Genomic DNA, 62,249 nt, shown 5'->3' on the forward strand with positions numbered 1-62,249 from the left:
GGTCCCAAACACTGCTAGTAGGTTGTTTGTAAGATAATTTTGTATTTTTGCTGGAAGACTCATGCAGATGAATGCCATTGGTGTCTCATCATAGTTACGGATATCCACCAGGGAGCTTCGGACAAGTGAGAAATCAGCCATTGGAAATTTGTGAAAGATGTACTTGGGAATAGCATCCATGGGGATACAAATGTAGGCATCATTGGATATCTTCATTTGTTCTTTGTAGTGCCCGCGGAGCTGACAACAAATGAGCTATTATATGTATTATAACATACTGAAGATGAATTATATACCTGTGATTGCAAATCATCTACGTCATTTCCTCTGTTGCCCTTCTCAGCACGCTCTTGTTCACACTCTGTCCAGATATTGTTGGCTTGATGATCATGCTCTGCTCGGAAATGCTTAATTTGAGGCAGTAATTTGCCATAGACAGTGAGTATGACTATCTTCTCCTTTTCCGCGCCTTTTTGCTGAACAATTAAATGTGAAACCCATTCATCTTCACCATCATGTTCTGAAGATTCCAAATAGTCTTGTGAATCCGATTGAGGAGGGCTGTAAGGTCTAGGGAGGAAAATTTTCATTGGCGCAAGGAGCTTATAGCCAAGCTGATGGAGCGGAATAGGCATATTAAGGCTGGCGTCAACAGTGTTGATGATGAGAACTGTTGTTAGAAAACCACACACAATACAAACTAACACACAATTCCCAGATTCTACTGAACTTGTTTATGGGTTTTGCTCATAGAACAGTGGGAGCTCTGGTTGTTTGTGGGGTGGTATGTATGATGATCCTTCAAAGTAAAACCCAGAAATGTATGGGTGTGGGTTTTGAGTAGGAGGGATAGTTGAACTATAGAAGATAGGGGCTTTTTGAGACAAATATAGGATGAGCACTACCTTGCTAATCTTAGCACAAGGTAGGTTTGAGAATGACAAGATAACGAGGTTCCTGGTGATAGCAGGCTCCTGATGCACAAACTGTAGTGCTCAGAAGGACTCTAATTGAAAGGGATGACAATCACTTTCAAAAGTGATGAGTGACAATGACAGCAGTTAACAGTAGTAACAGTGGGAAGTGTTGTGACCACACTGGATCACAAGTAGCAGAGTAGTGAACTTGAGATTTAGAGAAGAAGTCTGGATTGGATTTCTTGTTTTTTTATTATTTTTTACAAGGTAGAATACAGGGGTTTATATAGTAAAAGAAAAGTAGGCTATGCACAGTATAGCTGTGCAAAAAGAATGAGAAAGAACATGAAGGAAGGAATGTACACTGACAAATCCTGCATAGGTAGTACAGGATAAGATTGTCAAAAAAAGGAAAAGAAAGGGATAGAACAATGAATGCTGTGAGTAATGTCACAGGTTTGTACAGCCATAAAGTAAACTCCAATAGCAAAAAGAGAGCAGGAAAATCATGATGTCATGGGAAGATGCAGTAAAAAAAAGGGCAAGGCAAAACACTATCAGTATCAACACAGTTCCTTTATTGTCAGTCAGGCATTCTAAAAAAATATGTGTCCATAAAAATGATTCAAAAATCAAAATAATCACACTGCAAATGAATGTTCTGCTGAAAAAAAAGAAACTGGAGCCACCAGTCCACCACCTAGTCCAAATCCGATGGTTCCATGGCCTTACCAATGGACTGGTTGTGTTGGACCACCTGGACAAACGAGGGAGGGAGAGGAGTAGTTCAAATTTGGAACAAGTGAGTCCCAGGCAGCGTGTGGTAGGTGTAGCTGTAGCAAAGACAATGGATAAAAGATAAGTGTACCCAAGTGAATGGGACAGCAATGAACCTTCTCCAGCTCAAAAACTACCCACCCACGCTCCAACCAGGTGAGATGAGCAACTGATGTTTTGATAGTATATGATGGCAGATCGATGTCATGAAGATGGACCTGTTGCCCTATTTGGACCGGCCACCGGGGCTTTGCTGATATTAGCAGTGGTACGTGGTAGTCGACAGATTGGCAACAGAAGCGGATAGGAAGTGGTGACATCAGAAATGGTGGGGGAGCAAAGAAGATGAGGAGGAGGAGGCTGGAGATGACAAAGAGGTGGATTAGAATGGGGATCCAGAAACGACCGTTGGGTGAGAATAAAAAGGAGAGGAAGGGGCCCATGGTGGGGCTAGACAAAGGAAGGGGAGTAAGGGAAACAATGAAGGCGAGGGCGCAATGCAATGTGTAGCCAGTGGCAACGCAAAAATTTGCCGAAATGCCGAAACACGGAAAGTACCGAATGGAAAGCAAAGGTGAGCGCGACTGGATTGCCTAATAGAGGTGGTGCTGATCAGCCACAAGATTGAAAAAGGCAATATTAATTACTATTGCACGTGGCACTGTGCCTGTGTGGCGCAAAGGCGAGTCTTTTTGAATATTCACTTTGTTATTGACACCTGTCCATGCTACCAATCAACTTTGGTGCATGACAACGGTAGTATTGTAACATGACACCCAATGTTGAGCATTTCAATTTTGTAGTGTAAAATTGCTGTGTATAAAAAAAATCAGGCAATGATAGAATGCAAGAATGAATGAGACAAATAAGTGACTTACTTAAAAATCATCGAGGCAAAAAATCTGTCGGAGGATGCATGTAACAACCAAGAGTTAGTTACTCTGGTGCACAACTAGAACCAACTATAGAGATAAATGATGAGGGAGTGGTTACCCTTTAGGCTTCAACAAGTTAGTTGTGAGGATACAACAGGAGGACTTGCTGAGGAGTCTCCTTGATCTATTGATCTATATATACTACTACAGGTTTGTTTGTACATATGTACTGTATAGTTGATAGAGGCAGTGGCTGATGATGTCATGGGGCCTAGCCCGTGTGACTAGCTCCACTGCGTGAGAGACTTATAGTTAAAATAAGAAGAAGGGCAGCGCAGCGCAAAAAAGAGGAGTTTGAACAAAAGGGAAAGTGCCGCATGGCACAATGTGAGAAAACTACAGTAAAAGGTTAAAGAAGAGAATGAAAATTAAAGGTCCAAAAATGTGTTATTGTAACAATGCAATGTCAGTGCAATCAAACTCCCGAGCAATTTGGTGTTCTGAAAGTGTTGATGGGGAGAGCAATGAGGCCATACTGATCGGAAATAGATGGCGCATGCAACTGATAGTGGGTAGGATAGAATCTATTATCAGATCACCCTCCACAATTCCTGACTGAAATATTAGCCAAACAATATCCTTTGCCATAGCACAGGTCATACTCACCGGGGATGGGAGATTGTAGAAGGTTGGCCAAGTCCCATGGCAGGGTGCCCTCCATTCTGGTGATGGATACCCTGAGACCAAGTCCTGCAACCAGAATCAGTATATAGACTGACCCGCCTCCGGCAATCACAGCAAACTTACTGCCAATCAAATGCCAGTCTTGAAAAGTTTGTTTGCTGGGCTTTGTGGGGGGATGGGCGACTTCTGTATTGTAGATACCGTTGAGAGACTATCGAGTATGGAGTTTAATGCTAGAGAAACTGTAGTGTACTAGATCAAATCCATCAGATGCTAATGGATATCAAAATGACTCACCTCTGCCTTTTTGAAACAGCTTCATGCCAGAAATGTCTACTATGTCCACATATATCACTACCATATCTCCTAACGCTTCAGTAAGTCATTTTTTGATCACATTACGCCTGGATAGGCTTATAAACTTACTCCAATAGCTGCTGCTGCTCCGTTGCACCAGGTCTTTCACCCATCCAAAGGTATTTTTGCTGTGTCTTACTTTGTTGCCCCACACTAACTACCTGGCCTTTGTCTCCTCACTGTCTAGTTCAGCGAGTTTGTTATGAAGGGCCCAAAACAATATTTCTATAGGTTTATGGACCCTCTTTTGAAGAAGGAGGCTATACCCCTTAAAGTGTCCTGCGCACTGGAGGATTTTCTTTTAGTAATTTTCCCTTTATCTCACATTTTTACAGGTCAATATGGGACAGAAGCCATGAGTGTTAGCTCTGATAACTGCACCAACCCCAAAGCCCTTTTGCCAGCAAATTGGAGGAGTGTCCATACATTAGCTGAACTCAACGATGGGAGAAGAACTAGGTCCCCCTCCATGAGCAGCTTTTTCAGCTAATAGGGCGGACTTCATTCCTCAGAGCTGCACAAGATCACCAGCTCCATATCTTGGGCTTTGCTTTATGTGGAGCATCATTTACTCTCCTGTACATAGGTGAAGGTGGTTTATCCTGACATTTGAACTCCACCTCCACCAACAGCCATTTTTATTCTTACATATTGTCCTGGGCTTTACTCACAGCATGGATGTTTGCATGGGGTATGATGTAACAGCTAGCACAACCCACATCAAGATGTCAGTGCTTGGTGAGCTCAAAACACACTACATCTTGTTCATCTCAGACAGCATTCATGGATGTGGCATGGTAGTCCATTGAGCTCAAGTCCCTGCTTTTGCCAATTTCACTTCCCCTCAAATTTCCCGCTTAAAAGGCATTAATATCATTGTCAAAGACATCTGACATGATGTTTGCTGACTACTCACGGAGGGTATAATCTTGCACTTACTTGAGGCCAAAGGAGTTGATTAGTGAGGAGAAAGGCCAAGATTCAAGGCAGTGGGGTGAGGGAATAGATGGTTGGCCGCCCCCGCAGTACAATTGTATATGCAACATCTGCAATTCTCTCAATACCATTGCGATCAAAGTCATGAAGAGTGGCTCTGGCAGATTCCTGTCAGCCATATCAGCTTTGAGCATACATCTGTTCTACTGTACCACTACCACTACTCCAGCCGTTGCTCTTATAACGGACTTCAACTGTTTGGAGGAGCTTCTAGTTGTTACAATTGATCATATCACAAGTCAGTCAACTAACTAAACATTATACCTGCCCCGCCACTAACACATGTATAAGGCCATGCAATGGCATATAGCTCCAGACACTATTCGTCCTCTGCAAGCCATTCTTTTCCAGTCAGGATCTTGTACCGTGATGTTTTTACAAGTAATTCACTTATATTATAGAAGACAAGCAGAACATAGCAGGCCCATCCATTCATCCAAACTCAATTGTCTTAGATGATGATGAGGATGAATGTATAGAGGTGGAACATCCTACTGCTGGCAAGGCCATAAGTATGGTTGAGACTTTACATCAGAGGTGGAGAAGAGAATTTTTTAGGGCAGGTGGAGGCGGAGATAGAGGTGGAGATAGAGGTGAAGATGTAGATGGGTGAAGATCCAGATCCCAAGTTCTTTCCCTTCGCCTCAGAGATGATTGGAGGGTAGCCTGCTAGGTAATTCAAGATGGTATAGGGTATCAGTCATTTGATCAACTGCTAAGTATTCTAGGTGTCAGTGATTTTTCACAATTTTTATGTGATTTGCTCATATCTTTTCCCAGGTCAAAGATAAGCTTGGCTTGTCATACCATGATATACATGCATTACACAATTTTGTCGACCACAACATACCAGCCGGGACTGAATAGAAATCAACCATGATCTCTTTTCCTGACAACACACACCTAATCCAGTACCGTGATGTACTGTCAGCCATCAGAACTCTCCTAGGAAATCCAGCCCATGCTGAAAATATAGTCTATCGTCCCAAAAAGGTTTTTACAGATGCAAGTAGAGAGAGATTCAAGGATATACCTGAGATGTGGACAGGGAAATGGTGGCATGCTATCCAGGTGAGCATGGCCTGTGTGAATCTTCTACATTGACTTATACAATCTTTGGAATAAGCCCATCTACCATCTGGGGCAGCCTTGGAACCTGTTATCATTTCAACAGACAAAACGCAGCTCACACAATTCTCCGACTCTAAATCAGCTTATCCTGTCTATCTCACGTTGGGAAACATACCCAGAGCCATAAGACACAAGCCAAGCCAACATGCTTGCATTCTCATAGGGTATCTGTCTGTCAATAAAGTTAGGGGATCTCAGCTTACAGCAAAGGCAAAGTTAGTAAGAGTTCAGTGTCTATTCCATGAGTCTATGATGGTCATACTAGAACCTTTGAAGAAGGCTGGCATTGAAGGGATGGACATCACTGGGAGTGATGGGGCTGTCAGGAGAGTTTATCCTGTTTTAGCTTGCTACATTGCAGATTATCCAGAACAATGTCTAGTGACATGTACAAAGTATGGCACCTGTCCCAAATGCAAAGGCCTGCTTCTGAGCTTTCAGAATCTACTCCTGGAGAGCCACATATGCAGAACTGGACAGAAAAAGTCATTCAGAATGCTAGAGCTAATAGAGAGTCCTTCAATCAATTTCAAGAGAGATGTCAGGATAACAATGTCTCTGGCGTTTATGAGCCATTCTGGCTTAACTTCCCTCATTGCAACATTCATTTATCTGTTTCCCCCGACATTCTCCATCAACTATACCAAAATGTTTTTAAGCATATGGTGAACTGGTGCAAGGACCTTATGGATCCCAAGGAGCTTGACCAACACATTTCCTCCCTTCCTGCTTGCTATGGTGTTTGTCATTTCAGAAATGGAATTTCTGCATTAGGCCGGAGTAGTGGAAAGGAAAGAAAGGATATGGCCCACATATTGCTAGGATATTTGATTGGAAAGATTCCAAGGAGCGCTATACTTGCATACTGATCCCTCTTGGACTTTATCCAGATAGCACAGTATCCCACTCATGACAACACCACCCTGGGCTATCTTTCAGATGCTTTGGACACTTTCCACAAACACAAAGATATATTGGTACAACTCAACATAAGAGAACACCTGAATATCCCTAAATTCCACCCTCTCCTCCACTACTGCCAGTTCATCACATGATTTGAAACCACCAACAATTACAACACCAAGATGTTTGAGTGCTTCCATATCAACTTTGCAAAAGAAGGTTGGATGGCTTCTAATAAAAAAAATGAAGCACCACAAATGGTGACATGGCTTCTGCGTTGTGAAAAGGTGGTCACTTTCCAAAGCTATCTGAAAATGACCATGGATAATGAAGAAGACAAATTCCCTCACTCCAAAATCCAAGACAAAAAGCTTGTCATAGCAAAATACCCTAATCAATGTCAGCAAAGCATTTTGGACGTCATGGAGAAGCATCAGTGTCCTGGATTTGAATCAGCAATCAAAGTCTTCCTTAACAGTAAACTAACTCACCCAAATACACATTGTGAAACCAGATTACTATCCCTTCCATTTTAAAACCTCGATATCTTCCATGGCCTCAAATTCTGTTTAGATAGCCTAGGCAATGATGTTGACCTGGAGAATGACCAGGTAGATTCCATCAAAGCCAGGCCAAGTGGAAAAAACAATCTATTACTGCAGTTTGACATAGTGGTTGTGATGAGTTCTCCTGATTGAAAAGGTAATGTTTCTCTTACCCTATGACCACAAGCACGTCTAATACTAATGACTGTATTCAATGAACAAGAATTGGGAGATTGAGAGTTATATTTAAACTACCTGAAACACTATACAGTTTCCACACATCCCCCAATAATTGGCCAAAACATCATTTGGCATATGTAGAGTGGTATAGCAACCTCAAATCCACAGCTGAACAGGACCACTTAATGTATTTTGTTAATAAGGTACCTCTAAACACTGAAGGTTTTCCTCCAGGACAAATTATCCCTGCTTTTGGTGGTTTGCATGATACATGTCCTCATCATTGGACTCATAGTAATGTTCTGGATGTTTGTCACAAATTTTATCTTAATAACTTTAGTAGCAAATATGCATATCAAACATTATGGTAGTTATATATAGCATTTTAAATTTTGCGTCTATAATAATATTATTGCTTTTGTTGCTCCCATTGCTCTTATTGCTCATATAACACCATAGTCACTATGATCATACTATAGTTGCTCTTAAAGTACTATAGGGACTTTGATCGTATCATAGTTGCTCTTATAGTGCTATAGGTGCTATAATAGGCTTTATTTGCACATATGTACAAACCCCTCTGCTATATAGCAAAAGGCTTTTTCCTGATGCAAGCTCAATATTTGAGTGTTGTGTGGTTTTGGAATTAAGCCATTGAATACAGGAATGGCGCACTGTATAGTGGAAGAATTAAAATGCTGCAAAAATGTCAAAAGAAATGTGAAGGGCTTACCTGCAGCAAGTCTTCAAGATGGTGGGCTGTTATTCTCCACATTTCAGATGTGTCAGCTGTGAATTGCCGGATAGTATCACTTTCTGTAAGTTAGGATCTGGCGATATCTTTGACAATTATTGACACTGAGTTGTAAGAGAATGAACAAAGACTAACCTTAGATACAATCTATCTAAGAGCCCCCCATTGACAATATCTAATATCCATAGAAGATGGACAAAAGGGACTTCCACACCCCTAGCTCGACCTCATGCATGAAATTGACAACAAACATCGAATATACATTGAAACCCAATGGACCCAACCTGTGGGAGAATGCATTCTGTAATGTGGAAAAGTGCTAGCAGTCAGTGTGTTGCCCATCTTCAGACACCACTACTATGCACCAAAGTTGGAACTAAGGATTCAGCCATCAGGAATCCATTAACTTTGTTGCTGTTCACAGCATAATTCTTCTTGTAGATCAAATCATGAGCAACTGCAACCTTCTTCCGCTGTTCAGCTTTGTCAATGCGGATTTTGAAAACTTGATTTAGCATATCAGCATCTTGCCCAACATTGGGAACCAAAGTCATAGGTATTAAACACCAAGGACAGGGACGGTTTCCAAGGTTTTTTATACTCGCTATTAGTATCCTACATAAAATGAGCAAGATTGTTGCACAGAACACATTGGACCTACTTTTCAGGGTAATCTGCCAAATATGTTAGGATGCGGGGATAAAACCGACAATCAATGCCATCATAACACTTGATGATGACACCATGCTAATATGCATGTAGGAATTCCCCTCGCTATCGGCCCAATTCCGTCCCCACTGAGGAAATTGAACAGATGTTGCAGATGTCGGGGCCTCATCATCAAGTAGAATACACCATTGTGCGTGAAAACACTTGCACTGACAATGTGTCATGAAGGCGCTAGTAAGCTTGCTGTTGCCGGCATGAGTCTTTGCAAAATCTTTGAAGCTGTCTGGGAGCTATACATCAATAAAAACAAGCCAAACAGTGTGAATGAGCTACAATAGAGACAGCACTCACAGATTGAAAATAGGCTGAACGGTTGCACAAGTGACAGGATGGTTTGGCACAACAATACTTGGATTCATTGGCAAAATAAACATAAAGCGGGTGTCATACATGAAAAATGATTTATGTATGGACACGGCATTCCACGACATATTCCACAAAAAGTACCTCATCTTGAAGTACACATTTCAAAGTACTATGTCACAAAGTTTTATATTTTGATGACCACTAGTTTTGAAGATATAAGCCAAACAAGAATGCTTATATCACGCTTACTGTCAGCCACTGGCAGCCACCCTGAAATCTGACTACATGGCTTGCACATGGTCAGTTTCTGAAAAGGGAAAGTGAATTTCCCATGACATAATCTGCCTTTTTCTCAACAACCAATTCACCAATCACTCTGATTTTGGGGGAGTAGGTAATACTTTCACGCCCCTATTAGTCTGGATACTTTTGGAGGGCTTCCAAATAATGAAATTCTCCAAAATTCTTGTTTTACTATGGAGAAGGCTGAATTGGCATTTGTTTCTTATAAATTGAACACTGTGCCTGACTGAGTCATATTTTGCTCCACATTTTCAAATTACTTTTCTATTCTTAGTCTCAAAAAGACCACTCTGGAATCATCTAGATTCCCAATAGATGATTCTGGCCTTTTGAATTTCTATTAGATATTTTGGTACTACCATTTGTAATTACCAACTAGGAAGGAGCCCCTATAGCCAAAAGGTATATAAGGAGGCCAACTTTCCACCTAATAAAAAAAAAGCTTTTACTTACAAGCAGTCCCCACATAAGTGGACAACCACTCAGGAGTCAACTAGCTTTCGCCTAGGAAGCATACAAGAGGTATTGCCCACCCTAGGAAGCTTAGTCATCAATTCACGTCTGTCACAGATAACAGTAGTCCAAGTGTGATTACAGTCTGTGATTGCTTATTATTTGCCACAAGTAGCTCTAGTATTCTATAGTCCATCTCAAACTTATATCAGTCATTTATTGATCTGGTGTAAGCTCATCTGCAGTCAGTCACTGAAGCATAGTCAAGTATTGCTTCACCCTTCCATCGACCATCAGTGTATCATAGCTTGTCCTTTATCAAGTGTAGGACACTATTATCTTTATTCTATTAGTCTCTCAACAAGTGAGGACTATCATTGTCACACCTAGTGTTGGCTATATCTTGAAGCTAGTCACACAACGCTTCAAACTCACACGTACCCTCACACTTCTATTCACAATTCACATACTACCACTTGTCCTTTATATCACCAAGGACATATCTACCATTGTCATATTAGTCTTCCAGAGCATGAGAACTATCAACATACTCACAACAAAAGGGATAATTAACTTCCACCCCACGAATAAACTAGGTTATTACCTGTTGTCCAGCTTAGATTGTAAACTTCTGGTAACCCTAGGATAAAGAAGCTTTGGTAGCTATCCTATATTAAACACTTTATCAACAAGACAGTGGCCAAAGTTTTGCATTGCCAAAGGAAGTAAGTTGGGTGGAATCTGACAAAAACATGAAACCAGCCACCACACGTTGAAGGTTGCACCTGGGCTCTGGTGGGAATTCTTGAAGTTCATGATGAACTTTCAGAAATGTGTCCAAAGTATAAGCCTCGCCGTGGACTCGAGCTTTGTGCAATTGATCACTTGGATGCCAAAACAGTTTGTATGGCTCAAAATGAAAAAGCTGGTCATCACGAGGGTTTGCAAGCTTATCACAAAGGATCTGAATGAGTGAACAATGGAACAAATCAGTAAGAAGAACCGAAATGGTTACAGGTGTTTTTTGCCAGCCTGCATCCTGATCCAGTCATTTGCCATTGAGATTATTGAGGCCCAAGTCCTTGTTAATTTTGCTCCACTTCACATTTTGATTGTCTTCAGGACAAAAGGATGGGTTTCCAATGATATCAATGAGCTGCCTGAAAGGTTCCTGCAACTTCTGAACACTATAATTCCAATACCAGTCTCCCAGACAAAAGCAACTTTTGTTTGGGTATGGGCTGAAAGAATGATCACTATGTCCTTCAACTCGAAATAGAGTGAGCGTGTCTTCCGAGGTATCCGAGTTTTCTGAGTCCTCAGGGTCATGTGATGGTAGCTCCTCTCCATGAAATTGGCTTAATAGTCCAAATATGTTCCATGGTGTGTCAGTAAATCTCTTGACACAATCATAAATGGACCCCATGCATGTACTAGCTGGAGGGTGAGAGCTAATGTCCGCAGTGAATGGTTCAAGATGAGAATTATTGGCTTCGAGAACTGAGATGGTCGGTTTGGATGATTGGGATAATAGAGCGGTACATAAAGGAGGAGGAGACTCAGGGAGAAAATCTCGGAAGTGTAGTGGTAGATGTCAATTTGCTCTGCATGTTCTGCGCTGCGCAAGTGGTAAGTTGTTCGAAGACCTGTTCCAGTCTTCACTTGGCTCTATAGGCTGCGGAGTGATCACATTACAGTAGCCGCAGAATTCAGCCAGGTGTGCATTTGTGGTTGTTCTTTTTCTCATATAGGACCATATACTAGGCATCAAAAATCATGCTTGAGGGGGGAAAACGGTTCTCAGGAGTCCTGACCAGGGCAAAGGAAGCCTTTAACAACAAGAAACACCAGTTAGAATTCCAGTCAAGCCATGTTGCACTGGAGTTTGAAGGAACTTCATTGGAACAAGTAGGTGGCGGCAGGGGTCTGTGGGAGCCCAGTAATCATGCCAGTGGTCCTGCCTTTGAATCACTTCAATCCAGCTCCTCTGATACAAACCCAGTGGTAAGATTCATAGTATTCTCAGCACTATTGGAATATTGTTGAAGTTCTCCATACCGCCAGTCGAACTTGAATGACTTAAACTTGAAGGTGAGGACTAGTCAGACCCAGCCAGTTAACTTGAATGTCCCCTATGTCCGAGTGCTAGTAGCTCAAATGATAAAATGGGGCTTACTGTGTACCAAGCAACAATTGCCTGAAGACCACTGACCTTCAAGTTGGCTCTGTAGAGTTATAATCAGCACTGCCACTGGTATCCAAAATGGCAATGCAACTCTCTTGCATGTTCAAGTTGTCTGCAAGTAAGATTGGTTGATGGATCCACTATTACGGTGTAACCTGCACTGCCACTAAAAAAGAGGTGTAATATTGCACTGCCTCAGTGTTCAGAAAAGGCAGTAAGAGAGAAAAAATCACGGCGGTAGAACTAGTGGCAGCACTCACCTTCAAAGTTGGGCCTTCAAGGTTGCTGTGATTTTGTAGCCGATAATGAGGCTAATGTATTGCCAATCTGAGTGAACCTGTCATTCCGAGTCTGAGTCTTACTAGTAAAATATTGTACTAGCACTAGTGGTAACCCTGACAGTTGGTTGTGATAAGTTATAATGTATCTCCGAGTTGTATGTGTGGTGTACTGCCAGTGACTTCACTGGCAAGTCGAACTTGAACTGGCTTGTTGGAAATCTGAACACAACTGTGACTGTCAGCGTAGTAAGTTCAACTTAAAGTTGAAGTTCCTCCTGCCCACCATTGGCAACTGTAATGCATGCCTCTCTGGTCAGTAATGTCTTCATTGCTAGCACAATCATGACTCAGACACATCTAAGAGGCCTCCATTGATGAAGTCTAATATCTGTAGAAGATGGATGATGCAAGAAATCGACAACAAGCATCAAAAATACATTGAAACCCAATTCACCCAACCTGTGGGAGAATGCATCCTGTAATGTGGAAAAGTGCCAGTGGATCACCTGGACCACCAAAAGTGACATGGATTTGCCTGAGTTGACAATGACTAGCTTGAAATAAAGAGCCAGGCAAGCAAAGTTGAGATATTTGAGTCAGCCTGACTGGGATAGGAGTGTTATGTTAGTTGCATCTCAAATTAAATTATCAAGAGCTTGAACTCACCATGCCTCATGGCAGCCTCAATCCTAAACACTCACAATCAGCCCTAAGCCCTCGCCTGCCATGATAAATGAGAAGTCATTTTGATTGGCTGGGTACTACCGTGCAGTAGGAGAGTCTCACAGCTATCTCATTTGTGTAGAACTTGCTAGTGAACCATGCAGCCGCTTCCACTGCCATGCGCAGAACGCACCCCCATTTCCTCTTCACATTCATAGATAAAGGCCACAAGCCAAGCCAGGTCAGCTGAAGATAATCTGTTTAATGGTTTTGGACATTCCAATGTGTAGGATAAAACATGGTAAGTGTTCTCAGCAGAACATTTGTTATTGAGTTATAGAACAAAAAAAAATACAGATTGCGACCAAATATATAGACTAAACTGCACGTCAAGCTAGCATGAAGCCCCCTGCAAACCACGCTCGTAAAGCAGGTCAGTACAGAAAACTTGATGCTGTAATACAACTACTTACAGCATCAATCTTTGCTGGGAGAGTTTGACTTGTCACTGTCATTGTCATACACATGCTTACTATGCCTTCCAAGAAATTGAGAGCTGATACAACTCCGAGGTATGTTTACCTCAATTCCAAGGTCCTCAACCATTCTGGTGACAAAAGTACTACCACAACAAGCCTGCTCCAGATGTTTCACAGCATTGGGAAGCTGTCCTTGGAATAGTTTGGCCTCTATTTGGCTTCTCCATGCTCTCATTTCCACAAACATCTTTTCTGCCTTACGCTCATCTTGAATAGCCACCGCAAAATCTAATAAATCTTGCAAGTCGGCGCCGTTGGTGCTGATATGCAAAAGAAAGGCCTTTAACACAAAGTACAGTGAGCCCTGTTGTAGCATCCATATACTTGTACTGAGGACTCGGATTGTAAACTCACTGGGGGTGCCACAGGGAAAAGCTTGTTGGGTGCTTGAGCACTGGCACTCAAATGGGAGTTATTGTGTGGACTCATAGCTGGAGAGTAAGGAGCTCAACCCGGAGAGGGCTGACCAGCAGGCTGTTCACTTTTAGCTCGAGCGGTGGGATAAGGTTGGGACATGGGGTGCTGCAAATATACTAGACTTGCTTCTTGAGGGATAAAATCTGTGTTGTTTTTGCTGTTAGTACGAAGTCAAACTCCTTATAAAAGGTGACTTGTGGGTACACATGCACATGTAGCCTTAGGCCAGGCTGGGAGAGATTTCAGACCCAAGGGACAGTGATGCATGCCAAAAATAATACATTTAACACTCAGGGCCTGCCAGTGGATACTCAAGCTGTGCCAACTTGAACCAGTACTGCCAGTACTGGTTCAAGTTGGCGCAGTATGGCCAGCCTGACAACTCCGAGTCGGCAAGTGAGTCACTCACACTGTTTTCATTGGAGTTCTTCAGGCTCATGCTTCAGGTCTACGATTTATTAACAGGTTATATGAAGCTTCTAGTCAATTCAACACACTCACTGGCAGCCTGAGTCTCCAAAATTATGCAGAATCAATGTTGTAGTAACCTCCATGCAGATCTGGATTTGGTGCCAATGCTTTGACGCCTACTAGAAGCGGACAATGTTCCTGGTGTTACTGACAAGTACTCCCCTGTTACTACTTGCAGAGGTCAGAGAGCACAAGGTACATAATTTGTTTCTTTTGCATTATTGTGATGTTTACCACTTATGGCTTGGTGAAAACTCCTCAAGTTCATCCATGCACACTAGGGAGCCCTTTAGTGGCCCTACTCGCTGCAAGCCCCCAAGACATCGACAAGCAAGGGAAAATTGGTGGTTCTTCATTCCTCATGCCACAGCATCAGTCAGTGTTCCTGCAGATTCTGTAGGTGAGGTAGTAGATACTATGGGTTTTGTGAATACTATGCCTGTTTGCGGCCGTTCTGACTCATCCGCTGCTTTCAGCAGCACCAGCAGTGGTCTCATTGAAGGAGGCCCTTCCAATAGAGCTGACACATTTCAGACTAAAGCATCAAGTACAATTTCTTACCAACACAATTTTTATCAATGCTAACCCTCTTTTACTCAATCTGTAGCTTCTTGCACTGCATTTTTGAATTATATTGTGAGCAGTTGGACTAGCGGGGTATTTAACTACTTGGAAGGTACGTCAAAATTCTTGCTATGACTAATTTGTACCCCTCACGTTGAAAATCAAAGATATAAATATGGCATTCTTAGACAGTCTCCAAGATATTGCTCCTATGTGGTGCATAGTTCAACTTACAGCTATACGGTATACAAATTCCAGCCTCACTTTGGATACAATGTTCCCGAGGAATTGTCTCGCGTTGCAGCTTGCTTTAAGGGCTGTAAATATGGGTATCGGCATTCATTGTACTGGAGAAAATTGTCATATAGAACACGGCGAGTGACAATTTGAGCTTAAATCTATGATGTACATTTATGGTCAGCTAACTCTGTATGTTTTAATACAGATGTGATGACACTTGACTCGGATCAGGTTTGAGAACCTTGTCTTCACGCAATAATAATATACCATCACAAAGTGATCAGTGCAATCTACAGATTTATCCATATATCTTCTTTTCAACTCTGATTCAGTGTTCCTGGCAGCCAGCGCATCAAAAAAATCCACCAGCATCAAAGTGCAAGCCCTCCTCAAGTGGAATCCAAGCACTGGATTCAGTTTTTTCCATACTAGTTATATGGATCTAGTATCTGCTGAGGTAATATCACCTTGCTCTTTTACTGATACTCATTAGATTAACCTTCACTTATTTGCAGAGGACTTCTACCGAGTCCAGTCTTGCTCTGGCCCAGGCTGGGTGTGACTACTTTGACCACCCGGCTTTCCTCCACATTTTGGATTCGCTATACTTTATGCAAAGCTCAGAACACTATATGGGAATAGTGAACCTCATTTTTAGTACTTCAGATTGGGTTCCTTTGACCCATATAACAAATGCAATAGTTGCTAATATTGCAGCATTGATATGTCAAGTCACTATTACGTCTCACTGGCAAAATATTCTACCCAGCTAATAGGAACTACAATAACAGGTACACTGTTTTATCACCCAATGGGCATCAGGCACCTGCAAGCCCTCGCTCTTGGACTTGACTGACACCGCTACACTCCATGATGTCAACAGAACAAGTGACCGGATCCTTCAGTGGTTGGATAGTGTTCTGTCATCTGCTCAAGTGGAGAGATATCACAGTGCATCAACTGAACAACCAAGAAATCCTATCACGGCCGCTGCACTTCTGTCTCTCGTACAAAAAATCTCACCAGAAGAAATATCCTGACAACTTTTAACATGTATATTGCAATAGTAGGAATAAGATAGCTTTGAACTATGCTAAGCCAACTCAGAGTACCTCTGGTAGTACTAATGCTTTTACTACACCTCCTCTGAATCATATTGGTAGCTAGGTGACCCAAAACCCTCTAGGACCGCTAACTGGTATGATAAGTCCGCTGTTCAATCTTGAATATCTTCTAATTGGCTGGATTTTGCAGCCAGAAGGTGCTTGAGCCTCAATACCTTAGCAATCAATGCATCCCAGTCCTGCGACTCTGAATCATCACTGATATTGGGCTCTGAGTCCGCATTTACACCATAATGAAGTTCTACCGGCCATTCAAGTAGCCAATTCAAACCAAAGTCAGCACTTGAGTCACTCTACAGTTGGCTAGGATACTTACCTTCTGAGGTTCAGGTTTCACCTTTGCTATCGTAAGGCCCATTGTAAGGCTTCCAAGTGAGTCGTAGTTACTATGATTCATAGTTCAAGGAGCACCTGTCCCTTATTTTGATTCCTACACATAGCAGATTCCACTGACTCAAATGAATAATGTGAACCTGGAACACAATTTTCTTCTTCAGGTAGGTTTACCCGTTTTTTCTTGAAGTTCCAAGCCTTCCCTATATTGAGATTAAACTCAGCCCTTCAATTTTTGGGATCATCCCTCATCCTATTCAGCAGTTCAAGTTCTGTAAAAAAACCAACCAAAGAGGTACTCTGTTATGCACCTTACAGTTATTTCCTGCCCTCTAATCTTGTTGTTAATCACTCCACTTGCAGTGTTATTGAGACAAAAAGTCAATGACTCGGAAGAGCGCATGCATTTCATAGATATTTGTAGTGCTTATTTAACATCTGACATGACTACCTTGTGACCTGGAAGAAACCACACAAAAACCCGAAGCTACCAGGAGCTCAGGCTAACAACTGCGGCGCTGTACTAGCATTTATGCCCAAGGAGTCACAAATGGATTTCCATTTCAGGAAGCGATCCCTCGAAGATCCAGCCATTTATCAGGAAAAACCTAATTTCCTTTTATAGCTATCATAGCTGTCATAGTGCTATATAGGGAAAATAGTAGCTATGGTATACCTAGACAAGTCCCTATTATATAGCTCTATATAGCAGGGCTATTTTGAGATGTTTGCTATACCAGCTATAGTATCATAGAAGTGATATATACAATCCATCTCTACTATGGCTGCTCTCATAGAATATAATAGATATAACAACCATCAATGGTTATTTCAGAATGGTCATATTATATATGTTCCACAAGCTTATCATAGTTTTCAAATTCTCTCAGTTTTGTTCACTATTATTATAGTTTCCATACTCTCTCAGTTTCATTCACTATTACTATAGCATCCTAGCCAGAGATCATATGCAGAGAATCTATTATAGTATATTTCTGATACCATATAATGACATGCATGTATCAACAATTATAAGGATGCTGAATCTTCAAGCGCTGCATAATCAACCTCATCCTCCCAGTTGTCCTCTTGTGTATTCAAGTACTGTAAATCACACTGTTGACTGTGTGTAATGTAATGCTTATGAGTGTTGTTCTAAAATAGTTTGGTAGGCTACTCATAGAATATTGTTGTAAGTGTTTTTACGAAACTGCAAAAACCACCTAGGAGCCTTCCTTTGTAGCTCTTCTAACCTGGACAGATAATATAAATATCTGATAAACACTTGTGAGTAAAGGTTGACGTAGAGTGGATATTGAATTTACCTGGGCCTGTAGACCTGTTCAGAGAAATTCAAGGTGGTGCGAACACCTTTTGCAAGTTCATGAAGATAGTTTTCAACCTGTGAGATATAGAGTGAGGAAAATTCATGTATATTACATTACAAACTCACAGCTGTAACAGCCAAGGCAATTAATGGCAAAGGTGAGTCTTTGAAATCACTTGGATGAGGACGCCCTCCCCCTTCTTATGGAACCACTGAACCTAAACTAGTAGCTTGATGATGCAATGTCCAAAAGGTTTTTGCTTATCATATGAATAAGTCTGAAATACATAGTCATAAAACGATTAAGAAGAGTACATATGAACACTTACAGAAACATCCAATCCACCAAATGTAAAAACACCTTTTCCATTACTCAACAACTACTCCACTATAGTATGTACTTCCTCTGGGAGCTTGTCTTTGATGGCGTATTCTGAGAGAATGAGTATCCTAGCCTTTTGTTTGACTTCACCTCTAAGCTGAGCTGCAGCCATCTACACCTGTTTAAAATTTCAATATTAGTAATATTGGAAGCATTGTTCTCACTCACATAATCAATGATTCTACTTTTTTTCTGCTCGTTCCTTGCATTCTCCAAATCTACTACGGTAGTCTTGAATAGTGAAGAAGAATTTGCAACTTTGATGATTGCATTCCAAACAAGTTCATGTCGTTCATCAGTACCTGGGAAGCCTTTTGCGGTAGAAAGAATGACACACATTTGAGAAATTCCTGCTTTAGCCAGCCTGGAGCTGGTATGGCTAAAGCTAGTGATAACGGCCTGTGTAGAATATAAGCCTTATAATCTTTCAACATATTGCACACTTACCTTGGAATCTCTGGAAGGTGTTAATGAAGGAGAACTATTGCTATTCCTTTTATGCTTATCGTTAACCAACCGGACACTTTTAGCTGGAGATGCAGTAATCTGTATCTGTATATGTGGATCAGTGAACTAGAAAAAAAAGGTAAAACTCACATCAGTATGCAATGATGACACCATTTGTTTGTAGCAAGGATTGTCCAGCTCCTGCATCAATGAAGGTGAGGGAGTAACTTGCTGTGAGCTTTCTTCTGATGATGCTGCATTAGTAAAGCTTATAGCTAAGGTTGAGTTACTTGCCTGTCAAGCATCTAAAGGTCTGCATCAGAGCATCTTCATCTTCATCTTCTAGTTCCTCTTCCATGCTATTCCTGGCCCTCTTATGAAGAGGTTCATCTTCCCTATCAACATCAGGCCTATCCAAGTCTTCTTCTTCCTCATCATCTTCAACCTCCACCATGTGAGCTACTTTCTGACGAATATCTGGGAAGTGTACTATGTAATGGACATGATACATAACACATATTAAATGACTCACCTGCTAGCCTGTTAGCATTTGCATCCTTTCTCCTCATCGTCAAGGGGGGGATATCATTGGGTGCGTCATTTCCCTTCATTAATTCAGCATAGTTTGTAAATGAAAAAAAAAAAAACTCACTTTTGTACAATGGTGGTTGTACCAAGAGAAATGTAGAGCTTCAAATGTGAAGCCTTCACCTTCAACAGCTGAGTCTACATGATGTGGAGATGTGGTGGAGCCTAGGCAGGACTGGAAGTTAGGCAGGAGAGTGGTGTGAATTGATTCTGGCATAGAGCTGTTTAAAAATAACATGAGCAAATCATCACTGTTTTTCAAGAGAAGAGGGATAGAGGGAACTATTGAGGATGGTATATACAAGTATGCTGAGGGGTCTGTACAAACACCCCCATCATAATGTTTCTGTATCTAAGAACAAGTATTTAGTATTGATATTGTGTACACTACATACATGATAATGACATACCTTGGCTGTCAGGTACTCCACATCTGTGACCTTGATGGCTCAACTTGCCCTTTCTCTTTCTGATTCGGTCTACTCGTAGTTATCGCCAGGATCCCGCGGTGCAGAGTATTGGCGATTGCCTTCAGCCATATTCTGGAATGTTGTGCTAACCACATACCTTTCAGGGAGGACAACTGGTGGTAATGATGGTGATGGTGGTTGAGAACAAGGCAGGATGTCGTCAAGATCGGATAAGGGAGTCAGGAAGCGTCCTGAAGATGTTGTACCTACACCTCAGATAGCCTGACCATGACAATGTATGGGTACATGAGCTATGTCTATAGTGTGCATACAGACTCCCCAACAATCTAGACAACAATCCAAGAGTTGGAAAGTACTACAAAAAACCAAAAAAAATCAGAAACTGTTAGGATCAAATGATTATAACGTAGTTGAATCGGATAGCCTTAGAAAATTGATCAGAAGCCTCAAAGTTTGTGCAATCAATATTGGCAGGAAGGCCATAAAAACTGAGCACACTAGGTGCGAACATGCAGTTCATGTTCAGTGGCAGGTTTTGGCATAAGCTAGAAATAGTTGGGATGATTCTACTAATCACCAGCTGTCCACTAACAGTAGCTGCATAACATTGTTTAGTTAGCATACACGCAGTAAAAAGTAGTACACTTACATTCAACTGGCCACCTAAAGACATTGGCTATCTCCCATGGCATTGTTCCATCCATTTCACCAAGTTGAACCTGTAAGTTCAAGCCTGCAACCAAAACAAGGGCATAGATAGATCCTACATAGATCTGTAAGTATGGTTTAATGCGGACAAAGGTAATCTTACCACTGGCTGCTATGGCTGCAAACTTGCAGCCCATAGCATGCCGTTGCTCAGACCGTTTCTTAGATGGCTTAGGCTGAGGGAGATCCCTCCAAAGGTTTGCCCGGGAGATACCTTGCTGAGAGCAAAGACTAGCATACAAACATAAACATCAAAAAGAAATGATAATTACTCGTAACAATTTTCACTTACCTTTTGGGACTTGGCAACGAGCTGGATGTAGCTAATCATCAGCAAAAAGTTGACACCTATGTCTTTACTGGTCATGCGCCAACAGAAGCCAAAGACTTGTCCAGGTAGTCATTGGTGGACGTAACAGAGGTCAACAGGGAGTTGACAGAGTGCGCCCACTCTCCTGAGTTGAACATTGAGGAGCCTTTATGTGCAGCTGCAAGTCGTGCTACGAAAGTGTTGATGGCCGAGTTGATCCTAATAGCAGGGTCATTGACTGCTTGCCACAGAGATTGCTGGACAGCAACTCCACCCCTTGGACAAGGCTGTTGATGTGCAGGAGCTGGAGCAGGGGCAGGAGCAGGTTGTCAACATGCAGGAGATGGAGATCAACAAGATCAATGTGCAAGAGTAGGAGTAGGAGCTGCAGCAGCATACGGGTGTTGACGTGGTTGGCATCTTTGTGAGCGTATCACCGCCAGAGATCGTTGCAGAGATTGATTGGTCTGCAAGTTGGACTCGTCAGCTTGAGTTTTCTGTGGAGAAAAAATAGTCAGTAACATTGGCATTAGGAGGGGAGAGCCAACATACCTGTTACGCACGAAGTGCTTAACAAAGTCTGAGGGTTCGTCGAGGTTTGTAAAGAGACTTATCCGAAGACAAGTTCGAGAACGTAGTTCTGAGTGGAGGTCTTCCAACGGGAGTTGGTCTTCTTCTGAATAGAAGTCTGATCTTAGGAGTCTAGCTTTGTAAGCGTAAACTGTGTAGAATCGTATTAGAGAATACTACTGCTGTTACATGGTATTTATAAGGGAAAGGAATCGGTGATAGGAGTTAGGTCCTATCTAGGGCAGGTCCGTCTGTTGAGGACTAAGTACTATAATAGGTACTGTGAATGCAAGAGGAACGGAAATGTACGTGAAGGAAATGAGTCATCGGTCCAATGGTATAACCGATGAGTAAAAAGAAATGAGTAGTCCTTAAATGTCCAATAGAGATCATAACAATACCTCTTCACCAAAGCGGGCTGGGGATGATGTTGTTAGGCCTTGATGCATGGTGACAGAAGGTGGGCTGTCAGAGAGTGACAATGGAACCATTGAGGATGGAGCCACTTTGTCCAGCAGTGCAGAGAGGTCAGCAGGAGTGAGCATGCTTAGGATACCCACCAGTTGGGCGTGAAAATCCATCAGCTCTGTTGGCAGTGGTTGCTGACCCAGTATCCGAGCGAGGATCTTGACCTGTAGTGCCAAAATCGTAAATCTGTACATCTTCAGTATACTACAAAGACTGTGGGAAAATGTATGGCAGCCTGACCTTGGTTACACAACAATATGATAAGGTGTTGCAATGCTGATAATGTCAAATCAGCAATCTGCTGGACCATGCGAGAATGGACGGTCAGACTGTCCATTCTCACACGGTCCAGTATTGTACCTGCAGAGATAAGATTAGACGAGCCTTGCGAGAATGGATGGTCAGACTGTCCATTCTCGCACGGTCCAGTATTGTTGTTCCAGCAAAGATAAGATTAGATCACCCAATGAGCCGTGAGAGAATAGACAGTCAGACTGTCCATTCTCTCATGGCTCATTGGGTATTCATTATTGCAATCATATGTGGTGAATGCTGATACTGAGGTGGAATGAACAGAGACTTACTATTTTTCTCATAGTAATTATTGGCTTTTCGCAATAGCAACCTGTTGATTCCATACAGTGTGAGAAAAGAGATCAGCTGTTGTCCCCTTTCTCACACTGCATGGAACAATGCAACTGCACACGTTCAACTGTGGATGTGGGCGGCTCTCTGCTTATTATCTTTTGAATCATTCTCTTCCTTGCCCGCCCGCTTACACCTACATATTGGTGCAAATATTTAGATATAAAGTGAGTTTCCTGGGTTTTTTTAAACTACTTACTTGGTTGGCTGAGTACTGAGACATATTTCAAAAACGCACCTGTCCCCCATGTACGCAATATCCTCCACTTCCACTGGAAATGGTGCTACCTACTGGTATACCCCCCCTATTACTTGGTCAAAGTCCCCCCCCGGACCAGAGGGTAAGTCAGTTATTTAATTTCAAAAAATTACCTGATGGCAATGCACAGCTACTCAACAACAATCTTTTGCCACTCCCCCAAGTAATCTATCAACATCCACTCTTTCAATGTCCACCCATACTGCACTAATCACTACATCTGAGGATCAAGTCCAGCCTATCATTGAGCAAATTGTTAGGAACTTGAAGTATAATTCTCAGGACGTATATGTCCAGGTGAGAAATCATTGTCTGGCTATATTCCTGATCTGATTTTTCCACCTAGCAATTCTATATTGAACCATCAAGTTTTCCTGAGTTTGTGGACAAGCTCAGAGAAAGTGACTACAGCACTCTAAGGTATGCTTTTTTGTGAGTGAATATACTGTACTTATGTCCTTACTTCCAGATATACGTATGACTATGTGAAAGGCATCTTTCAACTGAGCATGCCTACTCCTGTACATGAAGTTTTCATCGAGCGCCTCAGTGAACTTTTACAGGGGGAACTGTCAGGCCTTATCAGATGGTCAGATGGGAAGTTCAAGTTGAGTTCTAATACATCCAAGTTCCTCCGGCAAGGTTAAATCACCACTGTACCCGGCTTAGCCCTCAAGTTCTAAAGCCTCAACCCTAGCACTGAGTGGCAGGACTTGTTCATTGTTGAGGTCTCCCACTCCCAATCACTTGGGGATGTCACCCAGAAGGTGAAAAAGTACTGGTGAAAAAGTACTGGGAGGAGCTCCCCCACCTTGTTGGCATTCTAGTGGTTAAATTCTACGAGTCCCACAAATATGCAAAGCCCCAATATGGGTACGCTGAACCCGTCAACATGCAGTATTGGTACAACTTACAAAAGGACAACAATATCAAATATGGCCCTCTGAGGACAGCTGACAGCATAACATGGGCGGGTAGATTTGTGGTGGATATGTACCTGTATGAAAAGGACCCAAAGGTTGTAGGGAAGGAGGGCTATGCACGGGATCTTCCTATGCCCGTAGTACTGGTGCGTCCCCTCTTGATCACAACCTTCTTTGACTAATATAATATATGTACAGAGGGTGGTACCTAATATAGATGTGGGCCAACTCTATCCCACTCAAGCCCAGAGAGACGAATTCAACAAAGTTTTCAATTGTGTTATTACCAGGTCAATTTTGGAGATGGAGAAGATTATGAGGAGTGCGCCCCAGACTGTTGCTAACCTAGAAGCTGAAAGTGCAGCTGCTCAGATAGCAGCGCTAGAGGTTGCTACCCAGGATTTGATAGCAAACCGCACTGGTCATCCTCTTCAGACTGGTACCCATCCGAGCACGCCCACTACTACTCTACCTACTCCCCATTTGCACCCCCAAGTATTGCCTAAAGAGATATCTCCCATTGATCTCTCAGTCTTCAATATCCAGCTGGATTTTGACAATTTTCTTCAGGCTTTTCAAAGATCTGTAGCTGATCTGGCACATAGACGTTTTCAGGATCATTATAATGCCCCCCGAAGTCGTGCTCAGGCAGCTAGGAGAAGGAGTTCTTTTTACTCTGAAGAAGAAGTGGGTCGGCTTGTTTGACAGAAATTGGGTGTAGGTAGCTCCAGCAACAATATCACAAGGAGGAAGGAGGAAGTGAAAAATGGACATGGACAACATTATATATATTACTTCTCTTGTTCTTGTACTCTGTGCTTGTAAACAATATTGTACTTAGACATGTACAACTTCTATTTGTATTAAAACAAGCAAATTCTATGTTTTACCACTACGTATTTCCAATTTGGGATATTGCCGGTGCAGATTGAGGTGTTGCATCTTGACAGCATATTTACAAACGGGTCCTAGATAATCAAAGGTATCAATTTCATATTAACTGGTGTTATTATTTCATAAACTGACTGGATGTGTGTGGTGTAATATAGGTTCCAGGAAAAAATGGCACACATAGCAAGTATGGTTGATCGCACATGTCCTGCATGTGGAAAACTTTTGAAAACACCACAAGGTGTCATGGCTCACCCATCAATGTCAGTAATGTGTGCTTGGTATAGGAAAGGAAAGAGAAGAGAACTTGAAGCAGACAACCTAGGCCCTGAACAAGTAGTATTTGATGAACTCAACTTGGATGAAAATGTTTAGGACCAAGAAGATTATGACTCAGATGGGTCAGAAGATATATTCCTCAACAGCTTACAAGAACCATTTAACAATTTCCTGAATGATCCTGCAATGCAAGGCAACACCCAGGATAACTTGAACCCTGACCCAGAGATGCAGGCTGGCAGTTCACATCACCCCCACTCCCTGCACTTTAATCTGGATGACAATGATGATGATGATGAAAGAGTAGTGGAACAAAATGAGAATGCTGGCAAGGTTATAAGGGTGGATCTGGATGCTCATAATAAATGGAGGGAGAGTTTTCACCAGTTCCATCAAGATGATGATGAAATGGATGTTGATCTTCCAGATAATAGATGGGCTCCATTTTCCACAGAATTAGACTGGAAATTTGCACATTGGGCATTGCAGGAGGGGGTTGGCCAGAAATCTCTTAACAGATTACTGGCAATTCCTGCCTCCACACTTTGATTCATGTTTTATGTTAACTGACCTCCAACCTTTACGCCAGCTTTCCCAGAGACTGGGCCTTTCTTATCAAAATAGCAAAAGCCTTCTAAAAATTATTGAATCCAAAATTCCTGAAAGGGCCAAATGGCACTCAAAATATCTACACTGTGATGATCATCCAGAAGAAAAACACCTTATACAGTATTGAGACCCCTTACAAGCCATTGCATCTTTGTTGGGCAATCCAGCACATGCGACAGACATAGTCTATAAACCCTCAAGGATATTCACAAACAGCAACAGGGATGATCATATATTTAATGAGATGTGGACTGGGAAATGGTGGCATTCTGTATAGGTTAATATATTCACGCCAGTGGTTCCTTTCTAAATTTCATACTTATTTCTTTGATTTTAGGCTCTTCTACCTCAGGGAGCATCTGTTGCTCCTGTTATAATGGCAACAGACAAAACTCAGTTGACTCAGTTCTCAGGCGACAAGTCTGCATATCCAGTGTATCTTACACTAGGCAATATACCCAGCTCTATTAGGTGCAAACCTTCTCAGCACGCTTATGTACTTATTGGATATCTGTCTGTCAATAAATTGGTGGAAAAAGGCTTGATGACAAAGGAGAAGACAGCACATATTCAAAGACTTTTCCATGCCTCAGTACAGATGATTTTGGAGCCACTTATTGGGGTTGGACGTAAAGGAATGGAGGTTACAGGTGGAGATGGTGCAGTGAGAAAAATTCACCCTATTCTTGCTTGCTATGTCACCGACTATCCTGAGCAATGTCTGGTGACTTTCTCAAAGTATGGAACATGTCCCAAGCGCAGGCGTCCAGCAACAGACCTTGAAAATAAAGCAGCTGGGGAACCTAGGACGTCTGACTGGACTCTCTTTGTCATTAATCAAGCCTCATCTTTGAACTCAAGGAGAGAATTTTTTGATCAATGTATGGATAAAGATGTATCTGGAGGTGTTTACAGGCCATTTTGGGAAGGATTTCTCTACTGTGATATTCATCTTTGCATTACCCCCAATGTCTTGCATCAGTTATATCAAGGTGTTGTTAAACATATCATCTCATAGTGCCAAAATTTTATGGGTACAGAGGAACTGGATGCAAGAATACGCACTTTACCTCCTGCATATGGATCAAAGCATTTCAAAAATGGTTTATCGCCTCTTTCTCAGATATCTGGAGGCGAAAGAAAAGATATGGCCAAGGTACTTTTAGAATGCCTTGTAGGAAAACTCCCCAAGCAGGCAATCATTGCAATTAGATCACTCTTGGACTTCATTATATTGCTCAGTACCCCACACACAACAATACAACCCTTGGATATCTATCAGATGCTCTCAAAACATTTCATCAAAACAAAGCAATTTTCGTCACTCTGGGTGTTAGAGAAAATATTAATATTCCTAAATTTCACTCTCTACTACACTATGTCAACTCTATTTGCTGGTTTGGGGCTACAAATAACTACAACACAGAAATGTTTGAACGTTTCTACATAGACATGGCCAAGGATACATGAAGAGCATCAAATCATAGGAATGAGCATCCACAAATGACCACCTGACTAACAAGGCAAGAAAAAACTGTGTAGTTTGAATGCTATCAATTGTCTTTACAGAATAGACCAGTTCTACGTCAGCAAGATATTCTCCAGAATTCATCTGGCTTAGGTATTAACATAGCCAAAGTATCTCCTCTTCCACAACAACCCCTTCAATCAATTCAACAAAACCACCAATGTCATGGCTTCATACATGATATCAAGGAGTTTCTGAATTGCCTAATGCATGGTCAGCCAGGTTATATGTCCAGAAATCAAGTCAATATTGCAAATCTCCCATTTGATTCACTTGACATATTCACTAGTTTCAAACTCACTCCAATTCACCTTGGAGATGATGCTAGTGCAAGTGTAAAGTACAAAGTCATCAAAGCAAGACCTAGGTCCAAAGGAATTGCTCCACAGTTTGATAATGTTGTCGTATTAGACTCATTAAAAGCAGAGTCAACAGGTGTTGCTGGTAATATTTTCCTCTAATTTTATGATCAGTTTCAAGTTGTGAATTAATATTTCAGGACATAGGTACACGTGTTGGAAGAGTTAAAGTAATATTAAAGCTCCCTGCCATTTTTCATGGTGGTTCTGTTCGCATACCAAAACGTTGGCCCAAAATTCTATTAGCGTACATTGAATGGTACACCAAGTTGAAAGGTAGTGCAGATCCAGCACATATGATGTATGCAATTATAAAATCTGCACTTAGAGCTGATGGTACTCCACCAGCTTCCATAGTACCATTGAGCAGTATACGACAAGGCTGCCACTTGTTGCCTTTGTTTGGAAAAGATCAAGTGCCTGCTCACTGGGGTACAGAAAATGCTTTGGATGTTTGTGATAGATTTTTATTAAATAATTGGGCTAGTTTGTATGCATACCAAACTATTTGGTGAATATTAATTCTATCATTATTAGTATCAGAAAAAGGTTCTCATAGACATAAATGAGCTGGTATAGCTGGTATAGCTGACATAGTAACTATGAGGCTTCACATAGAAATTTATTGGCTATAATAGGAATTTAATAGCTATCATAGCAGCTATAGAAACATACTCAGCTATATAGCAAAATAGTTTTTCCTGATGTTCATGATGGCGGCCAGTATGTATGTCGGGTTTTATTTCCTTTTCAGCTTGAATGGCCTTCAAGTACCAAAAAGTCAACTTGATTATATCCAGTAGACATGTTCTCAATACCAGTCTGACCTCATTACCTCAAAAAGCTTTTGTTATCCCAGGTACTACATTTTTTTGTTTTGGTATTTCACTCAGGGTTTTGTTAGGTCTTCTTTTCTTCACAGCCACCAAGTACCAAAAAGTCAATTTGCCCCATGGGTAGGCCCCCCTATTTTACGCATTTGTTATAACTACCTTATAATCATCTTGCTGCCGGCATCATATCATGGCAGGTTACGGCTTTTATAAATGTTTTAGGCCACACCACCTACTCAAGAACAGCCTCTATGTTCCAAAAAGTCCTTCAAGAGGAGATACCACTTGTGCAGTACTAAATGTCATATGGTCACTGTAGTAATGTGCATCAGGTAAAGTCATCTGCCATTGATTTTCCACCTTTTGTATCTATGTCTGACAACGAAGGTGACAGGGAATACTGGCGTAGTTCGGAGAATAACAAGCGTGGACAAAGTTCTGCCTTGGAGCAGCGATGCCAGCAGCTATCCTGCCAGTGCTTCACTAGGCAAAGTACTTGCTAATGTTTGACTTACTATCTGTACAGTTCTATCCAAGGTCCTATCGTCCATTATGGACGCCATTTTGGGCGAGCAATATATGCATTCTGTAATGTCCAGAGCCTTATCAAAAACAGTTTCAAACATATGGTTTCAGACAAGCCCGAAGAGAGCTATACAGCTGAGTATGAGACTGTTTTCTTTCTCTGTATTTCCATTCATCCACTCCTTAATTTCCAGGGAACATAAACAAGAAGCTGTATATTTAGAGCTGCTTAAAATTATTCCAAGGCTGGAGAAAGATTTGATGAGAGAAAATTCCTCTGAGGAAGAAATAATCCATATTGCCGACTTAGTATGAACATTTTTCTTACCACAATATACTCTTACAATAATTTGTTTCACAGATTCAAAAAAGTGCCAATGGGGCTAGGGCAGACAATACAAAAGGTCTCAAAGGCGCATTCATTGATTGGATCACTTTTAAAGGTCAAGCACTTTCACTTTACATTCATTGTAATGTGAAGACTGGTTGTGAATTCAATCACGAGCTTATGAGGGCTCTTCTATGCCCAGCAGGGATGGATTGGTCAAGCTTAGAGTGAATTATTCAACTTGTCTTTGATTTGATGTATTGATTTGTTGTTATAAGAATTAGAGAAAAGCTTGTCAATGGCCAAATTCAAGTCTCAGGAGATCAGTGGCCAATAATGCTGTATGCTAAATACCAGTCGGATGATCCTTGGGAAGGTTTATTGAGAAGCAGTCTTCTTATAAATATGAATTCTTTGATTATACTACTATTCTGGAACTCTTTTATAGGTGTTCAAGCATATTTTTACACCGCCCAGCTCCGTCAATCAAGAGCCCAAGGCCACACGCTCTGGAAATGCCCGCATGCTGTAACATGAGCCTTCATTGCCTATGTGGCTACATAAATAAGCTATGGCACCTAAATGTTCTAAAGATCACGCCTTGATAAGATGACTTGAAAATATAGGTTCATTTTGCACTAACTTTAGCACAGGTGTTTTCACGGACAGGTCTTACCACTGATTCCAAGCATTTCTACAACAGCATCCTGATCTTGTTGGATGATCCAGAGGAGTGTGAGAAAGTCGAGTCTTGAATGAATTAGTGGAATCGGTCAGTATTATCACTAGGCTGTTGTTTTATCTTGGTGTAGTACTGACTTCCTGTTTGTTAGCCAAGTTTTTCCTGTTTATTGTGCTACTGAAACACTACCATCAAAACACAGTGCACTTGCAAAAATATGTGAGCGGCAAGCTGCTTTGAGGGGTGGGGGTATAGGCTTAGCATGGTGCAGAATTAGCATACTGCTACAGAGTCATCCCACTCAATTTTAATGGGAGGAGGGTTAACATAGTCAACCTCGGACCTTGTAGTACTGTTAATATCTAAATATGACTCTAATATGAAACAATTGCTCTTCACTCTCAAAAATGGCCCCATCATAATTTTGGTAGCAGCCAGCAAACCCGGTGTACGGCCACTGAGCATACATCATAATTACTGGATACAATGTATAATCCTGTCACAGAAGATCATCTCACTGACACTGCATTATCATACTTCACAGTCTGTTGCATAAAGAGAGTTACTGACATATATGAACTGTATGACAATATAGCTGAGAAGTAGCATCAAACTCTGAAGTCAGCTTGCCACCAGAATAAGAATATTTGGTATTATGAGAAGGTGTGAAATCAGGCTATGTCCTAAGCATTTGCTAAGCAAGTCTGTCTATATTTTCAGATATAGCACCCTTCTGATATACTACAAGACACATAATCATGAGCCTTTGGTAAGCAACTCTATCTATATTCCTATATTTTCAGATATAGCACCATTCTGATACTACAAGATCCATATGCATAACCATGAGAAAAAATATTGCCGCTTTCAAGTATCCCAGCAGTTACACCACCAAAGAAGCTATCATACAAGTTGTATAATGCTGACAATAGTGCATCTTAGAGGTAAGCTGAAGACCAGCGGGAGCAGACTGGTGAATTTGGTAATTTGTGACATGCCTCCCAGAGGTTATGGTGTATTGTCCGCAATGCTAGAGTTGATCACTCAAAAAACTGCTGCTGCAACTTTGTTGGGTGTGATAATTGTGATGTATGTTGTGGTTTCCAACAACTCACCCAGTAAATATAAATCATTACATTATGATCCATCAGAATGATATATCATTGAGACATGTCAAAGTTGATAACAATTTACAACTGTATACATGATTCTGTTGGACTCTCACTGATTTCCTGATGCAGCCATGAGCATATACACTATCATTGATTCCTTACAGCAAAATCATGTTACAATTATTTTGCTGGTTGAGGAGGTTCTGCAAAACAAAAGGCCAGAATATCATTCAATTTGTCAGTTACTTATGAAAGAGGCTGATTTGATCTGTACTTGCCTCCATCATAATCCCCTCACACAAGCCAGTGTCACTGCTTGCACTATTGTCTGTAAAACAGACAATATGTGGTGAGCTACAAGAATTGACACAAAAATGGTGGAGTTTGCACTTCCAAGCCACAACATCCACTTCAGAACAGCTAGAAGGATTATTCATGCAAGATATTGCTGAAAGAAGGAGTGCAGCAGCACCAAACCTTTGGAATTTCCAAATCTGTACCCTCAAACCATCACTACATGGCAAAACTGCAGATCTGGACATAAACATAGAATCACTAGAGTTCAGAGACTCTGAATAGGATATGGGTGATATTGGAGTTGAAAATATTGCAGTGGTGAACAGTGGAGTTGAAGATGAAGAAGCTGATGACCATAGCAGTGGGGAGGGAGGTACAAACACTTCAAAAAGCGGTCAACTCATGCTAGTGAAAGGAGCTCAGTGTTGGTAAAAATAGTAGGCCAAAATGATAGCTAGATCATACCTGATAATATATTGAATACATTATTCAGTGAACTGTGGTGTGCATCAGCATGCTCTTGCAGAGTGTTAACCAACGATGCAACTACTTACAAGGCATCCTTGGTATCTTCTACCATTCAACTTGTGTCCCGAAGAAGGTTATTGATGTCCTGAGCCATGCTGATCTGTCTATTAGTATGGCATCCATATTAAATGCAGTCAACTCCATGTCCAGAGAGGCAAGCCGGCAAATCAAACATGCTGTGCGGTCCCTAAATAGTTTATTTGCATATAATAACTTCAACATCAATTTCAAGACAGGACAACCTATCATTGAACACCAAAATACATTTATACACGCAACATCTGCAACTATAGTGCCGCTTTTTGGTGTAGACAATTCAGAGGCCCTGCGGTGTTCAGCTGAACTCTGGAGCTGTGATCCTCAAAATCCATCATTAACAGCACTACCTTGGCCCACAAATTCTGATGATATCTTCCATTTTCACATGGAAGACACATACAGTAAACAAAAACCTGGTGAAAAGCTCAGCCCTTGTCTGGCTGCTTTTGCATGACATATGCAACACATACTTGTACACCAGGGAAGGGGCTTTTCTCAGTTTAAACAGATCCTTGGAGAGCCAGCAGCCATACAGAAAATACTGCTGCATAAAACTGAACAGGTTCCCTGTCATTCAATGAATATCAATCAATCAACAAATAATGGGAATATTGAAGTGATGGAAAACTTACTGTGACAAGGTGGCATTGGAGATCTTACTGATAAAGCCCTTGATCTAGAAAATGATGCTAGTATGTCCGAGCATGTTTTGCTGGTCCATGGTGATCTCCTCATTTGATCTCCTCATAAGGAAATGTCTTGATGTGGTCCGGGATTCATGTTGTATTGAAAAAACACCAAAAAACCAGCTACAATATATTGTTTTTATGCCTGGGTTGTTTCACTACAAGATGGCAGCTGCTGATGCACTTTAGAGAGTATACATCCATCCAAAGGAGGGAAAAGAGGATGAAAATAGTTTTTTCCAGCATATTGGTATCCTGCGTCCAAATGAAAAAAGCACATTTGCAAGTAAACACGGGTTCATGATATTATTTACCATGACCTGTGGGCATCAATGCTTGACTGATGGCTGTTGAAGCTAGGAAGAGTAACTCACAGTTGTTGTCACTTAAAGTATTTTGGAATCCAATCCATCCTGGAATTTGATTGTCAAAATTTCAAAGTCCATTGTTCTAAAATATGTTGCCAGTGGAATAATGACACACAATGTTCACAAGAAAACACTAGTTAACTGTGACTAATGAAAACCTGCTTCTGCAAAACCGGGATGAGTTGTTGTATATTGATTTGTGTCATGCAATAAACACAGTGTAAGGAATCAATTTTTCTATTGCATTCCCATCATGTGATGGCTATTCAACCTGTTCCCTATCACCCCTCTTGCTATTGAATTGGAAGTCATAGCCGGTACTCTATTACTTTTATCTTTCTTCTTCTTGTTTTCCTTTCACACTCATAACCTATCATACTTACAACATAGAAGACTCCTCTCTAACCCTCGAGAAGATATCCCAATGATGTAGCATTAATAAAAAGCTATGCCCGGGAATACTTTGGCGAGAGATTAATCAGCAATATAAGCTGTGACTCAGCACCTTCTTATGGGTTTACTGATCCAGCCAATTGTACATCTCTTACTAAGGATTTCTCCCACACAATTAGTAATTACAATAGATCATACTATTCCCTCCTTTTTCTTATTGGCTAACTGTTTGGTTAGACCACTCTTGATTTCTTTATTCCCTTTGGACTGACCTCTGCAATTCATTATATTCATTATATAAAGAGTATATACTGTGACAACACTAACAAGACACAGCCTTGGGGCACTGGAGCACAACAAAAACAACACTCAGAAGAAGAGGAAGAGGTGGGAGTGGTTACCCATTTGGCAGGACCAAGTTAGTTGTTGGTAGACAACAGGAGGACTCGCTAAGTCCTTCCCCATGTTTTGCTCCTGTATATATACTAAAATACATGAGGTACTGTACAGTTGTAAATAAAGTTTAAAGTCTGATGTTTAGCATATGACCAGTCACATGGTGAGCCTAGATACTGGTCAGGTGATGTGTCACATGACTGGTTATGTGACTATGAAAAGTCCAAAAATGTAAAGTAAAGTAAATGGTCACATAACTGGTCATGTGACTTGGAAAAAGTAAAAGTAAAAGTACAAAAGGTGAAGCGTAAATAGGTGCTGGTATGTTAATTGTAACATATACCCAATGTATTATTCCTTAGTTCAATATTAGTTTGGATTCGTGCCTATACAGATACTCTTCAATCACAATACTCTGATCCACCACCTTTCCTCAAGGATTTTGGTCAGACATTTGTTATTGTTATATAGCTTTGTATTTGTTGCCTAACACACACAAGATGTCAGTGGAGTCAAGGCTTCATGTCTTCCATGGATATATATACTCAAGGCTATCAAGAAACATAAGTATGCCACACAAATAAGCCGCTTTTAGACTCAACTACGGTTTCACTATCCTGAAATTTTGTGGTGTATTCATTGAGTCTAGTTTCAATGCAATTGGGATTAACAGATATGTCAAGCATAATAATCAGAAATAGCATACTATGCAACCCAACAGGAAAACCACATGCTTTCAGGGCAGTAAATTTGTTGGTACAACAAAATTACCTATATACAAAGGTGAGTGTGGAAACAATGGCACAAAAATCCAAACAAGCTAAAAGAAACTAGGTTATTTTTGCTGGAACAGGGTTGAACCACACAATCAGGCACATTATTGAGGAGTCACCCTTAATAGAAGTCTATTGCAGCTGTCATGTTATTGTTGAGAATGCATTCCATATCAAATCTCATGCAACTTGGCATACACCCCCAGATATAACAAAAACATCAAAAAAACTTGTAACTCATATAGCAGAGACTTCTGCACATATTTTCACAGCAAACTGAAGGGCAAAGTTTTCTGTTGGAGATAAGGTGGCACTAGGGGTTGAGCTTGTACAAGAAGTACAGGACAACATACTTCATGAACCTTTAGAGGGCAGAGATGACTTGATGGAGATAAATGCAGATGACTTGCTGGGTGATTGATCCTAAGAGCTAGCCCCAGTGCATGGTGGTATGTTTTCATTAGTTGCATTTGTGCGTGGAGGCCTAGCCATGTAGTTTGGACATGTGCAGTTTGACACTGTCATAGTAAATAGAATATAACCTGGATATTTGCTGCCACTTACCTATATGCCCAACAGCCCCACAAGCGCCACATTTACATTGCCTTTGAGTAGCATTTTGACTGACACTGATGTTGGTTAATGTACTTGCAGTGGGTGCTAGAGGTCCAGAGGCAACCATTTAACTCTGCAACGGTGCAGATGTGAAAAGCGGGGGCAGAGGTGTAGGCGGATAATACCTAGAACATAGTGAGATAACCTGATCACCAAACATGTCAGAATTTTGCCAGCAAGTCTGATGCTTCAAAGAAACTAAGTCAGTGAGTTTTGAGTGATGTGCAACATCAACAATGTGATCAAAAATGCCATCTGCAAGTATCAACTGCAGTCCAAAAAATTCATCCTCTCCCAGCCCACTTTCTACCATCTTTTTCTCTCTCCATTCCTCAAATGTCTTTCAAAAGTCCAAATCCTCTGAGGACATTGTGTATTCATTAAAATTGAACTTGGGTTTTGCACAAGTGTGTTTTGGTGGCGGTTTTGATGGTGTGAATAGAATGGGACAAGATGAACTGCATGTGTCACAACAGTGATGTGACTCTTTGTTCTTGCACCACTCACAGCACTCTAGGCTCTCAGCTGCAGCATTGGTATCACCTGTTGCTGCCATGAGAAAATATGTGAGTGTTTAGTCCAATTATTCAAATCTGGCTAGTGGCTCACATTTTGGATTTTTAAAATACTCATCAACCACATTCCTTCAACAAATACCTCAAGAGCGTGTATTTGTATATGTGTCTATTGCATTGGCTTTGTGCTCGGTGTTAGAACAGCCTGAAGGAATATACTGACTTGTTCCAGGTGGCATTATAGCGGCTGTTTGCTGTGCAAAGTTCTCCACCAGCTGAATGTATGCTGTATTTTTTTCTACGGCAATGTCCATAGCAACAACACAATCCTCTTCCCCCTCACTATCATCACTCATTTCCTCCCCTTCTTCATTATCTTGAGGTACCAATGTTGTACCTCTGATTTGTGTATGCTTACTGATGAGCTCTCTTTCTTTATCACTAACCTTTTATTTTTGTTTTCCCTTCTTTCCCTTGTTTTTGTCTAGATATTTTGGTTCTATAAAATATATGGCAATGCCATCAAGAAGCTGGTCTCAGGCAGCCTGTCCCATATGCTGTAACAGAGCACACAAGGATGGTGTGTATTTCCACTGTACCACAAGCCCTATGCTACGCAAGTCAGGGACCTACAAATAATCATAATCAAGTGCCTTTTTCTATCTGTGTAAGGTATTGTACTTACCATTCCTGCTGTGTCTGTGCAATGTATGCCCCATAGAGCCCCAACTTGAAGCTTCTTCACTGTTTTTTTTTGAAACTCGGCACTCATCCCAGAGTGAAACCACACTATTTTATCCTTGTGCATACTGGGGACATGAGATTGCAAGAACTCACCCACCACCTCTGTTTTGTTTCAGAAATTTGCAAATAGCATAAAGGTTTGAGTTTAATCCAGTCACAGGACTCTGAGTGTAACAACCTAGAGTTAGTTACTCTGGCGCACACAGGAACACACTGTAAAGGTAGTGGAAGACGGGGAGTGGATACCCCTTGGGCTGCAGTGAGTTAGTTGGTATACAACAGGAGGACTCGCTGAGGAGTCTCCTGGATCTATTGGGGTATATATACTACTACAGGTTTGTTTGTACATGTGTACTATACAGTTTGATGAAGGCAGTGGCTGATGATGTCATAGGGCCTAGCCCGTATGGCCAGCTCCACTGCGTGAGAGAGTTAAGTCTAAAAGTAAAAGAAAGGCAACACGGCGCGAGAAAGGGAAATGCCGCGTGGCACTTAAAGTATAAAGTTAAAGCGGAGAATAAAAAGGAAAGGAGATGTCCGGAAATTGTGTTATCGTAACACTACCCCCCTTCTAAGGCTCGACTTCCAGGCGAGACCAAATTCCGGAGGTAGTGGTAAAATTTTCGGGCATAGGTTGTAAGAGGGAATTAAAAAGGTTTGAATCCATGCCTCTAAGCTTCCTGGGAGCTGAGGGATTCCTAGAATAAAATTCGCGAACAGCGTCGCGGGAGTTTTCCAGATGGGATTCTGGTTCCCACGTTCTGTCCTCGTCTCCGTAGCCCTTCCATAGGACCAGGAACTCTAATTTTCCACGCTTCAAGCGTGCATCTACCACCCGTTCGACTTCGAACTCTTCTTCACCTTCCTGGGTGACTACCACCGGACCGGGCCGGTCTACGCGCTGTCCCGGCAGCGGTCCTTTGTAGGGTTTCACACGGCTAATGTTAACTGTGGGTACCACCCTCATTCGTTTTGGGAGTTCCAGCTCCACCGCATTAGGTTTGACTTCCTTAATCCGGTAAGGGCCAATCCACTTTTCGGTCAGTTTTCTAGACTGCCGGTCTTTTAATTTTAAGTGGTCGGTATCTAACCAGACCAGGTCGCCGACCTTGTAGTCAGGGGCCTTAGAGCGTCTACGCTCTGCCCTGTCTTTCATCTGCTCTGCAGTTCTAAATAGCGCCTTGCGCGTTTCGTCCAAGACAGACTTCATGTCTTTTGCCATGTTCCCAGCAGCCTCGTTTTTGCTTTTGCCAGGTTCTACACCCATTCTGGGGAGGTACGATCTAGTAACCTCGAATGGTGCCTTTCCTGTAGCCGACGACTGTTTAATATTATAAGAGAACTGGGCTATCTTTAGCCACTTGGCCCAATCTGTCTGTCTGTCGTTAATAAATATCCGGAGATACTGTTTCAACTCCTGGTTGAGTCTCTCCGTTTGTCCATCGGTTTGCGGATGGAACGCCGTGGATAATTTAGGTTTGATGCCCAGCATCCGGCATAATTCTTTCGTAAATTCGCTAGCGAATTGCGGTCCTCTATCGGAGATTACCGTTTCTGGTAACCCATGGATTGACCATACGAAATCCTTAAATAGGTCTGCCGTACCGGCGGCGGTGATGGTTTTGTTGGTGGGTATGCACTTCTTTGGAGAAGCGATCTACTACCACCATTACTGAATCGTACCCGTTTGACTCGGGCAGATCCGTCGTGAAGTCCACCGATATATCCTGCCAGGGGCCAGCTGGTATCGGGTTTGGCATGAGTTTACCGGCCGGCGGTTGATGGGAATTCTTGGCCATGGCGCATCTCAGACAGGATTTTACATATTCCTGTATGTCTTTGACCATGCCAGGCCACATGTAGTTTCTGGAGATCAACTCCATCGTTTGTTGCCATCCAGGGTGCCCAGCCACTGGAGTGTCATGATGTCTATCTATTGCCTTGATCCTTGCGGATTCCGGCACATAGATTTTGTTTTTGAAATGAAAGAGCCCGTCTTTCCATAAATAGTTTTCATTGCCGTCAAGGCGCGCCTTTTCCTCTGGGGAGATGTCTTTCCTGAAGACTTCTAGGAGGTCGGAATCTTGCCTGATTCTAACATTGGCGACCCTTGATTGATCTATCAAGGTGACACCTTTGTTGTCATCTTCGATGCCGTTGGCATGATCCTCTCTTCTAGATAAAGCATCCGCTTTCCCCATTGAGCTTCCTGGCTTATGAATTAATTTATAATTGAACCTTGACAAGTACACCGCGTAGCGGGCTTGTCTTCAGTTCAGGTCTCGGGCCGTCATGAAGTACTCTAGGTTCTTATGATCGGTCCAAATTTCGAATTGGTGCCTAGCACCTTCTAAGTAGTGCCGCCAGTGCTCTAAAGCTCTAATGATGGCCAGCATCTCCTTGTCGTATATTTGATAGTTGCGCTCTGTAGGCGACAAACTATGCGATAAATAGGCACAAGGCCTCCAAAGATCATCAGGACATTTGATGGATAGAACAGCCCCAGTGGCGAAGTCAGAAGAGTCGGTTTCTAGCCGGAACTCTTTGTCTAATTCAGGGAATGCCAATATGGGTGCTGTTGTAAATGCCTGTTTAAGCTTATCAAAAGCTTCCTGTTCTTTGGCGCCCCACTGCCAAACAAGGTCCTTTTTGGTGAGATCGTTCAACGGTCTCGTGATTTTTGCAAAGTTTTCAATAAACCTTTGGTAGAAATTTCCCAAGCCAAGGAAGGCCCTAACTCCTTTGACGCAAGTAGGTTCTGGCCAGTCCAATATAGCTTGAACTTTCTCAGGGTCCATCCTGATTCCATTCTGGCCTATGACAATACCAAGGAAGTCTACTTCCTTCACTTTAAAATTATATTTTTCGGGTTTGATGAATAGGTCCCGTTCCTGTAAGCATCAAAGGACTTCTTGCACGATCCTGTCATGCTCAGCCTCATTGTCTGACTTCATGAATATTAACAAATTGTCAATGTAAATGACGACACAGTTTTCCATATCCGCAAAAATCTCATTCATCATGCTCTGGAAGGTTGCCGGTGAATTGGTCAACCCAAAGAACATAATAAGGGGTTCGAAAGATCCTCGGTGGCACGTGAACGCGGCCTTCCAAGCATCTTCCTCTTTGATTCGTACGTTATTGTACCCCCATCTGAGATCCATCTTTGTCAGGATTTTGGCGCCAGCCAATTTGTCTACTAGCTGACTAATTAAAGGTAGCGGATACGCATTTTTAACCGTGTGCTCATTCACGTAACGATAGTCCATAATCATTCGCTTTTTACCATCCTTTTTAGGAATGAAGAACACCGGGGACGTCATAGGACTTTTGGAAGGTCTGATGTAACCCTTCCTAAGTTGTTCGTCTATGAAACTAGATACCTCGTCTCTTTCGGGAGCAGAGAGCGGTATCATGTGTCCCTTCCTTGGTTTGAAGGTGTCTTTCAAATCTATAGCATGGTCCCAAGGCTTAGCCTCTGGGAAGCGCTCTGATTTGTGTTTAGAAAAGACTTTCCAGAAGTCGTGGTACTCGGGAGGTACCAGCCTCTTAATCTCTTCCTCAGGTTTCACCTCATCATCGTCATTGTCGATCTTTTCTAAAGATCTGAGCTCGTAAACGTGACTAGCGTTTATTTTTTCGAGACGCTCATTGTGACGGACATGATTTGGTTTACCCAAGTTTACACATTCCTGGGGACAATGTGACAATGTGACAACCCCTGTCTGCCAGTTGATCTCAGGATTGTGTTTAAATAGCCAGGTCCAGCCTAAGATTAAATTAATCTTCCCTAGTTGGGTAGCTTCGGCAGTGACTCGTTCTCTGTGTCCTTGGTATTCGACCACAAAAGAACATTTGTGTGTAATACAGCCACCTGCGTTAAGCGTACCGTCAACGTTATATACGGGAATAGACGTTTCTAATTTTACAAGGGGGAGTCCCATTTGCTCCGCCCAGACCTGATCTATGAAGATCCCGTTAGTGCCTGAATCAAGCAGTGCGCTCGTTGAGTGTACTTTGCCCCTGGCAAGGTTTTCCACACCAACGTCTAAACGGATCTCCTTTTGGAATAAATACGTGCGCATCAACACACGCCTTGGGATTTCGGGAAAGGGTGGCTCCAAAGAAGAAGAAGAAGGAATTTTGAATGATACATGTTTTTCTGTTTTTGTTTCACCAGAATCAAGCACCCTAGTGTTTGTCTCGCCGGGGCCACGCTCCAAGGGAGACGCTGGTGCAGCGGTAGTATCATAAATATTACAGTTACATTTCTTCATACATGTACATACTTCTGATAACAAATTTAGAAATTTCTTTACAAATTGGGGAGCCATCCCCGTCATTCCGTTATTGCTCGTGCAACACCCCGGAGCAGGGGCCACTTTGTTGTGGTTTACTTCATTTTTACCAGGAGCTAAGGTACCCAAGTGACCTAAGCCCCGAATTCTTTTCCCTGAGCCTTCATTTCGTTGACCTGTTGGTCATAGAAGAAGGCCCGGATTTCGTCGTAAGAACGACCGGCCAAAGAGTTGAGCCGATCGTCCGGCTTTTCGGATTCTAACTGGCGCGCCTGGCGCCCTTGATTATTTTTTTGTTGGGCGGCCTGCGCCCCGTTTCTACAGTCTCGGGACATGTGTCCCTCTTGGCCGCAATTGTAACAGCTGCCCTTGAATCTGCGCCTTTGTCCGCCTTGGACCGCGCCGATATCCATAGGAGCACCCTGTCCTGGCTGCAGCCCGAACGACTTGAACCCGCGAGAGTGATTGTGATTTTGGTTTGATAACCCAGGGCGCCTCTGGGATATTGTGGTTTGTTTGGTGGACCCGCCACCTTGGTGCATAGCGTAGAGCTCCATGGCCCTACCGACTCGTCTGACTTCCTCGGCTGCCAGAGCCAGGTCGTCACTTCTCGTATCCTGCAGGTAGATCTGTTCTGCAATGCGAGGGTTCACATTGCGTTCCAGCAGTTCTACTGCGTGTTCGTTACCTAACCCTCCTTGGATGGAGAGGGCCAGGAACCGGGTGACGTAATCGTCCGTCCTCAGGTTTCCCTGTTTGAACAAACGGATTTGCTGCCGAGCCCAGTCACGCTCAGCTTGTGGTTTGAAGTATTTTTCGATCTCCTTCTTGAGATCATCCCAGGTAGGCCACACACCCGCGGTGTAGCATTCCTGGAGTCTTACTTGGGCGTATCGACCCGCCACAGGTCCTTTTAGGCGAGATAGCACCGCAGTGGCTACCTCAAAATCGTCGGCGAAAGTGTCCCAGTTCGCCTTGACCCAAATCTGGAGCTTGATCCACCATTCGGCAAATCGCGCTCGGTCTCCTTCGAAGGCGCCAGGGTCAGCGACGACTTCGACTTTCTTGTTAAACTTTTTCTCTACCGAGGGGGTTGCTACAGGGGGGTTGGCCTGTATCTCGGCGAGCTGCGAGGTTAATTCCGCTATCTGCACACGCATTGCGTGCAGTAGCGCATTCATATCTTGCGACGACATGTCGACTTGTTCTCTTTGGGTAACGTAAAAATAGGTAACTGGGGGTCCCCGCTTGCTATCTGCGGATCAACCTCTTCCCAGCTGAGTATCGGATCTCAATCTCCGACTACCCACACTATAGTATTTGAAAAAGTATATAAAATGTAAACGTAATAAACCCTGGTCCGAACGGTTGTCAGGGGGTGGTCCGCTTGTTAAGCTGTCAACCCTTCTCCAGACTGGCGGAGGCAAGTGCCCGGCCTGGTCAGAGGTATTCGAAAGTGAAAGTTTGTATTTTAAATCTAATCAACAGTGGTTCCACACCGACTGCTGAGCTAAGGTACTCCCCTTAACGCTGGGGGCCGCGTATTGAAGGTTTTTGGGTTCTTCTCCCAAAGCACTACAAGGCCGTCGCTAGGAGCGCACCTATCTGCTATGTGGGATATTCCTAACCGCTAACCAATCTCCTTCACCCTGGAGTCCGGGTGCCCAAATGATGGGACTTCTGCACACACGTGCGAGAGAGTAGAAAGAGCGAGTCCTAATGTAACAACCTAGAGTTAGTTACTCTGGCGCACACAGGAACACACTGTAAAGGTAGTGGAAGACGGGGAGTGGATACCCCTTGGGCTGCAGTGAGTTAGTTGGTATACAACAGGAGGACTCGCTGAGGAGTCTCCTGGATCTATTGGGGTATATATACTACTACAGGTTTGTTTGTACATGTGTACTATACAGTTTGATGAAGGCAGTGGCTGATGATGTCATAGGGCCTAGCCCGTATGGCCAGCTCCACTGCGTGAGAGAGTTAAGTCTAAAAGTAAAAGAAAGGCAACACGGCGCGAGAAAGGGAAATGCCGCGTGGCACTTAAAGTATAAAGTTAAAGCGGAGAATAAAAAGGAAAGGAGATGTCCGGAAATTGTGTTATCGTAACACTGAGCAGGTCCCATTTTGTACTAACCAGATAAATCGTCTCCTCAACTTGGTAGTATATGTTGGGCTGATTATTAGTGTGGTGGATCTTGACTATGTTTGGATTGATGTGGAGCTTATATTTCACATCTTTGAGGATGTGAGGAGGCATAGTCGCTGAAGCACAATGAAATGGTTCTGTATAAGGGAAGAATCCAGTGCAGGTGTCCTATCTTGCTATAATCAGGCTGGAAAGTGTTTCCCCACTCACTTATGCAATGGGCCTCATCTAGTGTCACATTAAATAGCCTTCAAACAAATGTAGGATCATCCCAAAGCTTCTTGAAGTAAGGGTTATTCTGCACTTGTTCTGGGCTAACGATTATAGCACGGAATTTTCTTGCAGCCATATTCTGTTGTATAAGTTCAATGATAATAAGTAACTTGTGCAAGTACTTGTTACCTAAAAGATTTTATCTGTAGCTGCAGTTGCAGTCAAATTGATACCTGGTATACCAATTGCATTCAGTTCCTCAATGTTTTTGTCTCCAAAAATATTAAGTGGTGTCACAAGAACAATAATGCCATCATTATTGAACAAAAGAGGAATCCAGAAGCATAGTGTCTTTCCAGAACCAGTTGCTGACAAGTGTGATAATCCAACTCTTATGCCAAGTAAACAGAGAGTTAGACTACTACTTGCAAGCAGGGTCTTAAACAACAAATGAAGATTAAATCAACAGCTGAGGAAATATATACACGGAGTAGCTGCTATATATACTATAGAACATGTGTTTGTAATGAGGCACTGACTGAGCGACATGCATAATGCATGAGGCGCTTTGTAAGTGTCTTAATAAGTAGCTATGTGATTGGTCATGTGATTGGTCATGTGACTATGATAAGATAAGATGGGAATTTGTAGATAAAAGGCTGAGTGATTTCCAGTGAGTACAAATAGGGCACAATATTTGCCACAGCATATTATGTCAGTCGGCAGTGGGTGTTTAACAATGTGTTAAAGTTTCGGTATATTTTCAGAAACATAGTATTATATAATACAAACTATGGCTGCACTAGAAGAGCTTGAACACCCACCGTCAAACGGTTTAGGAGTCTGACTCTAGCTGTAGTTAGTTTTGTGGAAATTATATTATGTAAGTGAACTTCAGAGCTCTCTGTGATTATAACTGGCCTTTTGTGGCTATTAACATTTGTTTGGTATATAAAAGGCTTTGTACCTACATTTTATGGCATTCAATTGCCCAAGTATCCTTCTCCCGCGCTTGTTCCCATGCCCTGAAGGTCCAAATGTATATACTACTATAGTTTGTTTGTACATGTATTACTGTACAGTTGATGGAGGCAATGGCTAATGATGTCATGGGGCACAGCCCGTATGACCAGCTCCACTGCATGAGAAACTTGTATCTAAAAATAGAAAAGCTAGCGCAGCGCAAGAAGGTGGAGTTTGAACGAAGATGGAAAGTGTCGCATGGCACAGTGTGTGAAAACTACAAAAAAAAGTTGAAGAGGAGAATGAAATTTAAAGGTCCAAAAATTGTATTATTGTAACAGCTCTGTAAGAAATGTTTTGCTGATATGCTGTCATAATGTTTGCGTGATATAATTGAGTGGTAATATGTACATAGCAAACAGTATTGAAAGGGACTATATACTGTGCTCCCGCTGATTGTTGTTGAATTATTGAGAGCACATATTCATCCTATCAAGCATGTAGCATCAACAAAACATTAAATTTGAGCAAGACAATACAATACCAAGAGCATGTTTATTTATCACGTAAAAACTAGCAAAATAAAAGTGTAAAATTGAAGAACGGCAAAAAGCACAACATTAATCTGGAATCTAGCAAACCAAGGACTCATTACCAGATAAATTGAGCATGAATAATTTGCTGCCACTTGATATTTACAGTTTCCATGGGAGGGGACTAACTTGGCCGTTGGGGCATGAGTGGCCAGGTCTTACGACCAATAATTGACACTGGATCTGGCACTGGTCAGTCACTCCGGCCATACATACTTTGTACGTGTCCCTTGCATCCATCACCAAGCATCTGATTACATATCCTCCCACACCTTTCCCTCTTTTGCAACTTGTTTCCTGTTCTTTTGCCATCAATTTTCTTGTCACAATCTAAGTCAAACCGCTAGTTTCTTTTGATTCATTATTTAAAATATATCTGATCACGTGACAAAAGCACATAACTCATTATGTAAACAAAGTAGTAAGTTATATCCGATCACGTGACAACCACGTGACAAAGCCTAGACTATGACGCATAACATCAGTCAGCGCCTCATGGCTACTGCATGCTGTATCAGTCAGCGCCTCATGGCTGACCTTCAGAAATGTATATATACCAACACCCATGTACATACATTTCCTCGGCATAGGGTATAGGAATCTTACACAATCAACAACTGTAACAAGTACCGTCCATGAACGTAACAGCAGCTATCACCATCACCATCATCATTATTATCATCATCATCCTCGCTTTACTCAAACACTTCTACCAAACTCACACACAACCCATCATCCCACTAAATCACATTCCCACTCGCCCTAACACCATCTTATCATTTTTCCCAGCCAACGTTTCACCCACCACCTCCCAAGACTCCTTCCACACCATCCCCCTTTAGCTACCATTATATCAATATAATTCCTTTGGTGTGGAACCATAGGAATTTTCTCGTTTTTACCTAGTTTCATTTTCACTTTCCTCTGACCAGGCCGCGCATTTGCGTCCGCCAGTCGGGAGAAGAACCGAGAGCCTAATAAGCCGGTTATAACTGGACCACTGTTTGGACCCAGTCTTACTACTATAACTTTTACAGATAATTCGTAAAATACAAAAATAGCACAGTACGTACATAGTCAGTGGTGAACGGAAGAGGATCACCTTGGCTCAAAGAGAAAAAAACGATAGACTACTCGAGATCCTAGAAAGCGGTGTATAGATCCAGCTTATCACTGGGGAATTCCTTTCTATGCTCAGTAGAGAATTCTACATCTGGATTGGAGAACAACACGTTTATACCAGAGACTACATCTTCAGAGGACAATTCCCTCTACCAGAAATCACACCTATCAGAAATCCCTCCCCTGTAATCAAACAGGAAACTCCCCCACCACCACAACTCGAATTCAGAAATGTCCAACCTAGAATATCGAGATCGGCCAGAGCCATCCAACAGTACGGACGATGTGTTTACTCGGGAAATGATGGATTCATTACCCCGAATAGACACTCCCCTGCCGAAAGAAGTATCACTGGAGGCATATGTAAAACAAGAAGTAGAAAAGGCGATCAGACAAACACGCCTTCTATACCAATCACAACTCGACGAGGTGCTAGAAGAAGTGAGCGTCTTAGAAAAAGACTAAAGAAAGCAACACCATCTCCAGAAAAGGTGGAAAGAAGTAGGACAGCCCTAGAGAAGCCAGAGAACTTCTCAGGAGATAAGAAAAAGTACCGGGCTTTTAGGGAGTCCCTACTTTTACACTTCAAAGATGACACTGTCTATTTCAAAGATGACAGAAAAAAGATAAGCTTTGTGCTGTCTTTTATGAAAGACGGAGAAGCCACGGCCTTCCGGACTGACTGGCTGGAAAACAGAGTTGATGCTCAACAATTAGGGCTCGACATCACACATACATACGGAAGTTGGCCATATTTCGCCGAAAAAATGGAAGAAAGGTTCAAGGACAGTTTTGAAAAGGAGACTGCCAAGAACGAAATATTGACCCTGAAACAGGGTAATGAAACCGCCCAAGCCTTTTTTGAAAGGTTTGAAGAAAAGAAAAGATGGGCGGGATATACAAACAGAATAAACGAAGAGTTCTTAATCTCACTATTAAGAAGAAACATGAACAAACCCCTAGTAGACAGGGTGATCTACGGGGGACACTGTTAGAATATACTCTGATATACCAATACTCCATAGGATAATACCTCTGTTTTGTAAGCCAGCCCAGTATGCAGCAGCTATTCTGTGTAAGACGTCCGTGGTTGCATGTCATGTTTAAGATCCTACATTGTATAACCTTGGCCATATAGCTCAATTGGTAGAGCAGCTGGCATGTATCCAGAAGGTTCCAGGTTCAATCCGTGGTCTGGTCATTATCCAATTTTATCAGACACATTCCAAGAGACTACAAGGAATGGAAGAAAGAACTCATCCGAATCGATTATATTTGGAGAGAACGAGAAAAAGAGAAGAAAGGTTCCGAAATTGGAAAAAGACCAAATTCGGAACAAAGGAAAGAAGGAGAAAAGAAAAGAGACGGAACAGGCTATACCTATACCGGTAATGGAGAAAGGATGGAAGTAGATAAAGCGAAATTCTGCATGGAAGGACAATGTTACCGATGCGGCAAAAAAGGACATAGAAGCTTCAAGTGCAAAGATGCACAAAAGAAGAAGCCACAGTTTAATGTCCGAGAGTTACTAGAAAAAATGACAAAAGAAGAAAGAGAAAAACTCCTGGAGGGTTTTTAAAGAGGCCAGTGGTACCGCATCAACCGGCTGCGCCTAAAAAAGACATCTTGAATCGATTTCTTCCTTTAACTGTGGAAACATGTAATTTACCAAACAGCATTGACAATAAAATTACAAAAAACACACAGACAAAGAAAGAAATAAGAAACAAAAAAGATGCAAAAAAGAAAAACACAACCGCAGCAGAAGCGGCGCATAGTGACGAGACATCCGCAGTTTCGATAGCGGGCAAATCACTAAAAAGTGCAGTGCTGATGGCGGATGTTAAGATTCCTACACCCGATGCGGCGAACTCTACGGAGGAAAACGCAGCAGAGACTGTAGAAGAGAGGTCAGGAACCCCTCTAAAAAACCTAGAAAGAAAAGAAGTTTGGACCCCAGAGTGGGTAGTAGACAGGCTTAAAGACCAAAAGGAAGAAAAATTCATTGGGATTCTAAGCGCCTGGACACACAAAAAGAGAACTAGAGAAGTAACCCGAGAAACAATAAAAAAAATCAACTGGTTACCAAAAGCAGAAGCTATACAAGCGATCATAGAAATTGCCTCCCCTAAAAAGTACATTAGGGGCACCCAAGGCAATCAAATGAACGTAAAGTGTAAGCTTACTACGCTAGACACTCTTAAAACAGAAATAGTCGAAGCATTATAGGACAGTGGATGCACGGGGAGTTGCATTGATTCCCAATTTGTAAAAGACAAAAAATATGAAACGAAAAGGATACCCAGACCTATTCCAGTCTATAATGCAGATGGGACTCTTAACAAGAATGGAGCCATCAGCAAATTTGTAATACTATTCATGGAAATTGATGGTCACGTCGAAAAGATACATTTGGCCGTAACCAATCTGGGTAATGGAAAAATGTTTCTAGGACATGAATGGCTAAACAAGCATAATCCAAAAATTGACTGGAAAGAGTCAAAGTTAACCTCTGAAAGATGTCCCAAAGAATGTAAACCGAGAATCTGGATCTCTGATCCAGAGGAAGATCCGGAAACATTCTTCGAAGAACTTGAAGTAGGAGAGAGGATGATACAAGTAAATCTCCAGAATTTCGAAGATGCCACGATCGACGACCAATATTACCATATCAGGGCTCAAGGCACAATGACACAGAAATTGGCCGAAGCCACAGGCAAAGATCGAAAAGAAGGAGGATTTGAAAAGATAGTACCAAAACACCTTCATCAATACAAAGACGTATTCAATAAAAAGGAGTTTGACACACTACCTGAAAGAAGACAATGGGACCACGCAATTGAACTAGTACTGGGAGATCACTCCCTAGATTGCAAAATTTACCCATTAGCGAAAGGGGAACAAGAAGAATTAGATGTATTCTTAAAAGAAAATCTAGAATCGGGACGGATAAGACCATCCAAATCCCCATTCGCATCACCCTTCTTCTTCATAAAAAAGAAAGATGGAAAGCTAAGACCCGTTCAAGATTATCAAAAGTTAAATGATATCCCTATCAAAAATAGATATCCACTTCCGCTGATTGGAGAACTAGTGGACAAGCTAAGTGGAGCAAAGTACTTCACAAAACTAGATGTGAGATGGGGATATAACAATATCCGAATGAGAGAGGGAGATGAACCAAAAGCGGTGTTCAGAACAAATCGGGGGTTATTTGAACCACTAGTCATGTTCTTCGGACTGACAAACTCCCCTGCCACGTTCCAGACAATGATGAACACGCTCTTCAAAGAATTGATAGACGAAGGACTTGTAATCATATATCTGGATGATATTATGATATTTACAAAGGATATAGAAATGCACAGAGCAACAACGCAACGTGTATTAGAGATCCTAAGAAAGAACTATCTCTATCTTAAACCAGAGAAATGCAATTTTGAACAAACGGAAGTAGAATATCTGGGACTGATCATCTCAGAAAACGAGATTCACATAGATCCAGTGAAAGTAGAAGGAATTAGCAAATGGCCAGAATGCAAAAATAAGAAAGACATACAAGCATTCTTAGGCTTTGTAAACTTCTACAGAAGGTTCATAGAAGGCTTCGGGGAAGTAGCCAAACCATTGACCAAGTTAACGGGAAAAGAGGACTTCATTTGGGGAAATGAACAACGCAAAGCATTTAACACCTTGAAAGAACGTGTAACTTCAGCCCCTGTGTTAGCCCTCCCAGTACCACATGGCCAATATAAAGTAGAAGCAGATAGTAGTGACTTTGCAATGGGTGCTGTCTTATCACAAAGACAAAAAAATGACTGGAAGCCAATTGCATACCTCTCTAAAGCATTAAACCCCACAGAACGCAATTACGAGATCTATGACAAAGAACTTCTTGCCATCATGACAGCACTTAGTGAATGGAGACATTACTTAATAGATGCGGAGGAAGAATTTGAGATATGGACAGATCATCAAAATCTGTTATATTTCAAAGAACCGAGAAAGTTGAATAGACGACAGGCACGATGGATGACAGAACTAAGTCAGTATCATTTCACGATACACCATATGCCTGGAAAAAAACATATAAAAGCAGACCTGCTCTCAAAACAATCAGATCATTACAAAGGAGAGGACAATAATGAGGACGTCGTACTACTAGATGAGAAACTCTTTATACAAATGACCCTTTCATCAAAACAGAGACAGGCAATAGCAGATAGTCAGGAAGAAGAATTGGTGATTTCAAAATGGATCTTGAAGAGAAAAGAAAATGTGGATGACTTGATAAAAAAGATGAAAGGAAAGATAGAGAGGAGAGAAGACGGATGGTTTGAAGATGAAGGTTACATAGTATTCAAAGGCAGGATCTATGTACCAAAAGATGCCAAGTTGAGGGAAGAGATCATCAGAAGAAACCATGACTCTACCATTGCAGGCCACCCAGGAAGATATAAAACGAAGGAATTGATCACTCGAGAATACTGGTGGCCTTATATGGACAGGGATATCACAAGATACGTAGATGGATGTGAAGTCCGCCAAAGAACCAAGACAGACCACAAAAAGAAAGCAATGCCGCTCCATCCAAACGAAATCCCGGATAAACCTGGGCAAATCATCTCAGTAGATCTAATCGGACCACTACCAGAATCAATCGGATACAACATGATAATGGTAGTCGTAGATCAATTTAAAAAAATGATCAAGGCAATTCCCACACAGATGGAAATCACTTCGGAAGGAGTAGCACGATTATTTAGAGATCACGTGTTTAGAAACCATAGCATACCCGAAAAGATCATTTCAGATCGGGGACCGCAGTTTGTTTCTAAATTCATGAAAGATCTACACACACTCCTTCAGATAAAAGCAAATCCATCAATGGCATGGCACCCACAGACGGATGGACAGACAGAGAGGATCAATCAAGAGATAGAACAATATCTTAGGATCTTTATAAATCACAAACAAGATGATTGGGCAGAATGGCTTACCCTAGCAGAATTCTCATATAACAACAAACAACATTCTGCAACAGGATATAGTCCATTCTACTTAAATCATGGACGCCATCCGAGAACACAGGAAGTAGTGAGGGTGGAAGTAAAAAACAAAAATGTGGAAGATTTTGTAAAAAGAATGACAGAGACGAGGAAGAAAGCAGAAGAATCATTGCAAAAAGCAGTGGAACAGATGAAAAAACAGTATGACAAAAAGAAAAGAGAAGCAGTAGAGTATAAAGTAGGAGATAAAGTATATGTGGAAGCAACCAACATCTCAACGGATTGACCAGCTAAAAAACTGGACGATAAGAGACATGGTCCATTCGAAATCCTGGAAAAAATAGGTGAATCAGCCTACAAACTATCATTACCGCCAACATGGCGACTTATTCATCCAGTTTTCAATGAAACAAAACTTACACCATATAAAGAACCACAATTTCCCTCTCAAGAAAAACCCAAACCAATACCACCGGTGATAGTGGATGGACAAGAGGAATACAAAGTCGAAGAAGTTTTAGACTCACGTCTCAAAAGAGGAATATTGGAATATCTAGTACATTGGAAAAACTATCCAAAAAAGGAATGCACATGGGAACCCGAACAACACCTAAACAATTCACCAGACAAGGTGAAAACATTCCACGATAAAAATCCTAATGCACCTCGATGAATACAATTTCAACTACATTTCCAACCTTTTGAAAACTTTACAACAACAAGAGTCCGAAAACAATTGTTCAACTGGGAAAACGGAAAGATGGACCCTCACTTTCGAGACGAAAGTCTTAAAGAGGGGGTAATGTTATGATCCAAGTCAAACCTTTAGTTTCTTTTGATTCATTATTTAATTATATCTGATCACGTGACAAAAGCACATGACTCATTATGTAAACAAAGTAGTTAGTTATATCCAATCACGTGACAACCACATGACAAAGCCTAGACTATGACACATAACATTAGTCAGCGCCTCATGGCCGACCTTCAGAAACGTATATATACCAACACCCATGTACATACATTTCCTCAGTTGTTGATTACCTCTAAATACAGTGCTTGACGCTACTTGTTGATTCTTGAAACTTATACCTCCGTTAACTCGGCATAGGGTATAGGAATCTTACATTTCTCCTGCTTTCATGGGTCAGACTACATCTTCTCCCCCTCCAGAGAGTGATTCTTCCATGTCAACTACTTCTCCATCCCTACCCTCAAGCTCCTCTTGTCCTCATGATGACCCAGGTATGTTGTGTTTTTATCCATTGGTGTCTTGAGCTTACCACCCACAATGATTCATTGAATGTCTTATTCTCTTCGTCGTCACGGATGTCTGCAGACTATGCACTGCCTGTTGTTCCATCTGACAAACTGTCTGATGATGGTAAGAGTGCTGCACATTCAATTACGGTTTACTGCCTTTGGCGTAGTTCCAAGTTTGAAAATGTTTTGTCAATCAACATTTCGAGCTGTATCATCTCTGGCCCCAGGGTCTGACTGTATTTATATGATTTGATTGTGTTTCTCAATTAATATTGCATACTCAACATTTGATAGCTGCAAACCTTGCGCAGATTGCCCGTACTCATGGAATTTCTGTTTCTAAACGCCCTGTGAGATCCACTGTCTTTCAATGTCTCCTCGCTCATCAATGTTGTCCTTCATGTGTGCACAACAATTCTTATATTTTATGAGTTGAAAATTGACCGTTGCTCAGCAGATTGTCAACAAACTGTCAGCCTTATTGATGACTACCAATTCTCTTGCACACAAACAACAGAACTTCAGGCAGCAAACACCAGGTGTAGTCGAGTGCGTGCCATGTCACCCATCAGCACACTCCTGACCTCCTCCTTTCTGCATCTTGCTAGTCCTCTACAGAAACTTGATATCATTTGTCAGTGGCAGTCTTCTGAGAATAAAATTTTCTCCAAACACTGGCCATGCACTGTGTGTGGACAGAAAAAGGTATTTGATGAAGTTCAACCTGTTAAACCTTCATCATTTGATTTGAAGATTCTGCGGAATGATTTGTTACCTCCAGAGACTTTGCCCACTTCATATGCATTTGACGTCTATGAACATGCAATTTTGTACCACAGGGGATTACAAAACCCTGCAGAGTTGGGTGTGATACATATGTGTACATCCTGCAGGCACTCTCTCGTCGATCATGGCAAGCAACCAGTGGATTCCTGGGCAAATTTCCAATATTACAATTATAATATTTTGTTTTGCCTGTAAACATCCTTGACTGTGCTAATACTAGCTTTTTGTTCGATCTCATGCCCATTGTACAAGCACGCTCCACCCAAATCACTTATCTTTTTTCAGAAAAAGACAATAATGTATGTGGTGATCTTGCCACTTCTCAAATATTTGTGAAAGGGAACATTGCTATATTGCCACAAGACACACTACAGGCCCAACAGTACCTGCCTCCCTCTCCAGAAGACATAGAGCAATCTGTGACGGTTTTATCTGTGGGCACTGATATGGCTGTGAATTGTGAAACAATTTGTAAATTGCATCCTGTTCTAGTCAGCAAGCAGAAGGTAAAGATTGTATTGGAATTCCTCCTGGCACACAACCCTTGGTACCGCAGTAGTGGTGTGTGAATGAGTGACGCCAACTAAGATGCTTTGTACGCAGGGAATGACAATAATCAACTGCCCAGCGCAGTAACATTGAATTTTGTGCCTCCTCAGAATGATGGTAATTCTGCAATGTCAGGTTACAGTAAGCGCAAAGAGCATGTGGCTTCCTCATTGGATATTGATCCTCAATTCATTCTAGACTTTATTGAGATCGCGTGATTAGTTGGCTAGAGTCCATCATAAAATGTGAGCTGCCCGGTATGACTGATGTGCTGACCAAGAACCCTAGGGAGTGTCTTATTAGACCTCCTTGCCCATCAGATTTACAAGACCCTTGCATCTGCAGTGCAACTTTTAACCTTGAAGATGACAAAGTTTTTGAGAAGGAATTCCAACTGTTTGTGAAAGAGCTCACCATCACCTACAATTGGCATGAGCATACTGATACATGCTGGAAGCACCTGAAGGCAGGGGAACCGTGTGACAACTCACATTGTAGAATGCATATTGATGGTTTTACTTGTTTGCTCTCAGAAATAAACCCATCCACTCAATCAAATTTGCTCCGCCATCTTCACCCTTGCATTAACAATTTTAATGATGTAGTCATATTTATGGTGCGTTGTAATATGGACATAAAATACATAGGATCTGGTCAAGCCACTGTCAGAACTGTGGCCTCTTTGGAGTAACGGAGCTGTGGAGTACAGGGGGCAGAGTAACGGAGTTCAGGGGGCAAGATGGGGAATTGGCTTAGCTCATGCGCTAGGCCCTTCCATGTACCTTGGTCCCTAGCTCATTGGAACTGGGGGGAGGAGAAGTAGAGGATGAAAAGGAGTAGAGTAAAGATCCTTTGGAGAAGGATCACAAAAGGACTTAGAAAAGGACTGGTAAAAAAGCGAGGGAATCTAGTTGATATCCAAACTACAAGAACAGAATACAGGAGTTACAGCTTATATACTGTCCAGACATTGCCTATGTTGTTGGAATGCTAAGCAGAAACAGCTCGGCTCCAAGGAGCCATCACTGGGAAGCTGCCAAATATGTTCTCTGATATCTGAAAGTAACCAGGGATATGGAACTATATTATGGTGGCACAGATGTCTCTATGGACTATCACAACACAATGGGATCTGCACCCGTGTACAGTGATTCTGGACCTTCTGGGCATGCAACCAATCAGTATGCTTTCCAAGTACGCCTTGGTAGCTTAGTTGGTAAAGCACCAGACCATGAAAGCTGGAGTCCCAGGTTCAAGCCCTGGCCAATGCATGTTTTCTCATACTATAAACACAGTCCGTTTTTCAGTGTCTAGGAGTTTATAGGCTTGCTTTCCATGTGTGTAGCCAATCATTATGGCTTTGTGCCCCTTGGAGTAAAACTTCCCTTGCCTTTTGTCTTTCGGAATCAAGGCATATGCTTGGCATCCGATAGGGCAAAATAAAGTTGGATTGACTCTCCTTTTAAACAGTATTTCATATGGGGTTTTTCCATGGAGTCCTGATGCTGGGCTGCGTGCTGTAATATATGTAGCTGTTTGCATGGTATCTACCCAAAATGACTTTGGGAGCTTGGAATCAAGGAGCATAGTGGTTGCTAATGTAGCCAATGTCTGATTTATGTGTTCTACAATGCCATTTTTGTTCCGGAGTATCTGCAGCTGTAGTTTCTTGGATGACACCATCTCCTCGGAGTTGATTTTTGAATACATTGTCAGTATATTCTCCTCCCCCATCACTCCGGAGGAATTCTGTGTATAGTGGAGTGAAGTTTTCTTCTCCCAAATGAGTCCGGAAGAATGTTTGGACATCTTCTTTCCATTGCTTGTATCGTTCCAGTGCTTCACTTTTATGTTTTAGGAAATATATCCATGGAAATTTGGAGAAATCATCTACAATGATAATCCAGTACCAAAAACCCTCCCTGGAAGTTGGTTTAATTGGTCCTCCAACATCTGTGTGCACAATTTGTATGGGGCGCTTGGCTCGGTTTCCTCCAGTGGACTTGAAAGGTAATTTCTTCATGTTTCCTAAAGTGCAAGGTTCACAAAACTCCAGGGTTCCGGTAAGGGTGTCTATGTCCTGGAGCTGTCCTTTTGTAACCATTTGTTGCAAGTGGTCCATTCCAATGTGTCCCATTCTCCTGTGCAATAAATTTACATCTACTGCTGCAAAAGCTGACTCCAGGTTGATTTCAGGTTTTGCTTGATAAAGTTCTTGCTTGTGTAAGGCAGTGAGGATAAGTTCCTCCTTTTTCCGAACTTCACAAGCATTTGACCCTGCTGGAAAAAGTGTTGATAACCCCGTTTTGGACAATTTGTGGACAGAGACGAGTGCTAACGTGAAGTTTGGCACAAGTAAGACATTTGACAGTGCAATACTGTAGTCCTTATTGCCAACAGTTGCTTGTAGGATTACAGTTCCAATGCCAATGGCATTTACAGAGGATTCATCCCCAAAACTGATCGTCCTTGGAGGATGCAGAACATGGTATGTTCCTGGCTCAAACCAGGAGCGGTGAGGGACCATGTGGGATGTTGCTCCGGAGTCAATAATAATTGTTGTTTTGGTCTTATCGGGTTCCAACACAAGGTAAGCTTGAATGCGTTTAGCAAGGGGCTTGGAAATATGTACATGTTCCAATGCAATATGACTCTGTTCCTCCTCGGAGTCAGATCCAGATGATTGCTCCGCTGTATTTGCCTTTTCCTTCTCTTTTCCTTTATCCTTGTGTCTTTCCTTTCCCTTCTTCCTTTGACCTTTTTCAGCTGACTGAAGTGTCCAACACTCCGAGGTGTTGTTTGATTTGGCTTTGTGGAAGTTACACCATTTCTCCTCGGATTTGAGTGCTGATTTGGAACCTCCAGGGGCCTTCCCTGACTGTCATGCAACTTCTGCAGTGATCCGGATCTCAACTGCATCAAAGGTAAGTTTATTTTCTTCAATCGTGTTGATTACTGATGACTGAAATATTTGCCATTCAGGAGTGCATGGGAGAGATTGGAGAAGAGCAAAAGCCATGAGTTTGGTATCAACTCCTAGTTTCATTCCGGAGAGGTGTGAATCAATTGTCCGGATTTTTGCAATGTGGTCCTGGATAGGTGATGTCCCATCCCAGGACAATTTGGTGAGTTGCTGGAATGAATAGAAGGCCGAGGCAATGTTGGACGTTTGATGCAGTGAGACAAGTTTATCAAATAACTCCTTGGAGCTGGTGAGGTCTCCAGTCCTCATTGGGAGGGCATCAGAGATGTGGTCCTGGATGATTCCTTGTGCCTTCTCATCCTTAAGTATCCAGGTGATTTCAGGATCCTCCGAGGAGGTAGGTTTTCCTGGTGAGGGCTTAAGCTCCTCTCCAGTAACAACCCGGAGAACTTTTTCCCAACGTAGCTTTGAGATGATCCGGAGTTTCCATATCTGAAAATTGTTGGGTCCAGTGAGAACTGGGCATGCGGATGTATCGCGTGCTGTGGTTATGGTTCCGAGGTTGCCGTTTCAAATAAGAATTATTTCCCGCGTAGCTTTTGTGCACCAGGGCTCATAACCTCATAAAACTAAGTGAAACTCAGCTGCTGCCCGAGAGGCTATAGAAACAACTTTATTATTTACCTAAGTGAAACTACAATAGATGTTAGTTTAAGGTGATCTCTAATAAATGTAATGTAACATACCTCAGCCGCTGCCCAAGAGGCTATAGAAACGACTGAGGTATTCCTATACTAAACCCCCTACTATTTATAGTCGGAGGTGCTACTCGCTATAGTATAATGACTCCTAGGAGTACAATTGTGCTCCTAGGAGAACAATGGTTACTCCATGAAGTGGTGGCTATGCTCCATGGAGAACAATAGCTGCTCCGGCAGAGACCGGGTTTATCTGGTTTTGTCACAGACATGGCCTGAGACTTGGCCATTTCGAGGCAAGGGACAAGTATCGTATCAATGGTGTGATGGTTATAGTCTATTTACAACGAATGTTTTCATCCCAATAACATGGGCCCAATTCGGTGGAATGGAATATTTTTACATTGAACCAGAATCAAATCAGCCCCATCTAATCAATATATGAGTGATGGAGGTTATATGATTCGGAAGTGAGCTGTTAAATCACGTCCTACAGATTTAGCTGATGTTTTTTTTTTGAAAAGTGATTACTATATATACAAAGGGAAAGGGCGGCAGGAAAAATGGAAAGCACAGTGCAGCCACCAGTATTGAATCTGTTGATGCCATCTCTGCCATTTCTTATGTGGCTGCTCAGATTTTCCAATGGCATTTTTGCGAGCAATTCTACTCTATCCCTGATGCCACTGCCTGCCACTTTTCAATGCCACCAATTCTTACTCCTTCCATCAACAGCTTTCCTGACTGTTCTTTCCACTCCACCACGAAAGATTCCAACTGGAATTGAACTACACCAGTGCAATTTGGCCTCATATCAAACTCTTAGGATGGCTGGGGCACAGATCACAGAAGCAAACAAGGGCTTTTGAGATGCTAGTTAGCCAGAAGTGGTTGACAAAGATAATTAGGGTTACACTATACAAATAAATGCTTGCAACAGCTTTTTTTTACATGTTCGAAAGCAATTTTTATGAGATTTTTTTGAACCCAGATTATGCATCCGGACAAATTTCTGGACTTCAAGCAAACCTGCTGAACCCAGAGTCTGGTCCAGACAGATTTACACTTGCAAGGTTTGAAAATTGTCCGGACACCACCAACATTCTGGCAATCTGGGTTCCCTAGGGACTATCCGGGGTCCAGCTGTGGTGCTGTATGACCCAATCGGTTATAACATTACCGGACGCGCTTGTCACGGTGTCATAGGATGGACATAGCGTGACCGCTTTCAACAGCCACTCTTCAGACTAAACTCGTTAATTTCAAGGTTCGATCATGGTAAGCAGCCCTTTGCCTAGAGTATATATCTAGTCGCGCTTTATACTTCACAGGACATGTCCGACGGTGATGCTGTAATGGAGAACAGGGCTTCAGAATCAGAGCAAGAGGCTCGAAGAGGAACCACAGTGGCGGATACAGAAATTAATATTCGCAGTACGTAGATTTCATCTTCCCCATGATATACAGTGTGTGGATCTTATTACTGTCTGCTGAATTATGATCTCCTATATGGTTTTTTTTTGCCTTCCAGCTTCTACTGTTCCATCCCGAGATAGTTTTCGAGATATCCAGGTCAAGGTTCACATTAGGAGGCCCGAAAGAGATTCGTGGGTATATCTAGGTCGAGCACTCGTTTCTCAAGAAGTGATAGGTCAATCGTCTCGTGTTGGTGTGTCTCCTTGAGCTTCCTGTTTTGCGAGATCATGTTCATCGCAGTTTTCTTTCAGTTATTCGGTCTGTAACATCAGGAAAAATCATGGTTGTATTTGGAGAGGTAGATTTACTTTACGGACCTCTACCTCACTTATCACATTTCCTCTCTGCAGATATCCGATCTACAAGCAGAGAAACGTGGGAACTTTGTTGTAGTAGGATGTGTAGAAGGATCTCGTGTTGTATCTTGGTCATTAAATGTTCGTTTGCACACTTGTGCTACTGTGACTTACGTTCTTTCAATAATATTGTCAACGCAGGCTTTAAACAATTCGGAAACGCTTCGTCTGTTAGCCAGTATTGAGCTGGCATGCTACAAATGTAAACAAGCCCTGGTTGATCCGCGAATGCACTCCAAAGCTCGTCGGCGTATCGAACGTGTCATAAAAGAAGATAGAAGGAGAAGACACCGTAGGCGTAAAGACCAAGAAGACATGGTTGACGCCTTTTCGAGACAAAATTTAGAGGAAGCCAGGGAAGTAATCATTTAGTAACGAATTGCCGGCTGGATTCTTACCGACCGACGCTGGAGCATTGGGGAACACTGGAAATTTTGATTTGTGTAATTGCATTCATTTGTACAGGTCTGACTGTTATTCCACTGCAACTCCCTCTAGCTTTTTTATTTTCTTGACTTCATTATTTAATATATTGGTCCTTTTTCCTGTTTAAGACTACTTTTCCCCATATTTCACCTCCCAAGTATCAAGTATCTGATTCAACCGACCTGTATACATGTAGTACCCACACATTCCCCCCTGATAAGAGATGATATAATTGTAATTGAAATGTTACATTTTAAGAAATAACTCGCGATTTTTTTTTGGCTTTGATGTTTTCATTCACAACTGCTGGCGCCTTTGAAGGCAATGTATGTCGCAAAAATCAGTTTGACCATATATAGGCTTTTCGCAGCCTTTTGCACCTTTTCATGCATTTTCGTACTCCGACACTACCAAATATGGCCAGATTGGGTCAAATAAGGAATCCATCAGGCCTGAAAACGTGCAAAAGGCTGCGACATGGTCATATATGCTAAAACCGATTTTTGCGACAATAATGTTGCCTCCCCTAAAGTACCTGACTACTAACTGTAATATCTTCTGTATCACTACATGGCTAATAGCCCTGAAATCTAGTCTCGAGCCAGCCGTTGTGGGAAGGTGTGGAATAAACCACACTGGAGCCACTTCCCAAATGTCTGGAGACATTTGATGGGCAACGAGTGCATTGTGTCACGCTGGGACTTTTTGCCTCCATCATTTGATTATCTTATCTTATCTGTTGGTCCTTGTACATACTTATGCAGTTTCTCCAAGTCGCATTTTGCGATCAATGCTGGATAACGTTAGTGAAGACCAGACATCCGATGACTCCCTCAGCTTCTCAGATGTCAATGAGGATACTGACTACAATCCTTTCATTGTTGATGGTTTGTTTCAGCCAGATTATGATCCACTGGCAGATAGCAACAGCTGGTAGTTCCCTTCATACACATCATCCCCCATTCAACTTGCCAACACTCGCTGTTTAAAGGGAAACCTAACAGGAAATCCCACAGCCAAAGTTTGAGCTATCCTGGACTACATGAATTCAGTAGGCCTTGACTTACCATTATTTTTAGATTTCCTTAGTTAGGGTGATCATGAGTCTGTCATTGACACAAACATTTGGTATGCAAGGATTTCGTTGATAGTCAGTGCTGAGCTTGCAGGGATTTTAAAGTGGTGGCACAAACCCCCACGCACAAAAGGGACTCACAATTCTTGTGCTAATGGAGCACATCTGGTGCTCAAAGAATTTTCATTGTCATGTGTTGCAGATGTACTCAAGGCTGAGCTGGAATCCATCAAGGACATGTGCTATTGTCCCCCAGAGAATGTTTCAGAAGAAGGCCTGACAAGCCTTTAAATTGAAGACATATTGTTGAAACTGTGCAGTCCTGGTTTTGGAGGCACCCCAAAATTCTGGGCCTTGCTTCAGCGACTCAACAAAACAGCTGGACAAATGAAATGAAATACTGTAAAGAATCCTGACTTGGTCCGTAGTACAACATCCAAAGCTATTACTAACACTGAATTCCCAATCACCAAGTCAATATTTCTATTATATTTCAGATCATGTTCTCGTGCTCTCATCATCACAGCCGCTGGCTAAAAATGTTGACAACATTCCTTAAGTCTCAAGGCATCTCTGCAAAAACCCTTGACCACCTACAGACATTCTGCCTGACCATAAGCCATAAATGGTCTATCCGGGCCATCTGTTCCATTTCTAAAAATGAGATGAATGAACTCCGTAAAATAATCCACATATAAATACAATAAATTGCAAAATATATGCTATAATAGCAAAAATATCTGTTATATCTATAAGTGTGATCCTTGCAAAGTCCCCTACTCTAAATGCATGATTATCAATAAATATCAGTTTAGAGTATTTCTATATCATAAAAAGTGGTTTATAGCACAGTCGTTGAAACAAAAATGACCTTGCTCTTTTTCACTATAATTCACTCTAAATGCAATTATATCAATCCATACTCAATCATATCCAAAAAAAAGCACTAATAAAGCAAATTATTTTAATTTTTAAAAATGCTGCAGCAGTAATATTTATAAAAATGATTTTGATGCTTTTGCTGCTTCCTCTAAAGCATCAAAATCAAATATAAGCTCAGAAACATCAGATTGCCCCCTCCCCCCACTGTCATACAACCATTCCTACAAAAATACTTGAGGTTAAGAAAACATTTCAATATAAATATGTAGTAAGCTCTTACCAAACATATTCATCAACCCCACCAACCACAGCCACCAGGTATGTAGGAGAACATTTCTGAAAGTTGTCCAGCAACCTCATATGATGATCCCACCTTGTGAAAGTATAATAAGTACAGATTTATAGTGATTGAGATGATATACTTAGCAGAAAATGCTGTCTCTGAGAATTCTGTTGTGGCATTGTTGATAGCACCTAGCAAAGCACATTCAATCTGGTAAAAAATATTGATTGTTAGTTCTATTTAGAAAAAAGATATGAACGATTACAGAGCATGCTACTAGAGCCAAAGGTGTTTCAGAAGTAGCCTAGAAATTATGAATAGTAATATCAAATAACGCCAACATGAATAAATTTAATAATGTAACTGTTTTAGTTTGAAGGTGGTGATGATGGAGAAGGAGTACTTTTTGCAGCTCTGCCCCTGGCCATCAGATAACTGCATTGTTTAGAATGTATAATCCTAGGTATTGGAGTCCTGAAAACCAAGCCAATGATACAAGTTCAGTATACATGGCAAAGATGAAAGATACAAATGATACAAACAAATACAAATCTAAAATAATAGTTTCAGCAGGTGAAAAATTTGTGCGCACCAATATAGGGTGAATATGACAGTGAAAATATACCAAATCCAATGCACAGAGGCCCTTCTTTACAAGTACTGAGAAAGACCAGCCTATTTGCAGCCCAAATGGTTGAACCCATTTGATTTTTTATTTTGGTTTGGTATAGTATTGAAATGACAATGTGAAAAGGTAAATAAAATTCCCACATTTTGACACTGTGTGCCACAGTGGTGAGCCATAATAGAGGGCGGGAGTGTGCTGCAGCACAGTAGCACTTTCCCACAGTTGACAACACATTTTGCTCAACACTAGGCATTATAGAGAGATCTGACCGC

At 41.9% G+C, this 62,249-nt stretch overlaps 7 protein-coding genes across 7 annotated transcripts in view; 4 read left to right on the forward strand and 3 right to left on the reverse strand.

Annotated features, from left to right (window-relative positions):
- Nucleotides 1-590, reverse strand: part of SERLADRAFT_405864 (uncharacterized protein) — a gene marked incomplete at both ends in the record, with an annotated part of 3,533 nt that extends 2,943 nt beyond the window's left edge. Inside the window, 2 exons of the mRNA XM_007314374.1 lie at nucleotides 1-240; nucleotides 297-590. The exon at nucleotides 1-240 is cut by the window's left edge and continues 93 nt beyond it. Coding sequence (XP_007314436.1) covers nucleotides 1-240; nucleotides 297-590 — 534 coding nt within the window. The remainder of the gene's footprint in view (nucleotides 241-296) is intronic.
- Nucleotides 591-8,294: 7,704 nt separating this feature from the next.
- On the reverse strand, nucleotides 8,295-8,673 carry SERLADRAFT_434109 (uncharacterized protein; the record flags this gene model as incomplete). Its single annotated transcript, XM_007314375.1, has 2 exons — nucleotides 8,295-8,420; nucleotides 8,485-8,673. The coding sequence occupies 2 exons, from the start codon at nucleotides 8,671-8,673 to the stop codon at nucleotides 8,295-8,297; spliced, it is 315 nt and encodes a 104-aa protein (XP_007314437.1).
- Nucleotides 8,674-12,716: 4,043 nt separating this feature from the next.
- On the reverse strand, nucleotides 12,717-14,094 carry SERLADRAFT_405865 (uncharacterized protein; the record flags this gene model as incomplete). Its single annotated transcript, XM_007314376.1, has 8 exons — nucleotides 12,717-12,764; nucleotides 12,814-12,882; nucleotides 13,078-13,137; nucleotides 13,163-13,285; nucleotides 13,513-13,547; nucleotides 13,573-13,858; nucleotides 13,933-14,009; nucleotides 14,046-14,094. 8 exons carry the CDS (start codon nucleotides 14,092-14,094, stop codon nucleotides 12,717-12,719), a joined length of 747 nt encoding a protein of 248 aa, XP_007314438.1.
- An 8,756-nt stretch (nucleotides 14,095-22,850) lies between these two features.
- SERLADRAFT_434111 (uncharacterized protein) lies at nucleotides 22,851-25,504 on the forward strand (the record flags this gene model as incomplete). The annotated part of the gene is made up of 7 exons (XM_007314377.1): nucleotides 22,851-22,944; nucleotides 22,993-23,159; nucleotides 23,209-23,282; nucleotides 23,332-23,504; nucleotides 23,627-23,931; nucleotides 23,984-24,472; nucleotides 25,052-25,504. The coding sequence occupies 7 exons, from the start codon at nucleotides 22,851-22,853 to the stop codon at nucleotides 25,502-25,504; spliced, it is 1,755 nt and encodes a 584-aa protein (XP_007314439.1).
- A 3,151-nt stretch (nucleotides 25,505-28,655) lies between these two features.
- On the forward strand, nucleotides 28,656-29,124 carry SERLADRAFT_434112 (uncharacterized protein; the record flags this gene model as incomplete). The annotated part of the gene is made up of 3 exons (XM_007314378.1): nucleotides 28,656-28,759; nucleotides 28,811-28,948; nucleotides 29,004-29,124. The coding sequence occupies 3 exons, from the start codon at nucleotides 28,656-28,658 to the stop codon at nucleotides 29,122-29,124; spliced, it is 363 nt and encodes a 120-aa protein (XP_007314440.1).
- A 28,678-nt stretch (nucleotides 29,125-57,802) lies between these two features.
- Nucleotides 57,803-57,976, forward strand: SERLADRAFT_366073 (uncharacterized protein; the record flags this gene model as incomplete). Its single annotated transcript, XM_007314379.1, has 1 exon — nucleotides 57,803-57,976. One exon carries the CDS (start codon nucleotides 57,803-57,805, stop codon nucleotides 57,974-57,976), a length of 174 nt encoding a protein of 57 aa, XP_007314441.1.
- A 150-nt stretch (nucleotides 57,977-58,126) lies between these two features.
- SERLADRAFT_379881 (uncharacterized protein) lies at nucleotides 58,127-59,055 on the forward strand (the record flags this gene model as incomplete). The annotated part of the gene is made up of 6 exons (XM_007314380.1): nucleotides 58,127-58,129; nucleotides 58,183-58,285; nucleotides 58,383-58,520; nucleotides 58,579-58,625; nucleotides 58,678-58,764; nucleotides 58,825-59,055. 6 exons carry the CDS (start codon nucleotides 58,127-58,129, stop codon nucleotides 59,053-59,055), a joined length of 609 nt encoding a protein of 202 aa, XP_007314442.1.
- Between the last annotated feature and the right edge of the window lie 3,194 nt (nucleotides 59,056-62,249).

This window comes from Serpula lacrymans (genome assembly GCF_000218685.1).
Source record: "Serpula lacrymans var. lacrymans S7.9 unplaced genomic scaffold SERLAscaffold_3, whole genome shotgun sequence".
Classification (NCBI taxonomy): Eukaryota; Fungi; Basidiomycota; class Agaricomycetes; order Boletales; family Serpulaceae; genus Serpula; species Serpula lacrymans.